General features: G+C 37.9%; 2 pseudogenes; both read right to left on the bottom strand.

Moving 5' to 3' along the window:
- Window positions 1–49,903: 49,903 nt before the first annotated feature.
- LOC110350687 (protein enabled homolog pseudogene) lies at window positions 49,904–51,311 on the bottom strand (annotated as a pseudogene).
- A 17,319-nt stretch (window positions 51,312–68,630) lies between these two features.
- Window positions 68,631–69,317, bottom strand: LOC101699722 (glycoprotein endo-alpha-1,2-mannosidase pseudogene; annotated as a pseudogene).
- Window positions 69,318–72,089: the final 2,772 nt, after the last annotated feature.

Raw genomic sequence — 72,089 nt, 5'->3', positions numbered from 1 at the left:
TGATCAAGATTGCCTGTTTAAGGCTTGCTTTATTCATCTATAAAACCATCAGGGTAATTCCTGCCTCTTTAACCTTGTTAAATGTGTTATATATAAATGTGTTATATATGAAATGTTAAAATAATGAATAAGTAGTGCAAATGTTATGCAGATATGTCAAAGGGCAGAACCTAAGATGTGTCTGAAGTTTGGAAAACACTGCCATAGAGTTAAACAGTTTCTTTATTATGGTTTCTGGAAGGGACCTCATTTCCTTCCCTTTTATTCTGTATAGAAAGAGGACAATCTTTAGGAAAAGGTACCTACTCGGGAATAGAAACAGTATTGGCAAAAGCAAGGCCAGTACTCAATCCCCTCCAGAAATCATTTGAGTCCATTCGTGAACAAAGGCAGTAATCTCAGTATACGAGAAGTATGACAGATATGAAGTTCAATGATTTCATAGCTATTTTATTCCTCGGAATTCCTCTTACGGAGAATGCTATCTTTTTTTCCTCCCTGTTTTTGCAGAACACTTTAAGCAATGTTTGAAGCAGATAGCAGATCACCTTTCCTTATCCACTCCCATCTTTTGTTCAACCTTTGATATTAGAATCAAAGTCAAGGTCGGGGCAGGTTAATCATTTTTCTGCATGAGACCTAGAGGATAATCTTGCTTTTTCTATGAGAACTTAGGAAAGGATGGCAAAAGCCACAAGAATAATTAAGTAAGAGGCAGAGTCAGGAGCTCACTGAAAGTTCTTATTTTGATGTCCCCTCAAGCATCTGTTAAAGTATTATATATTGTTTGTGTATGAAACTCTCGCAACTTCTCATTTATCTTCTGAAGGAAACATTGAGCTTATTTGTGAAAACCAAGAGTAGCTGACTTGCTCCAGGTCAAAATGATTCAGGACAGAGGTAACCTCTTATGCTTCTCAAGATCAAAAGTGATCTAAAGAAGGCTGATCCTATAATCTTACACAAACATCAAGGATATTTAGATTTTTCCTGAAAGTAGGATTATGGATTAGACAACTCAAGCTAGATTTCAAAGACTGGTGTGCAGCTGGCTAATACTTGGATTATTTTAACAAACATTTATCAAGTGCCTCAAAAATGTGAGACCTGGCAACAACCTCTGAGGAGTGATACCAATATGAGAATGCCATGGTTTTAATCTGTCTTCCTTTTGATTGGGTATGTCTGAAACCTCTTCTACTGGTCCCCAGGGAAAGTGCTTGGCATATGCATGAATGCTGAAATATTTCTGCATCTTGATCACAGTGACAGGTTCAAAGAAGTGGCCAAATGACTTGAGTTATTGAGTCAATAAGACTCAATTTGGGATTTTTCCTGAAAAAGAGAATCTGTTGTTTTTCTAACTTGATTGTGTTAAAGCAATTTGATTCCTCAAATGGAAAGAGAGCTGTGACCATTAATCATGGTATGCCAATTTGAATGCCCAATAGATTAGTGAAACACTGCTCTGGGTGTGTATGTGTATGTGTATGTGTATTTCAGCAAATTGAAAGAGAAGACCCACCTGGATGTGTGTGGCACCAACCAATAGACTTGTAGCCCTGATGGGATCAAAGGGAGAAGAAGGAAGCGTTCCCATTTGGGAAGAGTTCCGGTCTTCTTCAGCCTTCCAATGCAGGCTTATGCTGGTGACTCTGCAGTGAGATTCTAAGCCTTTGGTGTTGGACTGGTGCTGCATCCTTCATTTATCTTCTTTTGTGACTTCCATTTTTGTGGGATGAGCAGCTACAGGGTCCTCTCTCACTCTCCAGGGTGCAGACGGCCATTGTGGATCCTTCTACTTATGATTCAGATGGTCTTTGTGGGTTCTCATGCCTCTGATCTTGTAAGACTACCAAATAAACCCCCTTGCATAATTATACATATATTTTCTGTAGATTCCTTTCCTCTAGAAAACTCTAAGACAAGAGCCCATACAAAATGGTCACACAAAGCCTGAGAAAGAAGATAAAATAGAAAGAAGAAAAAGAAAACTTCATCTTAATGAAATAATTCAACTCCTGAACCCAACCATGATTGAGGACACAATTTTCATGAGTTTTCAGTTAGTGAATGAATAAATTCCTTTCATTGCTTATAGTAGTTTGAGCTGGTATCTGCCATTTGCCCTCAAAAGATTCTTGCCTAGTGTAGGCATGAACAAGGCAATAGGTATAAATATTAGGAGATGGATGAAAGAGAAATGATAGAAAGTTGACATAATTTCATAAGTTAAAATAGAGCTTTGGAGGGGAAAGTAGGATAAAATTTTAGGGTGGATATTCTTAGTGGTAGAATAATTGTAACCAAGATGACTTCCCACTGTATCAGATATTTTCCTTTGCCCTTCTAGGTACATTCTCCTCTTTTTTCCACCTTGCTGTTTTCCCCAGGATCTTGACCTATGTTAGTTACTATTATGGTTTAGATCTAGAATGTTCCCCAAAGGCCTCATGTGTTCAGATGGCAGGCTTTTGGAAGGTGTTTGGATTGTGGGGGTGCTACACTTATCAGAGGATTAATCTGCTGATGAATTTGTAGCAAAATGTAGTGTTGGGATGTGGGGTCTAGTCAGAAGAGGGAAGAGGCAAGTCATTGGTGGCATAGCCTGGAATCTACTCTGCTTCCTGACTACCCCAATGTGAGCAGCTTTCCTCTGCCAGACCCTTCCATCATGCCCTTCCTGCCTTGGAGCCAGTTGACTATGGACTGAATCTTCTAAAAGTCATGAAAATTAACCTCTCCCCCATTTTTAAGTTGTGAAGGTAGGGTACTTTGTCTCAGCTACAAGGAAAATGACTAAGACAGCTACATATACAAGCTCTTATACATTCTTGCTGCTGGTAGGATGTGGCCAACAGAGAGGAATCAGAATACCTACCATTAATTTCTCACTATGAGGCCACCTATGGTGGGTGGTTGGTTGTGTCTCTGACTCAAGGTCATTGCTTTTCTCCAGGTAGTCTAATCATCATGATTCTGTTCTTCTGGGTTCTTTAGGTAACCTCTCCCACTTGACATACTTTTGGGCTTATAGAAATGACAGCCAGAGTCATGATGCTGCTGGGTTTAGGTTCCTATACTATCCTTTGTGGTTCCTCTGCTCCTTCCCACAACTTTTTAATTAGTGCTGAGGACCTCAGTGCCCTTTGAATTTACCCTAATTTGAGTGTATCATCTATTTCTACCTGAAATATCAAACACATACACCTACCTTGATAATAAATTCATGAAAGGACATGTTTACTTTGAAACAGTTTTCTCATGTGTATACAGCACTGTATGATTTTCAAATTTTCCTTTTATTCTTTAATTTCACAATAACCTCATGAGGTTGGCAGGCCAGGTAATGTTATATCCATTTTGTAAAGAAAACCAAGAGCTGAACAAGAAAATTGATGTCCAAGTACACACAACTAAAGTTAACTTTGAACTTATGCCTTCTGCCTCCAATTGCTATGTTTATTCTATCTCTCCCTGATTTATCTGAAATGAATTAATTTGATTAAAAGCATTGAATTTTAATCATTCTTTTTTAAAATCTTTAGAGCAGTATCTAGGCCTTACAGGAATAAACATAAACAGAGGTAATTCTCCATTAAGCAGATGTAATTGGCTTGTGGTAAAACCTAGAGGGAGAAAGAAAAATTGAATAAGTAGACAGTGTATTTAGATTTTGCCTGTGAAGAACCATCTTAGATAAATTGTGAAAATGGGGATAAAATTATTATGAATATGTTTATACACCTTAAAACAGCAAATGTTTTGATATGATTTATGTAGTAGGAGTAGGCTAAAACCTCACCAGTATAATAGCTGAGTCATTTGTCTTAGCAAGTATCTTGTTATTGGCAATCAATAATGCACTGAGATGAATGATAGCCTTGTTTTCTTGTGGTGCCTCAGCTGCTCTGAATTATTTACTTGACATATTACCTCTTGGCAAATGTAAAGAAACCAGTGATAATATGTTTGCAGGGTTTAGATGCACATCTGAGAGGATGCTTTTTCCTTGTCCCCAGTCTTTGTGAATATTAAATAGATAAGGGTGTGTTTTCTGGAACTGTCATGTCATCAGATACCTGCATAGAGATGAATAAGGCTGTAAAGTTTTCAAATTGTGATTGCAGGTTGTAATAAAATGGACCGATGTTCATTCATGTTAGGAGCACGCTTTCTTGGCACATGCCCAACTTCTTCCCAGTCACAGTAGCCATGGGGGGGCCAGGGCTCCATGCGCCACGCCACACTGTTGTGATTTATCTATTCAGATGTCTTTCTTTCCCTGTAGACAGTGAGGCTCTCCAGGAGCTCTATTTTATTTATCATGGAAATCCTAGTGCCTGATGGACTCAGATTCTGACACACAAGAGTAGCTACTTACTAAGTATTTGCTGAGAAATGGAAATAGCAATGAATGAATCAGGCAAAAAACTATAGCCTTTGCCTTAGGTATTTAGTTATTAACATTACGAACTAAAGTGCTGCTTTGGCATAAACTGGGAGTCTGATCTTTTTTTGAATCTTAGTTATAATAGGCAAGTTGTTTAACCATTTTGAACTTCAGTTTTCTTTCTATAGAATGAGAGAAATGACTTTCTTTGTAATATTACATAGGAATATAAATATAATGAAGAACCTCTGACCTTTTGTAAATGCTAAATGGCTATATAGGATTTATGTAAGGTCAGTGCTTTACTGGCTTTAAAAAAATCCCCTAAATTGTAGCATTTACCAGGGTGTAAATACTCACATCATAGCTGATTTCAAATTAACATAAAGATTTGAAAACAAAGCTTAAAAATTCCTAAATATTTAATGCCTGGTTACTGGGTGCTTGGTTCTGGACAGCACTAGGTGAGAAGAAGGATTTTGGCTTATATAAGTAAGATACATGATACCCCTGGTTTACATATGGAAGTGAGTTCTGTATTTTCAAAGAGGAAAAAAGAGCAGGAAATTTCTAGTGGGGATAGACTGAGACTTCAGATCTATCCTCAGTTAAGCAGTGTGACTCTCTTAGAGTGAGTATCTCAGTGATGAGGAGGTACTTAGGAATTCCTTCACCCTGAACTCAGTGCTTTTGGGCATCAAAATTGAGACTCAGTCAATAAATATTTATCCTTCTTGGATGGAGAGAGGTTTACTGCTGGAAAAGTACTAAAAAATGGACAGTATGATTCAAGAGTACATAGATTCACAGCTGTTTTGAAGGATGATGTGTCCTCTCCAAAATTCATGTTGAACCTCAGTTTCATTGTGGTGATACTGAGCTATGAGCGCTTGTTGGGGTGTTGAAGTTATGGGGATTCCATCCTCTTTAAAAGTGCCTTTGTATGTTCACTCTTCTGCCATATGAAGATACAGTATTTATCCTTTTTGGCCTTCTCTCTGTGAAGATGCCACAGTGAAAAAAAATCCCCTCTGTTGATCAAGGCAGACACAGAGCCTACTGATGCTTTGCTATTGACTTCCCAGGCTCTGGAAGCATAGGAAATAAATTTGTTTTTTATAAATTATCCAGTCGCAGGTATTTTGTTGCAGCAGAACTCATGAACTATTTTAGGAATAGGAACAGGAATAATATTCTCATTAGCTATTTTAGGAAAATGGGGGTCAATGGAAGCCCACCATAGACCTATTTGCTCCCTTATCTCTTGGTCTTAATGATCTGTCATGGCTCTCCACTTTTCTCTAATACGGTTGCTTTTCAACCTATGTTGTCATTACATCCTGATAAACTTACTGGGAGTTGAAAACATTGTAAGTCAAAAAAATATTCAAGGGGCTGGGGATTTAGCTCAGTGGCACCATGCCTGCCTCACAAGCGCAAGGTCTTGAGTCGCTCTCCAGTACCAAAAAAAAAGTATTCAGTACACCGGTACTACCAAATATTATAACTCAGCAACTCAGTATACCATAGAGTATCAGTTGATTTGCTTTTGATCCCATGGATGACTGGGAACAATGGGTTGATGGTGTTGTCTGTATCATTAGAGAGTATCATAGTGCCAAGGAGGAGATAAAAAGTCCAAGTATGGTGCAGGGTTAGGGTGAGAATATGTATCACTTCTGTACTATTGTAAACTTCAAGAATGTAAGTGGAACCAGCATCAACTAGGGACCATCTGTGGTCAGGTTCATTTCCTACATGCTGTTGATGAATTATGTGTCATAGGTCACAATTCTTTCTGAAGAGCTTAGTTGATCGTAATCCATATTCATAGGGACAGATCAGAAGTTTAGTGTGAGAACATAAATGAGTATGTAGCAAGTGGTATCAACTTTCAGCATGTATTAGAATCACCCCGGAGAGTTAGTTAAAATTGGATTCTAGGAACATAGCTAGAGATGCTATCATTCAAAGTCCTGGGATGGGGCCAGGGATTTAGCTCAGTGGCACCACACCTGCCTCGCAAGCACAAGGTCATGGGTTCAATCCCTGGTACCCCCCCTCCCCCCCAAAAAACCCCAAACAAACAACAAAAACAAAGTCCTGGGATTGAACCTAGGAAAATAAACACTGGTGACTTTGATGCAAGTGGTTGGAATAAAACATTTGGAAAAATCCCTCCTATTTCTTGAAGTACCTTACCTTCCATGTTCAGATTTTATTTTTTAGGTTAGTGGTTACAACTTTGGCTGTACAGTGGAATCGCTTAGAGAACTTTAAAAATATACTGATTCTTGACACTCAAAAAATGCTGATTTTATTGATCTGGGGTATGGCCTGGCATCAGGTTTTAAATGCTCCTCCAGTGCCTGTAATGTTCAGTCAAGTTTGAGAAGTATTGTGCTGTAGGGAGCAGGTAATCTGTTGAAGGGTGAGATACTCCATTTTTCATTTGAATTGCTCTAACAGCCCAGTGGAAAATGGAACTGAGAGTGACAATACCGGGTTCTCAATCAGGAATGAACGGGCTGGAGGCTGGGACCAAAAAGTAGGTCATTTAAGTTTAAGATTTAGAAGGTAGAATGCACGTTCCAGGCTGTAGCCATGAGATGGAGTGGTTAAATTAGAAAATAAGTGAAGGTTGTTAGAGTTAAGAAGGTCAGTGAACAGAAAATCTGGGCTTCTATAGCAAGGAAGAATAGGATGAAGCTATGGTTATCTAGGAGAGACATACATATCAGTTTCTTGCTGGAGATGGAGAGAATGTTCTATAATTAGACACACTTTTTAATGACTAAGAATTTTAGAGGGTACTTAAGAAATGTTGGAATGGAAATTGAACTTGGGGTTGGAGTAGTATGGAGGTGGTAGTCATTAGGACTGCCCATGGATATTCTATTTCCTTTCTCTCTGGGGCACGTGGTTGTGCTTTCCTGTTCCACAGAATTAAGGTGGCCATGTGGCTCGCTCTGACTAATGTCAAGGTAAGCAGACGTGATAAGTGTCATTTCTACAGGGAAGTTTTATGAACTAGTGCAGGATTCACCATATCTACTGTGGTCTTATTGGCATTTGTTATTTTTAGCCACAGAACTTTTGGGTTTGCTTGTTATCTCAGCATAACCTAGCCATGTCTTGTGCCATAGAGATATTTGTCCTATGTGATATAGCATAACATAGCTAACCTATGTCCTCAGTGATACAGAAATCAGTGTCTGGAAATGGTGTTTGCCATAAAAATTTAAATATATGTCATTTGCTTAAGGACTAAATAATAAGTAACAAAAAATTGCTTCAAAAGCCAGAAAAAAGACAACCTATGTTATTCTCTGCCAAAATATTTAGTAAAATTGTCACTTTGGGTGACATGAAAGACGGATCATGTACCAATGAGTGTATAGGTCTAGTATAAAAGTTCAGAAAACAAAAATTAGTGTTGTGAGTGGCTACAGGTGGCTATATTGGTGAAAAGATGCAGGCATGTAATCAATAATGAAAGGAAATAAAATATGCACAGAAAAGTACTTCAAGATAGGAAGAGTAAAATACTACCCAACTACAAACAGAAAACCATATAAATAGGAAAATTTTCAAATAGAATAAAACAATTAAAACTCAACAGTAAGGTAAGCAACAAATTAAGGGTGTAATAATCACATCTGTTGTGGGTTGGATTATCTCAAAGTAAAAGTTTAACTAATTGTGTGCTGTGTAGTGATGTGTGCAATGTAGTTTTGAGGTCTTGCATGAGAAGGGTCAATTGTTCTAGTTTGCTGGAACTTTCAGTACAAAATCTGAGAATGATTAAAACAACCTAGAAAGTCACCTTACCTGTGAATCCCATGAGGGTCATTTGGCTGAATGAGAAAGAAACCATTGTTATTTTAAGCTATTGAACATTTCAGCATGGTTTGTTACTGCAGCCTAACCATGCTCGTTTTATAGGAGGAGAGGAATCAGAGTGTTTGAAGAAGAATAGATCAGAATAATGGGGGAGCTGCCCAGAGGTCTCTGTTCTGATTCATTATGAAGTATGAAATGGTGAAGGAGTAGGTTATCATTGTTCTAACCGGTACTTTGTTCAAATTGCTGCAGATCAATACTGGAGGCATGTGAAAACAGAAAGTATATTTACTTTAACTTCTTGTTTGCTTGTTTGTTTTTCAAATGAACTCCCTTAGAACTCTTAAACTTAATTCAATTTACTCCTCAAATTTACACTCGAACTTTTAGGTTCATATTATGGTGTGTGATATACTTGTCCTGTGAACTTATTTGGGGTCCCAGCAAAATAATGTGCAGGTAGAAGTTTCTGGACCACTTTGAACTGATCAGGAAAAGCATTAGAGTTTGTATTGCCTTTTTCCCTTGGGCGGATAACCTTAGGCTTAGAATTATAGTGATTGAATGTGAATCAGATCTGGGACTTTTTATTTTTATTTACTTTTCTTGTTCAAATGAAATGAATATGCATTGTACTGGGAAGGCAGACAAGGTTATTACCAGTGCAGCTAAAAACAATTAGTTCTTATTTGCTTAACACCATTTCTTAAGGTGCAATTGTAAAACTTTTCACAGGATGTTTTAAATGTAATCAATTTTTCATTGCTGTTCCTAATAATTCAAAGAGCCTGACATTTGCAGTCAAGCCAACTGTGGTCGATACCCATTTTCTCTTAGTTAAATAGGAATTTAACTCAGTGACACAAGTGGTGACTTCTAGAACTGATTCTGTGTATTTATTACTTGGTGAGGGCTGTACCCAGATTTATGGGTTTGCAGAGGAGACAGCCCCATATCACAGGGCCAGATGAACTTACTGTGTGTCCGGGGCCAGCCCCTCAGGACTCATAACCTGGCCCTTCTGCCTTCTGGAATTGTGCCTTGCTACTGCTTTTCAATATAGCAATTTCCTCTCTTATAAAATAAGAAATTCTTTCATTAAGTTTTGTTAGAATTGAATGAAATAATGAGTTATTAATCAATATATATATAATACACTATTAGGTGGCGGTGGGAAAAAAATCCAACCATAGCTAACAAAAGCTTAGAGGAAATTCAAGGGCTCATTTAGGAAGCACCTCTGTACTTTTCCTGATTTCAGATCTATCCCTGAACAGGCTCTCAAATGATACCAGGAGCCTGTCTGTGCTGTTTGTATCCATGTGTCTTGGTCTCATTCTGTCCTTTTCAGATCCAGAACCAAAATGAGGGCCAAAAGATTTGGGGCCATCAGGAAGAAAAGAATATTTCAGGAATAGATGAGGGGAGAATGAACACGGGGAAAGCACATAAAAATGTAGCTTTAATTACTTTTTATAGCTCTCAGTGGCTTACGTTCATACCATTTCCTTGAATATCTTCTCATGATATTCAAAGCCAGGGACTCACAATTTTGGGTCAGCCAGAGGCTATATCTGTCCCATTACTTGTTTTTGTAAGTGAAGCTTTATTGGAACAATGTTGTACTTGTTCATTTTTATGTTGTCTATAGGTGCTTTTATGCTGTGAGAGCAGAATTGATTAGCTGTGGCAGTTTGTATGGTCTGCAAAGGTGAAATGCTTACTATTGGACTATTTATATAAAGAGTTTTCTGACCTTTCCCCCCAAGAGATTTAAGCTAATAGTTTGCAAAATGGCTTATTTACCAGGTGGGATGCAAGATAATCCATTGAGAAAGCAGAAAAATATATTTTGGATTCATTATTTCTCCTTTTGTCTGAATGTTAAAATGATGAAAACTTCTAAAATATACTGTGCATCTTGACAGTATTTAGTGAAGCCATATAACAACATATATGCATGCATGTATATATAATATGGTATATATATGAATATCTATCCATATATCTCTCTAGATATTTATTTATCAGTGAAGGAAGGAAGGAAGGAAGGAGAGAGAAAGAGGAAATGACAGAAGAATTCACATTTTTGCATTATCTATAGTGTATGTGTGTTAGTCAGCTTTTCATTGCTGTGATCAAATATGTTGGAAAAAACCCTTAAAGGATGAAAGATTTATTTTGGCTCATGGTTTCAGAGATTTCAGTCCATGTGCAGCTGACTCCAGAGGAGAAACATCATGGTAGAAGGGCATGGTGGAGCCAAGCTCCTCACCTCATCACAGCCAGGAAGCTTAGAGAGCGAGGAAGACCTAGAGAATAAGGGGTCAGGGGATAGATATAGTTTCCATGTTCATAACCTCATTATTCAGTCACTTCGTCAGCTCTCCCATTTCTATCATCTGTCCATAATGCCATCAAAGTATAATCTCATCAGTGGGTCAGTTCACTGATGGAGTTAGAGCCCTCATGATCCAAGCACCTTCTGAATGCCTTACTTCTGAACATACGACTTTTGGGGGAACATTTTAGTTCTAAAGCATAATAGCAAATAAAAAAATATTAGAGACCATCAGGCTGAGAACTTTCATGCTATTTATTATTCTTAAATTTTGTGAAGTCATTACTGAAGGGGAGTGTGCTTGTCCTTTATCATTCTCTCCCCAATCCAGCTACCTTTGTGTATCTGCCTTTGTGTAGACCTGGGTCACTCACTCTGGATGGTGTGTTAAATCTAAATATTCATTTAAAGAAAGATGTAAAGTAATAAAAATGCAGCAGAAAGATGAATATGAGAATAGGCTGGGTCTCTAATTATTGAAGCTGGGCACATTGTAGAAACATCAAAAGAATACGCAATCACAGCTGCCTTAGTCTGAATTTTAAGAGAATGGTATTTCTATTCATCATTTATCTTGCCTGAGATTTGAACAAATACAGAATTTCTGGCAGCAATTATTGATTTTTAAATATTTATAGAAAATGACACATGTTCTGCCAAATGTGATATTTAGGAAGTGAGGTGAGTTATATCAATAGAGGATTGGAGATTGAGCTGCCAGGACAATTTGTAAAATATATTAAAGTTGATTAATAAGAAATAGAAATGTCAATCTGTTGTTAAAGTGAAATGATAAAGGGCCAGTTGAAATCCAGCAGGATCCAAATAGGCTGGATCTGCAAAGATTGCCTGGACTAAGCATGGGAGCCTGGGTCCAACTTTCATCCTGGGAAGATTTGGTGATGGGGCCAAGCCTTTAGTAAGTGGGAAGAAAGTATGGAGTGGATGGGGAGGTGTTGCCTCATGTCCTTTCTATCAGCCTGGCTTCTGCATCTGTGAAATTTGCTGACTGGATCTGTTGGATTTATCCTTCCCATAAAAAATATATGTGTGCGTGTGTGTGTGTGTGTGTGTGTGTGTGTGAAAATTATCACATAGTGAAGTTTGTGGGCCAAGTTGAATAAAGAGTTGAAGGGAGAAGAGAGATACTAAACCATCACTCTAAGATAGAAGTTTCTGGAACTTCTTGAGGTAGACCAGGTTAACTCTGACTAAATCTCTGGGGTAGCTCTGGTGAGAGTAGTGGATGCCGGCACATCATGGCAGGGCACATGATGCGCAGAAGTAATGGTCCCAACTTGAACTCCAAGGCAGAAAGATACTGAAAGACCAATCTTGTTCCAGTATGTATTCCAATGACCTAAAGGCCTCCCCTGGGGGCCCATAGAACCTCCCAATACCACCACCAACCTGAAGACTAAACCCTTGTATATGAACCTTTGGAAGTTATTCAAACCAATATCTAAGCCGCAGTGGTCCACTTACGAGGAAGAATGAGGTAACATAGAGGAACTGGGAAACTAAGCAGCTGGGTTTAGTGGGGATGTGAGGATGAAGTGCAGAGTGGCACCTGACTGCAGTCCTTGTGAGGTAGAAATGGGCAGACCTTGAATGCCAAGCTTAGAAGTTTGGATTTTAGTAAAATATTGTGAGAAACTATTACAGGTTTTTATGAAAGGAAGATATGATATTTTCACTTCAGAAAGCTGTTTGGTATGAGTTAAGATGTACTGAAGGGGGGTATATGTAGAAGTGAAGTAACCATTTAGTAATGATTTAGATTTGCTATCAAATACTCATGCACAATGTTCTATTGCACTCAATAAGTTCGATCAAGTACTATAAGCCAATTTCATATATAATTTTGTACAATTTTGATGTAAAATCCAGTATCTTTAACTTCTGCACTTATTCAACCTTAACCAGTATCTTTTCTTTGCAGCTACTTGTAGGTATGCTTTTGTCTTTGTATGGCATCATCGTGGGTACTGATCATTCACTTTATGTGTTACCCAGGCCCCAGGGTTCAGGATTACTCTCAATTACACATGCAGTGAACCAAGTTGTCTTCTACTCAGTGATAATGATTTCTCTCTTTTTATGCTACATGAGACTGTACTGATGTGGCTTCTCTTTAACAGTGTACCCACTTGCTTCAGTTTGTGAAAAGCTGTTTTCTGTAGGTCAGTCTAAGGCAGTGATGGTGATATTTTTAGAGCTTTCAGTGATAACAGACAGCCTGCTCTGGCACATGTGCCACAGGTTTGCCATCACTAATCTGCCTGGAGGAATCTCAGTATACGTTAAAGTCTGCTAAAGGCCCTGAAAGATCCTACAGGGAAGAATTTGGTTTTGTTCTTTAACTCAGGATTTCTTAAACTCACCAAGTCAAAGAATTCCTAATGGAAGTCTAATACTTATTTTACTATCTGCAGATAAAACACTTTGGGATTTTCTGTCTGACATGACAGTATTTATAATTAAAATACTAAATATAAGTGCTAGGTAACCAGGAGTCTATTGGATCTTTTTTTTTCATTAAATCCCTTGATTATTCAATAATTCTCCCAGACCCTTGGTAACATTTAGCTCTCTGGTTCTTAGGAATAGACCAATGATATTCTATATAATTAAAGTATACTCAACTCTTACAGCAATGCAAGTGATAATACTAAGTATTTACAGCAAAGGCCCAAGAATTGATGACAAAGATACTGCTTACGTGTTGACAGAGATGGAGAAAAGGTATAGATTTTTAAGGTTGGGTTTTGTTTTTTGTCTTGAGCGCTGGCCCAATCTTGTGCCTTCCTGTGGTTTATATCTGGAGGTTCCCACTGAAGCCTTATGCCTCATATGTGGGGCTTTTGGGAGGTGATTGGATCATGAGGACTAATCCAGTGAGGAGTTTGTAGCTAAATGTGATGTTGGGAGGTGAATCCTGGCTGGAGGAGGTCGATCACTGGGGTGTGGCTTGGCAGGGTCTATCTCCCTTCCTCCTTCTTGATTTCTCTCTGCTTCCTACTGCCATGCCATGAGCTGTTTCTTCCTGTCTGCCATGCTATGAGCTGTTTCTTCCTGTCTGCCATGCCATGAGCTATTTCTTTCTCTTTGTCGTGCTACGAGCTGATTCTCTGCCATGCCACTCTGCCTTGGAGCCAGCTGACTCTAGACTGAAAATTACAAACTGTGAGCTAAAATAACCTTTCCTTCTTTAAGTTGTGGGTGTCAGATATTTTGTCCAAGCAATGATACAGTAACTAACACATGCCTTGACTCTATACATCCCACACAGGACATTTGTTTTGTGAAAGAAGGGCTGTGAAATTCACCTTACCTGAGAAAGTTAAAAATGCAACCTATGGACATTTATTTAATGATTTACTAATTTCAAAAACAGAGTAATACATGGGTTAAAAGGACAAACTGTGAGTCTCTAGTGCCTGGGGCCATGACACATTAGTGATGTGAAACTGGACTATGAAATGGAGCAAATTAGAGTGCCTGTACCATAGGGTTGTTGAGAAGACTGAATGAGTTAAGGCATGCAAAGATGTTTAAGTAGTTCCTGGAGTATAGTAAATACTGGGTATATGTTTGCTACTATTTTATGCTTCACATGGTGAAGCAGGAAGGAATAGGGAAATGAATAAGACATCACCCCTGCCCTCAATCTCTGAGTCTGAATGAATTATAGTTATTGAGTGTGAGAAATAGAATTATAAAAGCATGTGGTTGACAAGTAGTCTAATGCTTAATATGAGCAACTCCCAGGGTCAAAGAGATATGAGTTCAAGTTTTCGCTCTGTTACTAGCAGGAACTTAGGCAAGTGACAAACTTTCTGGACCTTATTTAACTACACTCAAGTGGGCTAATCCTGCAGTGATGGTTGCAAACCCCAGCTGATACTGTTTTTATGAAGCTAGTGCAGAGAGAGAAGCAGAGCCTTGAGGAGGGTCTGGACCAGCTCCTTCTCTGAATGGTCATCTAGCAAGATCTGGATATCTGTTGAATGAAGGGCAGAGGTGTTTATAAGCTCAAGTTGATGATTGTGAGTGAGGTCTTGGAGAAGGATCCTCATGGCCTTTGCAGATTTCAGTGTGGCAGATCCAGAATACCTGGAGTCCCTGGCTTGAAATTTGGAACTGTTGCTGTCTGATTGAGCTGTTACTCTTCCACATCTGGGAAAGCAGCCCCAGCCTCTGGCATAGGAAGCCATGAAGTAATATACCAATTGTTAGCCTTCTGGGGTGGAGCAGAATAACCAGATCTCTGGCTGTGTGGTTCTGACTCTTCCCTTAATATGGCATGAGAGAGTCTCCAGCTTGCTGTCAGCGCTACAGATCCAGCTCTGCCCCGGGGAGGAGGATTCTGGAACCTTGACCCTATCCTACCTAGGCTGTCTGCTAGAACAGATGGTTCTCAGAGAAGTGTGACCCAGGGAAGGAGAAACTGAGTGGCCAGAGCTCTCTCACTGACTTTCTTGTCTCGCACTCTGCCCCTTCTTTCTTTTTTTTTTTTGGTACCAGGGATCGAACTCGGGTTCTTGCGCTTGTGCGGCAGGCGGCGAAACCACTGAGCTAAATCCCTGGCCTGCCCTTTCTACTTTATGCATGGATTCATGAGAATATTTTGCTATTTGCAGATGGAGAAAGTGACAGTAGTAACAGTGCAGGAAAGGTGAAAGATTGTTCTTATTAGACATTTCCTCATGTTTTTCTTTGTTTCTATTTTCATCGCAAGTCATTTTGGTAGAAAGCAGCCTCTACCTTGCTAAGAAGACCTTAGCTTCAGGGCTGTGATCATCCCTGGCTGAGAGATGTCCCTGGCATGCATGCCTGAACCGTTGGCTGTTTGGCTCCCCACTTTGTCCCATGTAGCACCCTGATAGATTCCTGATGGAAGCAACAACTGGTACAGATGGATCTTCAAGTCCCAAATTTAGCAGTATTTAGTCCAATTATATATACACGTTCTCCATAATTCAGTCATTTTCTGGGTATACTGTCAAATAAATTCTTACATAAACTCATCAAGGGACATATGTGGCAGTATTTATTGTAGCATTGCTTGTAAGAATTTGGAAACCATCAGGGTGACCTGAATATTCATCACTGGAGGAGTAAATAGGTACAATGTAGTAGCTTCTGCCAAGAGGCACTGTGTAACATTTAGAAGAAATATATGCATAGCAACATGGAAAAATCTTAAGAATGCCTTATGAGATTTAAAAAAAAATACACAAGCTAAAATTTATAGCACAACACCATGAAAAAATTTATGTAGGTAAAATAATAATCCAAGTTTTATAAGAACCCATACATATAAAAGAAAACATCAGGGCTGGGGATTTAGTTCAGTGGCATCGAGTGGCAAGCCAAGGTCCTGCGTTCAATTCCCAGTACCAGGGGGAAAAAAAAAGAAAACATCAAATACATTAGAACAATGATTTGGGATGAATGTGAATAAATAAGAAAAAATCTTACTGCAAGCCAATATTAATGGTGCAGCAAGAAATGGAGTATGATTAGTCTACTCCTCTAAAAAGAGGTCAAAATATATAATTGAAACTAATTAACATTTGAAGTCACTTCAAGGTAAATGAATAACAAAAAAGATTTTGTTATTACCTATCACAAGTTTACCCCCCAAACCTAGCCATTTGTAGCACAAATTCATAGTAGAACTCTTTCAAATAAAAACTTCTCTGGTTCTGAAAAGTTCTGGGACAGTTAGAAGTGTTGGCTCCTACCGCTTCTCAGTTCTTCCTAGATCACTGCAGGCACATCCTGGCCTTTTGTGGAAGCATGTTTCCAGTCATTGGCCCCATTCTGTCTTTTTATGCTTTTCAAGGAAAATGATCATTCTCCCTGCACTGTGACCAATCTCACTAGCTCATGCTAGATTTTATCTCCTTCAGGATCCCTTAGGATATATTCACACTCTCACCGCCTCATCTTTGCCTTCCAGTCTCCATACTGAATGATAGATTGTCTTTCATCTAATAACTTTATTAATTCAATATGTATTTTCTGCCAGTCTCTGGGTTAGATGTCAGGGAAAGTAGAGTATACTACTTTGCTGTTGGTGCTGTAACAAATAACATACGCTTTATGGGTCAAAAACCATAAATTTATTGTTTTATAGTTCTGGATGTCAGAAATCCTAAATTAGTTTCTCTCGGATAAGATCAAGGCATAGGAGAGATGAGTTCCTTCTAGTGTCTCTAGCAGAGAATCTGTGATTCACTTCTTCCAGTTTCTAGTAGCTACCTGCATTCTTTAGCTCTTGGACTTTTCTTCCATCTTCAAAACCAGGCACTTAACATCTTCTCTTTCTTATGACTTCTGCTTCCATAATGACATCACTGTTATCTTTGATGTTACTCCCCATACAGCTCTCTAATAACTACTTCTGTGATCGATTACACTGAGCACACCAAATATTCCAGGATCTTCTCACAATGTCAAGATCCTTTACTGAATCACTCTGTTGAGTTGCTTTTACTGTGTAAGGCAATATATTTACCAATTGTAGGGATTAGGGGATGGGCATCTTGAGAAGTGTCTTATACAGCCTACTACAGGATTCTTGCTCTTTTTTAAAAATTTAGAATCTGACTCCCAGGAGGTCTTACTTTCTTTTTAGGGGAACTAGGTAAAGCCTCATGGCACAGTAGCTCAGCTAACCCCTTTAGATCGGTTTCACCTGAAGTGACTATGGCCCATTCCTTTTCACTCTGACAACTTGGAGACTTAAAACTTTGCCAGTTGCCCCATAAATTCCAACAAAATCCTCTGGACTACACTTAACTTTCCTTCATGGGTCTACAAGGGTGAATCATAATCGACTTCCTTTTTCACTGTAGGCATTATTAGAAGTTTAAGACACCCAGAAAACCTGCCATCCAGACTGAATTTGTGCTAAGCACTTGATGAGAAAAATCTCATAAAAATGGGAAAAAATTATGACCTCTGATTTATAATATATGAATTTCAACCTTATTACACAGATATTCCATTGTCTACTGAACCTTTCTCAGTTACCTGAAAGGTATTTCGAGCTTCAAATATCCACAATCGATCCATGATCTGCCACCTGAAATCTAGGTCCTCTACTGCTGTCCCTTACTTAGTGAGTGGTATAACCATCTATCTGGATACACAATCCAAAAGCTGGAGATGAAACCCTATCCTGACCTGTCCCTTACTACCCACACACAATATAAAATCAAGTCATGTCAATTTTACCTCTTAAACATGAATTGATTTTGTCATCTTCTCTTGAGTTTAACCACTGTAGCTGGTCCCCATCTGTGAATTCCCCTTCTCTACCCCATTCATTACTCTTCAGTCAGAATTCAGTTGTTAAATATGTAAATATGATTATACAAACATCCTCACTAAAAGTGGTCAGCGGATTTCCATTGCTTTTAGAATTTACTAAAAAGAAAGAAAAAGAAATGCCGATGTGGTCTATGTTGAGCTGCATGGTTTGGTACCTACTATGACACAGCATTCAACATACCCAGCACCACCACCTTACCATAACAACATACTTTTTTGCTTTTCCTAGTTACCATTCTTTCCCTCCTTGCTCTCTACAAGATATTTTACACTTTTGATACTTTCTGCAAGCAATATCTTTTCTAGCTAATTACTTCTTATACTTCCCTTTTCATCACTTACTCAGGGAAATCTGAAGTTCCCAAGTAGATTATATCAAACCTTCCTGGGACTGTCGAAGCACAGTGAATTTCTTCCTAGCTGTTTTTGGAGTTGAAATTTTAGATTCCCTTGCCTAAATATTGAACTCCTGTCAATTTTACCTGATTAACTGTAAGTTCCATGAGAGTAGGGCCATGTCTCAATATTATTTTCCCCACAGCTTGGTAGAAAATAAGAGCTTGATAAATATTTGTTCAAAGTGAATTAAAGTTTCTCTCTCAAAGCTAATTCTGAGTGAGTGACATCTGAAGCAAAACGGGATTTACTTGTGAAAGTGTGACAAACATCTCTTAGTAATTTGAAAGAGCAAAATAACATATAAGCATAGAAATGGGGACAGAAGGAATTTACTAAAGTGTCTTAATTCAACATGTACGTCTAAAGTTATCCTAAAACAGTCTGATTTGTTTAGGAAAACACAGCCACTACAAAGAAACACTGAAATAAAGTTTAACTACAAGCATTAGCACATACACAAATGTGGGAGGAGCGGGGAAGTGTAGGCTGTAGCTAGAGAAACAGGCACTGTCCTCTTAAGCCCAAAGCGTTGGCATGAGTTGAATTATGGGAGCCTTGGAGGAAGTTGCAGAAGTGACTTGAGTCCAGGGGCTGCAAACAGGGAGCAGGACAAGCTCGGGTGGTACAGCAGGAAGGCTGTGGGGAGGTCAAGCGGTGAAGACTTACCTGACCTGAGTAATCCCTGGAGAGGGACCGCTCCTGCTTCTTTGTGGCTTCTCAAACCTCCTGTCAGTCGCTGTCATTCGCCAACTGACGTAGAACCCCCTGGGAAGGCAGAGTATGGTAGTACTGACAGGGTAACCAGAGAGTGTAGCCTGCAAGCCCATTGCTCGGTTCCAATCTGGAACTTTCTCTGAGCATTTCAATTGGAACCAGAGCTGGTGAAGGAAAATCCAGTTCTGGAGTCTACTCCATAATATGACTTCTTTTTTACCCCTTGAAGTTTCTAATTAGGAATGAAAATAAGTATTAGTGGGTATTGCTTAATTTTCAGATGGAGTCTGGTTTCTCTGGTCTTTGGGGATGATTTTCCCTAAATAGAGTAGCAAATAATACAAGTATGATCTGGATCTAAAAGGTCCATTAGACAGTATATGAGCCTGACTGGTCTTGTAAGAACATGCAGATATTTAGTCTCTGGTTTGGAGTTTTCCTGTTTGCAAAAGAAATTAAATTCCTTTGTCTCATGGTAGCATAATGGTAATAATCATTATAGCGTCTGTTTATGTGATGTTTACTATGTATTTTGTTTACTGAGCTATGTATATTAGTGCTGATCCATACAACCACCCAGAGAGAATGAGAATATAGAAGTAATAACACAATTTCGGTTAGTCAAGAGATTTAAATGAGATCTTGCCTATGACAAAATTGTCCTGCAAGTTATATGACCTAATATCACATGACTAATAAATGGTAGTGACGATATTCAACATTTTGTCCCACAGAGGAGATATTTTACAGGTAAAACACCATCACCACATAATCTTCATAAATGAGAGATATCTACAAATACATCAAAAAGACATAAAATTTCAAATGTTTTATTTAGTCTTTAGGTCTTCCTTCATCTTGTTTTGTAATCTCTCATTGACATTTCTGCACTGAGTCCATGATGAGTACTAAGGGCAACCTTAAATTTTGTGATTAATTTTCAAATTTTCAAAGTATTTTCACATATATAATCTCATACTATCTTTTCAACAACATTTTCAAGTAGGCTGACCAAAAATTAGTTAATGAAGAAAGCTGAAATCATATTTATAGGGTACTGAACAATGTCCAGGTAATTTTTAGCCCCTGTTACAGTCATATGAATGTTCCCTTCTACAGATAGAACATAGAGAGTCATAATTTAAATATCCAAACAGCCAAACAACTGGTGAGGATGTTCTAATGCGGCAATTCAAACTCAGGACTGTATGACTGCAAAGCCATTATTCTTTCCAATGCATCCTGGCATCCGGTCTCAAAATTAATCAAACACAGAATAATCTAGGACCTTGGGCTTGACTCCTTCCTAAACTGGTAGTTTAATAAATAATGTACTAAGCTTCCATACATCTCTAGTTGGAGTAAATATGAAATTGTCCAGTAGAAAAATCACTGGCATTGTATTATAGTGGTGTGTCTTTTGATATGATTTTACAGAAAGGATCTATCGAAATGATCAGGGAGGGTCCTTTATTTCATTTAGAATTAGATAATAAAAGTTTATTCTTTTCACACTTACTTTTACTTATTTACTGTATATTGGCATATGTTTGTGATATATAAAATTTACATTTGTTTTGGGGGAACATACACATATGCATACACATACATACTTTTCAGTTATTCTTACAATGATCTGTAGTAGTTTTGTGCTTGTGTATGTTCAAATTCACACACATATGTGCTTCTGATTGGTCTCTATGCAAAGCATATCTATTTTGTATACAGAGCACTCTAGCTACAACAGGTTACAAGGGATTTAAATGGTAATTATCTCTGTTTTTCATCTTGGGAAGTGAAACTATTTTTTTTTTTTTTAAATCTTAGCTTTGGAATGGACCCTGCAATTTCTCCTTATCTGAAAGATTACTTATTCTTACTTGCTGAGCAATTTACTTCAATAATATCCCTTGATTTGGGGTTCCATAGATTAATTTTATATTATGTAAAGATCACTTTCCTTTGATCTAAACGCTGTCATAGTCTTGTATTATGGGACAAGGTTAGTCGGATCACACTATTAATTTTCTTTATATCATTCATTATTTCATATATCTTTATCTCATCTCTTATTATTTCCCCTTCAGAGCCTCTTAAATCATATGCCACATGCAGAATGGATTTGAAAAATTCTTTGAAAAGCTAAGTTGCACCGAGTGTAGAAATTGGCATAGACACTATTCATAACATTTTCTCCATGTTAGAAATAAGTCCACCTTAAATATGAGTACAAGCACAGTGGAAAGAGCTTGACATCACAGCATGTTAGAAATGATTGTGGAATGCTGTTTTCTATGACATACAGCTCAAAGAAGGCATTTGCGTTTTGAAATTGGAGTATCACTGGTATGCACTGAGGGAGCAAGTTTTGTAGAATGATGGTGCTGAAAGCGTATTGGTAGAGAAGACATAAGAGCTTACAGAAGAATTCTAGTTCATAGGGGGACCTTGAAGGAAATGGAAGATAAGTATTCTAACTTTTTAATTTTAACTTTTTTGGCTGGCCTTGAGCTCACAGCGATCCTCCTGCCTCAGCCTCCCAAGTGCTGGGATTACAGGCATGTGCCACGATGCCCAGCCCTAGTATCCTAACTCTTGAACAGGTTGTCATCATTTCCCAAAGTGTTATGAGCATTTTCTTTGTCATTTATTGATTCACCTAAAGGGACTAGCAACTGCTTTTTAAAATTCACATATACGTTCTCCACCACTCTTCTTTCCCCCTTTAAAATCTGCTCTTCCTTCCTTTCTTCCTCCTTTTTTCCTCACTTGTTCCCATCCTTTTTCTTTTTCCCTCCTTCTCTTCCTTCCTTCCTTATTCCTTTTGCCCTTCCTTTTTATCTTCCCTCCCTTCTTTCCTTCTTTGTCTCCTTCTCCTCCTCTCCAGTCTAAGGCCTTTTGTTGAGCACCCCTCTATCACAGAAAATTATTAATCTCTGATAGTATATGATGAAGAAGACATAACTAATTTCCTCAGTGAGTATAAAAACTGTAACTATGTGATTCATCAGCCCAAAACTATGTGTGCAAAGAAGAAAAAAGGAAAGAGAGGCACAACTAGTTTATAGTTAGTTCCAGTAGCTCCAGATGACCATCACAGTCATTTCTAAACATCTCGGGCTGTGGCCTCAATAGCCTTTGCCAAAACATTGCTTGCGATCAGTATCAAGTTCATAAATTGTAATTTCCAGATCTATTTGGAGTACAGGGGAGAGGAGATTTCCCCACCTACAGTTTTCTGGCATTTCTTTAACTCATCTGACTTTTCAGATTTCAGGAAATGACTGCAAATATAAATCTGGGTTTCAGAATTCTGCCGCCTGATTCATTGTCGGCCTATATTTTTATCTATGTTAGCTACTAATTTTCAATTCAGTTTGAAGACCATTCTCTTTGCCAAGAAAGCAGACAACAAATAACCAAAATAAAATAAAATTGTAATAATTCAATTGTTGTACTCTCTTTAAATACTTTCAAATTTTCATAAAGTTAGCAAGAATAATTCAAAGGATTTTTTCCATTTGAGAAACACTTGCTCTTTTGATGCCTCAACAGCCTTGAATACTCTTGTATGTGATATGCTAACAAAGATATTTTTATATAACTATCATAATTATCAAAATCAAGAAATTCACATGTATAATTACTATCACCTAATATACAGATCTCATTCAGGTTTTCCAATTACTTAATAATGTTCTTTAATCAGTCTTATTGAGCTATGATTGACAAATGCAAATTGTATATATTTAAGGTATGTAATGTGATGGTTTGATATAAGTATACATTGTGAAATGATTATCATAATCTGCCTAATTAACATAGATCATACCTAACAGCTCACATAGTTGTCCTTTCCCCCATTGTAAGAACAATTAAAGCCTACTCTTAGCTAATACTAAGTATAAAGTACATTTTGTTAACTCTAGTGACCATGCTGTTACTTCCTTAGATTTCCAGAACTTTCTTATCATATTACCCAAAAGTTTGTGTCTTTTGGCTAATATTGCACTAATTTCTCTATCCCCTTCCTCCTGATAACTAAGATTCTACTCTCTGGTTCTAGGAGATCGAATTCTTAAAATTCTCAATAAAAATGATGCCATTCCTTGATATGTTTTAAGTTTCTGGCATAAGAGCTAGGCTCATCCTTTTGTTTCCTATCCCAGTTGTAGGATTAGCAGTTTCTCTATGGAGCTCTGTTTTCATTTAGTAGGGAAAGGCATTCCAACAATAGCATCTGAGCATTATCTGTGCTCATGGTTGTTATGTGAACATTGCTCCCAGCTATCTTAGAGAACATAATTAAAGAATGCTAACATAAACACATTTATATAGAGATATGTAATCCTATATATTTATATAAATATATGCACATTTTACATATACACATTAATATTTATTTTTATAACTATCTCTACTGAAACCATGGGCTCATATCCATGCCTCCAATTCTAATCCAGCACCATATGGCTCATTCTGGATTTATTCTTTCTCGTAACTCCTCTCTTTGAGTGAACCTCAATATGATTACCTATGGTATCGAACCCCTCTATATACTCTATCATGACTGTCCTTCCCACCTTCTTCAAACCTTCCCCACATACTTGCTAGCTCGTACCAGTGGTGGCGAACCCATGGCACACAGGCTGTGGTGGGCTGTTTGTATCATTGAAAGCTCTAAAAGCTTCACCATCACTTCATACCCTACAAGTCACTATTTTCTCACTCCTGCCTTCTTCACAGACTTGCCATGTTGTTTAGGTTCTGACGCTGTGGGCCAAGCTATCATGCTCCCCCTCCTTCCCTGAGTAGGTGGGTTCCTCATCCCATTTGGCCTTGGATAATCTTCACTGGGTTACCACTACCTTGCCGCCACCACCACTACTCCAACATGGAGATCTGTGAAGGAAGGAAAGAACAAAAGAAGGGAAGAACTCAGTTTCAATGCCACTAGGTCCGTGATCTTTCCAGCTTTTCAAGCAATAACCTAGCATCCTTCTTAAGTTTTCTATTTGTTCCCCTCATTTCTAATCTGTCATGAAGGCATGCTTAGAAGTACTCCCAAGTCACACAGAAAATCTGTTGACATGAAAAATATATGAAATAGATATAAAATTCTTTTCTAACAAGGCATAGTGGCTCGTGTCTGTAATCCCAGCTACTCAGGAGGTTAAGGCATGAGAACTGAGAATTCTAGGCCAGGCTGGGCAACACAGGGAGACCCCATTTCAAAAAGAACCCTAGCTGTCTATCAGAAAACAATCCTTGCAAATTCGGTGAGAATTTACTAACTTACCAGATGTACAGTGAGTCTTACAGATTTGAGGTTGGCCAACAAGAAACACATTAAAGGCTTTGCCCAATTAAGATAGCTAAGATACCCTCACCCACCTTTATCTTTCTTTTGATATAGTGTAGTAACTTCCTGACTGGTCTTCTTGCCCCATTCACTGTGATCCTTTACAAACAGTTTTTCACACAGTGGTGGAGAGATCCTTCCAAAATGCAAATCATATTGTGTCACTCACTTCCTGGTTTGAAATCACCTAATGATTTCCAGTTGCATTTGAAATAAAATCCAAATACATTAACCTGGTTAATTTTACAGGCGCTGACCCTGTCTATCTCTGATTTTGTTTCATTAATTTCTGCACCTTATTCATCATGCTGCTGCTATTTATGGCCTTAAACTCTTTCCAATGCCTGCTCAAGTTACCACTTCCATAGGTTTGAACTGCTAGTCACACTTCTGCGTGTGATTTGTTTCCATTTCATTTCAGGCAGTTGTTCAAACATCACTCTTCAGCCAAATTAAAATAGATCTGCTTACTAGACTGTGACTCACTGCAATTGTTTCTGCAACTACTGCGTCCCCAGGGCCTATCAAAGTGCCTGACGTAAAGCAAGTGTATAAAGTGCATTGTTGAGTGATTTTTTTAATATTGTCCATTGTCATCACGTCATCTTCTTCGATGCACTAAAGAGTGCTTTTTATTTTATTTAAATGAAAATTTATTTTTATTTATTTTACACATCTGTATAAATGCGACAAATACATATAAGCATGAAATAATAAATAAGTATAAGCATGAAATAATAAATAAGTATAAACATGAAATAATAAATATAAGTTAAAAATATTGACTGTTTCAGCATTTTTGATAAGCTCCAATATCTGAAAGTTTTGTGTAAGGCTAACAGAATGTTTCCATCATCAATGATGTCAAAAAGATTGGTATAAAGCTCTGAGAATATGAGGAAGTCTGAAAATCATTATTTTCATAATGAGAAGAATAAAAGATTTCAGAGAAATTCTTGATTTCTGACTTGGGCTAATGATACTTTAGTTTGCTCATTACCAGAACCTCTGTTTATCTATTCTTGAGACAGAGAGTCTTGTATATTCGTAACTACTGAATATTTGGGTATTTATTTGATATATATCACCAGTGATTCTTTATGAGTTTCTGGATCATATATTTTTCAGTCAAGATTCTATAAATGTGCTTTTCTAAACTTTATGTTAAGTATCTCATAATGCCATGTTTCTAATTTTTATGCTGATTGGATAATTTAACTTCAGAAATTCCTCAGTGACCATCTCCTCAAATTCTGAAATTTTTGTGTCATCAATGGTTTCTTCCCAATCCAAGCCAAATAATCTTGTTACCTCCTCTAATTCCTAAAAGGTGGAATGGGCAACAAAATAGTCAATGCTTGAGGGCTCTGCTCACAGGAAAATGAGACATATATGTCATAAGAACTGATTTTTTATTGTACTTTAAACATTTGCAAGCTGTGACCATAAATAAAGTTTTGGCAATCAGAAAAATATACAAATGTGTTATAAAAATTATTTTTAACATTTTAAATAAAATGTTAACATTTTGAAGTAAAATTTGGTGAGAACTTCAGATGTATGTTCAGTCTTTGTAAGATTCAAGTTTACTGATTAGCAGCACATTAATACACATACATTTTATTAATTAAATTGTTCCAAATTTCCCATTGGCTTTAGGCGTTTTAAAAATAATTTTGAAAGAATTTTGTCGTGCACACAAGTGATCTTATAAACATGACCATGATATGAGTCTAACTGTCTTGTTTCTGTATATTATTTATCATTAGTGTCTTACTGATATTTGTATATATTCATTGTACAAATACTATGAATGAATAGATGAGTTGTCTGTTTTAAATGTATTATGTTTCCTTCCCCATTGTGCATGCTTAGAAGAATATAACTTCATCTCTTAACTGAGTTGTAAAGTGATTTCTTGGAATGAGTATATACTGTGGAATAACAAAACATTTGTAGAAGAAATTTTTGAAAAGAACTTTGGCCATTGGCTGAAGAATGGATTACAGCAAGATGAGAGAGAAGGAAGAGGGCCAGTGAGAAAGCTATTGCAACCATCAGGATGCAAGGTGATGGTTGTCAGGGTGGTAGTTGTGGAGAAGGAGAAAGGTATGGATTTTCAAAATATGCTTCAGGGGTGTTACCAGCAGGACTTATTCAAGGATTGAATGTGAGTATCAAGGGAAAGAAAATTCTTTAAAAATTGTTAGAAGTCATTTGAAAAACATCACATACATTTTTCTTCCTGTATATTATTTTAACTATCAGAAAAGAGTAAATTTACCTTTACCTAGACATATGAGAAAGCAAATGCTTCTAGTAATCTAGTCTCCATGGACAATTTAGGGGGTCAATGAATCCTCTGAACTTACATAAAAATTTAAATTTATGTTTGTGCTTTATTAGGAAGAAAGTCCATAGCTTTCATCATATCCTCAAAGAAGTCTCTGAAGAATTACAGGTTAAAAGCCTCTATTAGTTCACCAGCCTACAAAATTCTGTGTAACAAAACACTCCAAAATTCTGTAGTTTGAAATGCCATCAGAAATCCTGACATTCTTGTGTTCGGCCAGTGTGGCTCTGCTGGTCTCTGTTTGACTTTGCTGTAGTCATAGGTTCATGTCAGATCTTCTCCTTGCGTCCTGAATTTCTTCAGGGTCTGTGAGGCACTTGAGATCTGAGTTTGCCAGGTGAGGGCAGAAAATAAAAGTGAAAACCCAGCTGCAAAAGCACATTTCATGTCTCTGCTTTTGTGGTACCTGCTTAGATTCCAGTGGCCAAAAATGACAAACCCCAAACAAAAGGGGTGGAAAAGTTCATTGTGCCTTTAAGTGGCAGGAAAGGCAAAGTAACATGACAAAAAGCATTAAGATCTTATTTGCTTATTCTTAATTTTTAATTTCCCTTTTGAAACTTGTATCATCAAAAAAATCAAGTAAGCATTTGGTGGAGAGGGGATGTATCAGTTTTTCCAACTATTGTAACACTTTGCTCTTGAAGTCTTCCTCCTAGGAATCTTGATGTTGGGATGTAGCATGAAGAATACTAATGTAAGATGCTGAAATTTATCTTACCAAATGAACTTAATATCCAATCTCAGGACTTTCCATGTTGGAGGGGTTTTTCCCTGGTCGACTTTATGCTTCATCCTCACAGTTTATAATCAGATCTCAGAGAAACAAACATTCAACAAAACCAACACACACACACAAACACACACACACACAATATCTGTATGGACATTTCTACTTCTTATAATTCTATTTCATGTTTCTAGCAGGTAGATATCTCCTGGAGCTATTACTAAAGATTCTCAGTATTCAGAATATACTGTCTCTTCAATCTCAACTCATCCCAAGCAAGAAATATCTTATACTGAATCTTGTGAATCAAAATGCAGGCAGTGAGATGATTCACATACAAGATCAAGTAGCAAATATGTACTCTTGTCTACTTGGCCAACATGATTACAACTCATCCATGGAATCAGGGATTCTCTGTAATCACATCTAACCTAACCACACTGTAGTCAAACCTCAGACATAGGGAACCTCTTGGTCTCAGATGTATTTAAAAAACACCCCCACCCCCACCCCCACCCCGAGTCTTTCTGGAAGAAAAAAGTTTGCGTCTTTTTGAAAGTACCTCCTCTTGCTTTCATTAAAACACATGCAGTTTTTAATCTTTTCCTGCCATCAGGGAAGACTGAAGCAGTCTGTAATTAATGCCTTGAAACATATTCAACTGGATTTGAAAAGAGACCCAAACAGTACAAAGTTTGGATGTCTCTAATTGAAGACATGCTAAAGATTTCTGCAAAAAGCACCAGAAAACTGCAGCTGTCCCACATTGACTCATTAAAGAATATGAAGGACTGTGTATCAGTATTTTAGTGGGTCTATTGCTAGTCTCAAAGTGATCAATAATTAATCTTGGATGTTTAAGGTATGTTTTTATTTGGTGGTGTGGGACTCAACCTAAATGACCTCTTTGCATTTCTTCCAATTTACACCCAACCAGGTTGACTTAATTAAATAGGATTCTTTTTCTTTTCTTCAAAGTTATCTGTGTTTAGGGAGAAAGAAATTTTAAGTGTATCTCTGCCTATCGATTTCTCTTCCTGTAGAAGTGTGAAGAAAAAACATCTTGCAAAATCTTTCTTTGGTGTAGGAATAAGGAGACAATCTAATTTTAAAGGCACTGAAATATAGGGAATAAATGTGGGACTCTGGTTTGCATTTCCATCCTGACTTCATGATCTACTTACTTTGTGACTTTTGGGATAAACTAATTTCCTTCAAAGGCTTTCATGGGAGCATGGTAAATCATATATGTACAATCCTTAGTCCAATTTCTGTCATAAAGTAAGAATGTAAGAATACTACTTAATAATGAATTTCTATAATTATCAGCTTGTCTGCCTTTTCAGAAATAAGAAGTAGATGGGTTATAAAAATGAGTAAAATATTGGTTTAAAATGTTAAATTGAAACAATAGTTGAGTATACTTTGCTCACAGGCTCATCATACCTTCTGAGTGACATGGAGAACACTTACTAAATGACATTCTAATGGAGTGATGGTCTCAAGTAACTTGTCAGGAAGTGCTTGTCACCAGGATCTAGTCAACATAAGAAAACACATAGTCAGGGGATTTAGCTCAGTGGTGCCACTGCCTGCCTCACAAGTGCAAGATCCTGAGTTTGATCCCCAGTACCAAAACAAAAACAAAAACAGAAACAAGAAAACACAGGCTGGGGATTTAGCTCAGTGGTTCAGCCTCCTACCCTGCAAGTACAAGGACAGGAGTTCGATCCCTGCTACTAAAAAAAAAAAAAAAAAAAAAAAAAATATATATATATATATATATATATATATATATATATATATATATATGTAGAGAATGCCTGAAAATCCTCTCTTTCCTGCTAGTTCAGTAGGGGAATCAGAGTGAGCAAATAAAAAATGATTCTGGTGTTATGGTAACATTTGGGGAGATTTCAGAAGCCATCCTGTGAAATTTGAGAAAAGTTTAATAGAAAAGGGAAGCTTAAGAGATTCTCTTTCACTTTTTAGGAAAAAGTGAATGAAAAATGGTTTTGTAGAATGCTTACTACAGCAGCTATCAGTACTATTGATTAGATAAGGATGAGAATGGAGCTAAGTAATATTTCTATATCTGAAAGAACTTCACATTAATTATACATCTGCTCTGTAGGAAATAGATGTTCTTTCACTTGAGGAGTATGAGTGGGTAATTGTAGCAGTGAATGAGACCCAGAGGAATTGTCGGATCACCAGTAGATCACTACAAAAGTTGTGTTCAGTTAGTTATTCTGTTAACACTTTCTCAGTGCCTAAACTTGTCATTTGTTACCTCTCTGCCCTGCAGTTCTTAGTGTAGTGGTAAGATATTAAAAATTGAATGTATAATTGACATAATAAATCAAATAGGAGAATGTCTAGTGAACTTAGCTATTTCTAAAATGGTTCACATCAGCTCCAACCAGAAAAACTGACATACACATGTCTTTGAAGCTAAAACAATGTTTACTTTGCAGAAATAAGGACTGGGTAAGGGCAAAAACTGGTTTACTAGAGACAAGCTATAGTTGGTATTTTCCAGGGACTTTCTCAGAAAGCTACACGAACTTTCGTATTTTTAAAACTTTAAATTGTTGTGCATAATATCATATCATGGGTCACTTATAACCCCTTTGTTATGACTGAATTATGTCTTCCCAACATTCTTGTGCTCACATCCTTACTCTCAACGTGACCGCATTTGGAGATGGGGCCCACAAGGGGGTAATTAAGGTTCAAGGAGCTCATAAGGGAGGTCCCACACCCGACTGCAATATGGTGGTGTCCTTATCAGGAGAAAGACACCAGGGATGCTTGTGAGCAGAGGACAGGCAAGGGTAAGATACAGTGAGAAAGAAGGTGACCATCTATCTCAAAGCCGGGGAAAGAGGCTTCCAGAAAAAACAAACCTGCTGATGTGCTGAGTGTGAACTCCCAACCTCTTAACTATGAGAAACGATTTTCTGTTGTTTAGACACCCAGACTGTGGTGTTGTGTAATGCGAGCCCAGCAGACCAATACAAACTCTACACATAAATCACAAACAGTACATTAAACATAACATTATACTAACTCTTTTACATTTATTTCTTCAGCAAAGTCCTGGGTAATGTCTCTATATACATTATTTTATTCAGTGTCACAATTTTGCTATGTAGTCATTACTCTTCTTACTTAAGGTCACATAGCAGGAAAGAAAGTTGGGATTCAACCCCAGGTCTCACTTTAAATTATTTTTTATAGGCTTTTGCTAGAGTCTGCTATCTCCCCACAATGAATAAAATCATTATGTAGTGAAACATGTTCTAATAAAAAATAAAACACTGAAGAAAGAGAAATCTAAAATATGTTGCATTTTCACTTATTATCATTATTAGGGGACATCAGGAGATAGAATTATGACAGTGACTGTTTAATTCTCTTTCTTGAATTCAGACATTGTACTACTACCTCATGACAACATTGATCAGCTGGAAAGAGAGAACATCTGCTTTTGCTGCAGGGAGCAAGCACACACTCTCCATGAACACACGTACTATGAAATCATACTTAGGAAACCCTTACATCGTGTTTCAAATTAGTGGGTAGTACATTTTGTTCAAAGATCTTGCTGTGTGTTCCATTTTCTCACCAAATGTCAGAGGGGAATGGGAAATTGGAGTGCCATAAAACACTTGGAGGCTTCACTTATTGCAGATTAATTATAAAATCAAAGGGAAATAAGGAAGAGTTCTTCGGTTTTCAAACCTTGGGGAACTAGTGTGGAGCAGAACGAACTAGATACTAAGATACTAAGACTAGATACTAAGAGGTTGAGTTTCTGTGTGTGGAAAAGAATGAAGTTCACACAAGCAGGACTGAAGCGTGTGGGATTTACAGCATCACGAATAATGCAGATAAGAATAATGTAAAAATTAGGTCATTTTTTTCACTAAACCCTGCACCTGTAGGATGAGGGCTTTCAGGAAGCTCTTTAATTGATGTGCAGCCAGTTTGGGAGCTGAAAAATTAGAGAAGCAGTCTCTTTTTAATGTCTGGACATTTCTGTCTGTAAGACATCCCTGATTTTCATGTGATAATGGAACTGCTTTTGTTCCCACACAATTAGTGATGTGGTGATAACTTCCCAATCAATTTGGAACTTCCTAACTTCTTGTTTATTTGGAGGGCTCAGCAGATGGTGCATGAAGAATTGGAACTGGAGGCTCCTAGACTGGCTCTTGTCTCTTTGGCGGCAATAAAGAAGCATCTGGAGAGACGGCAGGGCCTGTCTCTGATGTTGAGGAATGTGTCAGAAAGGGTGGGTTACAGAGTCCTCCAGGTCTGTCACCTTTTACCTTTGTGCTGTGCCTGCTGTGAGATTAGCTGAAGATCCCAGTGACTCATTTTCAGTGCACATATGTCTTTATTTTTCCTCTCTCATTTTCTTTATTCAATGAATGGAATAGTTGGGTGCTTGGCAAATAATTGCCTTTGGATTCATGAAAGGAAATGCTGTACAAAGAAAAGGCCAAAACAATCTATAAGGAATGTTACATTAGTATCTGGGAATGATTTGTTGGAAAAGTAAATAGCATTTTCATTTCTGATAAGATGAATTTGTCATCGCTCCATGAAAGGAAATTCTAGCCAGAGAAGGGCTAAAATGCAGTCTATAAAGAATGCTACATTAGTATCTTGGGATGATTTGTTGGAAAAGTAAGCATTTTTGTTTCTGATAAGGTGAATTTGTCACAGCTCCAGGGAGTGTGTGTCTCCATGTATGTGTGAATCTCTAATTATAAAAGGCTTTGACCAGTATATTGTTTATAAGTGAATAAAAGCCTGCCATTTATACAATGCTTTCCATGTAAATTATATTACTGGATTCTCATAGCATCCTGTGATATAAATATTACCCTAAGGTGACGAATGATGGGGGTAAATGATTACACCCGTTGGCCCAGCTGGTAGGTGGCAAAAGTATGACTTGAACCTATATATAAACTCTGATCTGGGGAATTACATAAGGCATAGAAGACAATACACCTACTCATAGAAATTTACTTTAGCAAAAATACCTAATTTTTTTCTCAAGTAGTTAATATTGAGTCTATAGGTTTTGTCAAGCCACTGGTTGTAATTTAAGTTTTTTCTTTACTCTCTTTTTTACATTACCTTTTCTAATTGTAAAAATAACACAGAGACGTCTGGTTTAATGTGATTACTCCTGTCATCATTCCTGTCTTTGCAGTAAGAAAAAGAGTAACAAAATAAAATCATCCACAGTCTTGGACCCTGAAAGGAATTGAGGTAGAAGGCAAAATATCACCCTGTTACTTAGAGAGACAGATGAATGTAGAAGTTACCAGCTGATCTCTTGCTTACCTGGACCAGAAGACGCTATAGACAAATGATGTTAGGAACACTTAATAATAATTTCGATAAGTTTCTGGCAGCTGAGTGCTTACTACTGCAAGAATGATAAACTCTTGGGTACCCATTTTTGAGGAAGATTTTGACACTTTTGTGGGTTTCTACCTCTAGAAACTCTACCACATTTTCATGGTAAGATCTGAGAAAAGACCTGTTATGGCTGTGCTAGGGGAAGGGGAAAAGTAATCATTGTGAAATATGTGCAGCATAACAAAACACTCTTGCCCAGAAGCACCCTCCTGATCTTACCTGAGTTGGACAGAGAGGGGAGAAATTATACTATTGAGTCAATGTTTGTGAAAGTCACATCCTAGGAACACAAGCTCATGAAAGATTAAAATGTAATCATAAGATTACAAAATAATTCTCTTTTCCAATACCTCACTATCATGTCAGCAGGGCCCAGTATAATAAGAGATTTCAGCTGAAAGAGCTTTAAGATAAGATCTCTCCAAATGAAATACCAGGGAAGCCCTTAAGTCAAGAGGTGACAAAAATTATACTCAAGTAATTTGAAGCCTCTGGAACTTAACAGCTTCAAGAAACATTGAACACAGCCCAAGTCCTACCAAGATTTCTGTGCATTTACTTCATTTCCTGTTGGTCAATTAATATCTCCTAATTTCAATAAAAAATCATAATGTAAGAAAAAAATGTGGTTTTTTATTAGGGAATATTGATTATACTGAATAATCTGTTTCACTGTGGCATTTTCAGGCATTGTATAACGCTTTTGATCATATGCACCTCCATTAGCTTCCCTGGGCCACCTCCTTCTCCCTTTCATCCCTTCTCTTCTTTAACAGATTCCCTTCTACTTTCCCTCTAGATTTCCTTGAGAGAAAACAGAAGATACTTGCCTTTCTAAATCTGGATTACTTCTCTTAACTTGATGATCTCCAGTTCCATCCATTTTCTTGCAAATGACATAATTTCAATCCTTATGGCATATATGTATTATGGCATAAATATATATATATATATAACATATATATATATATATTCCATTCATCCACTGTTGGACACCTAGGCTAATTCTATAACTTGACTACTGTGAATTGTGCCTTTATAAATATGAAACTTTTAATATGCTGACTTTAATTCCTTCAGATATATATCAATGAATAGTAAAGTAATGAATGGTAAAGATGTATTGTATAGTAATTCTATTTTTAGCAAAAACACAGAAGTGAGAGACAAAGCATCAGAACCAAACACAGATATGGCTTAGATGGTGGGATCAGTAGGCAGGAAATTTACAATAAGTAAGCTTAAATATGTTAAGAAAACTAATGAAGAAGTTGACAGTATATAAGAATACATAGATAAATATAGACATAGAGACAGAAGTCTGACAAATAAATGAAAGGAAATGCTAGGGAAAAAACTGTAACAGAAATGAATAAGATCTATGGTAGGTTTATCAGTAAATTAGACAGCAGAGTCAAAGAAAAAATTAGTAACTTTGAAGATAAGTTCATAAAAACTTCTCAAACTGAAATACAGGAAAATTAAAAACAAACAAATAAAAGACAACATCTAAAACTGAATAGATCAGCCAAAAACTATGGGATAATTTCAAAAGATGTATATAGCAAAAAATCAAAGGAGAATGAAGCAGGACAAAATATTTAAGTCATGATAAAACCGAAGCTCAGTTTTGGGAATTTCAGAGAACACAAAGTAGAATAAATATTAAAGGAAAAACTAAACAAAATAAGAGTACCTAGCATATTGTATTCAAATTCTAGAAATCAAAGAGAGATTATCTTGAAAAAAATGAAGGAAATAACAAAGAGGAGAATTATAGTGAGTATCTTTGCAGAAAACATGCAAACAAGAAGAGAGCAGTGGGAACTATTTAGAATATTGAAAATAAAACCCACTGTCATGATTTACATGAAGTGTCTTGCAAAGACTTCTGTACTGAAGGTGTGATCTGCAAGATAGCAGTGTTCAAGGATAGGGCCTAAAGAGTTAATTGGATCTCAAGGACACTGACCTCATTAGCAGATTAACCCATTGATGATTTTGTAGCTGAATGGGCTTATTAAGAGGTGAGGCTCATTTGGAGGAAGTAGGCCACAGAAGGTATAGTTTAGAAATGTTTCTCCTTTTCCAAGTCCCTTTCTTTGGCTCTTTCAGATGGGAATGGGGGCTCTATTGAGAATTGGAGGAAGGTCATTCATGTTATATTCCAGCAAAGAATTTGCCTACATTTTGTTCATGTCCTAAGAGTTTGTGAGAGGTTCTGCTCAAGGGCAATGGGACAGTTTATCTGTTCATTGAAATGTCAAGACAGCCCAGTGTTCAATCTGTAGTATGGATAGTCCTGGCTGCTTTTAGCTCAATTTACAGTGAGAATCTGGAACATAAAGCAGGGAAGAAATATTTGAAAAAGTTTTTAGCTTGTCCAGAAAAGAAGCACACGTAAAATTGGAACCAAAGAAGTTGTGGTTGTTAATGAGATTAGTGCCTTAAATAGAAGCCAAGCACTTTGCCCTGGGATAATAGGAAATACAGTGTGAGGGCATCTTAATAATTAGCCAGATCTCATCCTCAAGAGTGAAAAAGTGTAAACTCCTTTAAAAGAAAGACTTGGCTTGGAGAAAAGAGCCCTAGGGTGCCATACCCACTCAGGTCTGTCTGGATAAGTGTCTCCCTAAGTTCAGCCATCTAAGCACTTAGTGACCACTGCAGCTGTGATGCAAAGGGGCCTCGCTACTGGTTGAGTGGGTGGCATACCTTGATACCATTCACATGATTCTGCTTTTGTACATATGCAGAGTGCAAAAGCTATGAGATTGTAATCTTCCACTCAGATTTGAAAAGAAAGCCTAAGAAGCCATGTAATGTGTGACAGGGACACACTCCCTTCCAGGAGCCCTGAAATGGTGATGTGTGAAACTATCAGTGAGGCCAAAGCTACAGTGAAGACCCTAGGAAGTTGGGGATGGCAGAAATGGAGAATGTTCACTGTGCAAAGCTATAGGTGGTGAGCGCAGCCAGCCCAACAGAGAGGCCATTTGGCTACAACCTGGAATGTCAAGGGGACTGGACTGTCCAAGTCCTTTGGAGCTCACATCTCTCAACCAAGTACCCTGGATGCTGGACATGGAGCTATAGGATTTAATGTTTGCCCCAATGGGTTTTGATTTTACTTTGTTCTAATTCCTTTCTATCCCCTTATTTCCTCTGCCATGCTATTTCTACTTGGAAGCAGCTTGTTGTGAATTAAAACTGTAAGCTAAAATAAACCCTTTGTCCTTTAAGTTGTGCATACCATGTATTTTGTCCCAGCTACAAAAAAGCTGACTAATTCACACACCAGTCTAAAATTCTATATTTGATAAAATTAACCTTCAGAAGTGATGAAGAAATTGGGAAGGATTTTTTGACAAGACTCAAAAGCACTTGCAAAGCTCTAGGAAATAAAAACAAAATAAGTGAATGGAATTGTATCAAATTAAAATTCTTCTGCAAAATGAAGGAAACAATTGACAGAGTGCAGAGACAACCTAAAGAATGGGAGAAACTATTTGATAACTATATATCTAACAAGATTGATACACAGAATTCATAAATCTTTAGAAATTCAGTAGTGAAAATGCAAATAACCCTGTTTTAAAAAGGCAATAGGTCTAAATAGATATTTCAATTACTCCTATTATTTTCCCTTATATCTCCTCCTTCCTTTTCCTAATTTCCTTAATTTTGTCTAATCATAGTTTCCCTTCTACTTTTATATCATCCTTTTTCAGATTGCACATATTAGGGAAACCATGTAGTACTTGTCCTTCTGAATTTGACTTACTTTACTTAAAATGATGACCTCTAGATCTATCCAATTCCCTGAAAATGATGTAATTCTTTCTTCTGTACAGCTGAATAATATTCCATTGTGTATGTGCATATATATATATATATAGAGAGAGAGAGAGAGAGAGAGAGAGAGACATATAGATACAGATATCTTTATCTATTTATCTATTGATCTGTCAAAGGATATCTAAGCTGGTTTAATATGTTGGCTTTTGTGAATTGTGCTGGAATAAACATGGTTTTTTGATGTCCCTATAGTATGCTGATTTTAATTCCTTTGGGTATATAACCAAGATTGGTATAGCTGGTAGTTCTATTTTTAGTTTTTTGACGAACCTCCATACTGATTTCTGTAGTGGCTGTACTAGTTTACAGTCCCACCAGCAATGTAAAATCCCCTCCATCCTTGGCAGAATTTATTGTTTATTCCATTGTTGATGATAGAGATTCTGAGTGAGATGGAATCTGAATGTAAATTTTATTGCAATTTTTCCTAAGGGTTAAAGATAATGAATATTTTTCTCTTTATTTGTGTGTGTGCGCACCCACTTTTTGAAAACAATTTTTAATATTCTTATTGGCCATTTGTACTTCCCTTGAGCATTGTGTTTTATTTATTTGGCCATTTATTGATTGTGCTATTTGATATTACACCTTTTAAAGTTCTTTGTACATTGTCCTGTGTTGGAAGAAGAGTTGGCAAAGATTTTCTCCCATTGTGCATGTTGTCTCTTTATTCTGTTGGTTGTTTACCTTCCTGTGCAGAAAGTTTAGTTTGCTGTAGTCTTATTTGCTGATTTTTGCTATTATTTCTTGTGATATTGAAATTCTATTCATAAAGACTGCTTGTGCCTATCACTTCAAGTATTTCCCCTATGTTTCTTTTCTTGACGTTTCAAATTTGCAGGTCTTTTATCTAGGTCTTTGATCTATTTTCACATGATTTTTATACAAGTGAGATATAGGGCTCTAGTTTCAGTCTTCTACATAGTCTTTCCAGCAATATTTGTTAAAGACACTGTCTTTTCTCCAACATGTGTTTTTGGCTGCTGTGTCAAGAATCCAATGGCTTTGGGTTTGTTCGCATGGATTTGTTTCTGTGTCCTATATTGTATTCCATTGGTCTATGTGTCTATTTTTGTGTCATTACCATGCTGTTTTTGTTACTATGGTTTTGTAATATGATTTGAAATTGGTTCTGTCATGATACCAGCCTTGCTTTTTGCTTAGAGTCGCATTAGCTATTTTGAGTCTTTTGTGTTTCTATATGAATTTTAGGATTACTTTTTTATGGTTCTATGGAGAACATCATTGGAATTTTGATGGACATTGCATTGAATCTGAAGTTCACTTTTGGTACTATGACCATTTTAACAATGCAAATTCTGCCATTCCATGAACATGGGTAGCCTTTCCATCCTCCAGTGCCTTCAATTTCTTTCTTCAGAGTTCTGTAATTTTTGTTGTAGAGGTCTTTTAACTCTTTGGTTGTTTCCTAAGTAATTTACTTTGAGACTATTATGAATGGAAATGTTTTCCTCATTTCATTCTCAGCTAGTTAATTATTGGTGTATAGAAAAATTATTGAATTTTCAGTGCTGATTTTATATCCTGTGTCCCACTTCATAAAGTATTTCAAAAGAGCTACCTCTGTGGCTCAGAATCATCTAGTTTCAGTATGTTCTGGGTACTGGAAACTTTAATTTTGGCAGAAAATCAAAATGTATCCATCTTCAACATGTTCCTTTTGCCTCACGTGTTACTGGGAAGGTGCTGAGAGCTAACTGTTTGAAATTGTGACAGCCACCCCCTTATTCCCTGAATATTCAGTAAATATTGCATATACCCTTGGACTGCCTAAGATGTCTTTGTACATTGCTGTAGGTAACATTGTTCCTGCTATTAGCCTGCTTAGAAAAACTTGCTGGCTTAACAACAACAGTCATTTATTCTCTCACAGTTCTGGAAGCTCGAAGTCCAAAAGCAAGTGCCACCAAGATTGGTTCTTTGTGAGGCCCCTCTTCCAGACTTGCAAGTGACAGGTGGCAGCCATACTGTGTCCTCACACAGCCTTTCTTTCTCCTTTGTGTGGCACGGAGAGGGTGCAGAGAGAGATAGGGACAGGGAGATCCTTATCTACCCTTTGTGGTCTCTTCCTTTTCTTATAAGGACTCTTTTCTATCATACCAGGGCCCTATTCTTATAAACTCTTTTGACATTAATTACTTCCTTAAAGACCCTATTTCAAACACAGTCACATGGGAGAACAAGGGCTTCCATATATGACTTTTGGGAGAACACAACCCCTTTCATAACAGATTCTAAGCAGGAGAGTCAGGGCTGAAAATCAATTAATGTATAGTTTTGAAGGCCTACCTCGAGGTTGTGGGTGACGTGGCTCATGATGGGAAGAGAAACGGGGCATTGTCAACATCATGAGTTGTCATTATCATCTTCATTAAGAACGAATGAGCTGCACTATCTGCAGCTATCAATTTTTCTAAGGACTTTGTTTTTTCCCCCCTTTGGGCTGTGGTTAGGTCCCTTTCTGAAATGTTGTCAAACAATGTCAGAGGAGGTATTGAATTGTGACAACAGGGCTGACTGATAGTGGGAGGGTTTGTGGGCTCCAGCTGTGTGTGTCTCTCTTGAAGACACCATGACTTTGATCCTGTGAACTTTCCTAGGGTTGGTTAGGACCCTTGAATATAATCCCATGAGAGACTGGGGTCATTTTGGAGATACTCCAATAGCTAAGAGCCTTTCTTCTTATTTTGATGTGGCCTTTGGTCAGTTTAGGTCTCTGCTCTTGCTTTGGTTTTACATCATAATCCTTTCCCTGTCTCTTGTGGTATCAAGTGCAATTTGTAGTCTTGTCTGAAGCCACTGGCTCACTTCACAGATGGCGAATTGCAGTTGAGAGTAATGGGCCTATTCTGTTCAGCCCAGAGAGTATATTAGTGTCTGATAGCCTATAACTGCTGAACATTAGACATCCTTCACACTGCTCCAAGGTCATCTGTAGGCCTGCCTCTCCCTCCCCTTCCTCACTCCCCTCCATCAGATCTGAATTATACCAGAGTCATTAGGCCATTAGGAGCTAGTTCTGGGACCATGGAGCAATGAGTCTTTGTTACTGTTCTGAGTCAGTTTTGCTTCAACTAACTGAGCAGACTGCTTCAGCTCTTGAAAGCGAACCCGATAAAACTGTAAAGCCAAATGTAACTAAGAGCCCCTCAGTCTTCTCTTGGAGTGTCAGCTACAATCTCTAGGAAGCATTGTTTTAAATAGAATATCAGGAATCAAGCAGCTGGTAGAGTATATTAACAAAGCATCCGAAATATTACATCATATGTGAACAACATGGTGATGGCAATTTTGATGCCACAGTTGGCCTCAATCCTAATTAAATGAAGCAAGGTATCTGAATGTGCTTCGCAAATGCTTCACCCATACTATTGCAAATGTTTGTTGTCTTCCTTTTTACTTTTCCCCCTTACACTTCTTTCCCTCCCTGTTCCTTTCTTCCTCCTTTCCTTCCTCCTTTCCTCCCTTCCTCCCTCCCTCCCTCCCTCCCTTCCCTCCCTCCCTCCCTCCCTTCCTTCCCTCCCTCCCTCCCTCCCTCCCTCCCTCCCTCCTTCCTTCCTTCCTTCCTTCCTTCCTTCCTTCCTTCCTTCCTTCCTTCCTTCTGCTCCTTCTCATTTTTTCCCCTGTATTCCACTTTCTTTATTTTCTGAACCGCTACATTCAGTAGGGGACATTGCACCAGAGAAGACTTTTTCCTAGTTTGTTTTATATTTCAGATATGGCTGAGTATTTTCAAATGTGACTTCTCCTCATTTTCACAGCTCTGACATACCTTTCCTGGAAATATCAAGACTGGTTTTAGAAATACTTTGAAGTTTTAGTTATTAAGGATGCCATAGTGTTCAAACTATGGAAATTCCTAGGCCCAGCTCCAGCATGAAGGTTGAAGTCCCTCCTATATCACAGGTGAGAGATTGTGTCAGCATTGAAGAGAGGAGATGAGGACAGGATAAAGGGAGAGAGAAGCTCTTATATTAGAGCCCAGGTTTTCTGGATCTTAGTCTAGGCCTGATTTTAGAAAACACCCACATGGATTATATTGAAATGGCTACAGTTCCAAAAGTTTAATGTTTTCCTCTACTTCCCCACTTACCTGAAACTAATGCTCTATATTTAATGGTAAAGTTTGAGAGTGCTGAATGACAGTAATATTTTTTCTTATCTGAATTTTGAGCAAATTGAGTGATAAGACAATGAAATAGGCCAATGAAGACCATTTATCAACTTTAGCAAGATAAATCTGATACTGAAGAATGGATATAGCCATGAAACCATATGGCCAGGCAGGTCCTGATGTGTCTGCCCCAGTTGGTCATTGGCCTGGGCTGTCCCTGGTATGACCATGACCTTGGGTGAGGAACCCGTTTTCTGATGAGGGACTCCCTGACTGCTCTCAGCTGCCTCAGAACATCTGGGGGCTGATTCTCAAAGTGGGGTGTAGCAGTGCACATACCACTCCACAGTGGAACATGAAGATCTGAGATAAGATGAGGCAGGCATCTTGCATGTTTGGTTAGCAGCTCAACTATGCCATAAAGGATCCATCTATTTCCTGTATTTTTCCTTAAAACTGACCATGTTCTGTCTATTTCTCTTTATAATGCTTAGAGGGTTTCTACGATGCTGAAGTGTTATGAAGATATAACCACATTCAATAACGAAAGATGGTCTATTTTATGCCAAATTATCTCCTGCTAAAAATGTGGAAAACTTCACTTGCATCTTGTTGACAGGCTTCACTCTAGGTCCTATTATTCAGAACTGAGTCACAGGATTTTACCATAACTAGTCACTAGGAGAGGAAATGAGAGAGTTATATTTGACTTTGTACAAATATGACTCTGTTTTAGAACAAGAGATGGGGCTGCCTTTCTTAAAGAAGGTAGAAGGTGGAAGCCCAAACAAATTGATGATTTTGAAGAGGAGACAATGGCATATGTCTCAGCAGATGAACCTGTCTGTAATATGTATTCAGGGGTTTAGAATATTATATATGCTATAATATTTTCAAACTTGAATACAATCTTTAAATTGCTTGCAGAACTATTTACAATACAGACTCTGATTCTGTAATCCTGGGATAAGGTCTGTGAATCCATATTTGTCACTTTCCTGTTGCTGGGACGAAATATTGTATACCTACAACTTAAAGGAGAGATTTATTTGGTTTATGGTTTTAGACGGTTTGGTTCATTGTTGGTTGGCTCCAAGGCAGCAATGGCAGGGTGGATGGGGATAGTGGAGGCAACCAGGAAGCAGAGAGACAAAAAAAGGAGAAGGGGAAGGAGGAGGAGGAGGAGGAGGAAGAGGAGGGGGAGCGGGAGGGGAAGAGGGAGAAGAAGAAGGAGAAGGAGAAGGAAAAGGACTCTAATAGATTCTATTACTTGAACTAGTTCCCAGGGTTGCCAAGGCTGCTACTCTGAGGATCACACTTCGTGTTGCAGACTACTAACATAGCTAAAATTTATTTAGTATTTATCATGTGCAGATATATTTTAAGCATTTTCTTAGGTTATCTCATTCAATCCTCATAATGATTCTATAAGGTATTGTCTGTTTTATAAATGACAGAACTTAGGAAGTTTACTTACAGGTGGAGATTCTCAGTCTATAGATCTTGTATGGATGTTTGGGGACTTAGTTTCTGTAGACACCATATAACTATTGATAACTATGAGCTAATGAATTTATGGTTCATGATCTCTAAAAGTTTAATCTCACAGGACTTCAAAGATCTCAACTAATTTGTAAGTACAAAATCTAGTGACCTTTTTTTTTTAGTTTAAGAGTGTGGGATCCAGTATATCATAGAACATACTTTTAATAAATGTACTACCATCTGGGTAAAAATTGAGGGTATGGGATTTAGTTTGTCATGTTTCTTGCCTCTATTAAAAAAACAAGCTATAAATTATCAATAATTGATGGCACCACAGTCTGTGAGTGGCAGCCACAGTGGAAGTCACCAGGACTTTTTAATGTTTAACACCTAAATCATGAAGACAAAGAGGTCCTCTAAAATAGTGAGAACATTACTCTTTTAGGGGGCCAGCTTGAAGTTTTGTGAGACCTTAGCTGCCTGCTTCCCCATCATTTCTCTTTCTCTGTCTCTCCTTCCCCCATGTTCTCCCTTCTTTGTCTTTTCCATCTTTCCTTCCTTTTACACAGTTTTAAACAACAGACATCTCACATTGCCCCAGGTGAAAGCTGCCTGGAAGTAAGAGGCATTTAAACAGGAGCAAGTACTGCAGATAATTTGTCTCTCAATACTGTCTGTCAGCTGAATAGGGCCTAGTGGGTAACCATGTCAAACTCCCTGTGTCTGTGGAAGAGGGTAGGGGAGGGTCATTATCTCACTTGTTAAGGTTTTTACCCCATCAGCTTCAATTAAGTTGAAGCTGCAATGAGTTTATTTTATTTGTTTGAGTAGCTTTGCTGGTATAACAGAGAATAGAAGAAGAAGAAAACCAGCAGCCAAGCATAGAATTGAAAACTCTGTGCAGGGCCAGATTCACATGGCCTAGTGCTGTATGCTTGGCTCAGCTGTCTTAAAATTCTTAGCAGTATTTAAACAAAAGGTCTTACACTACAGTTTGTGCTAGGCTTTAAATTATCCAGCTGTTCCTGTTTCACTGACCTTGAATCCTTCATTTACCCTGGATTTAGAGTTTTCTGCATATAGTTTGAAATCCCAGGACACTACACTTTCCTTAGAATTGCAGAATTGACTTCCACTTGCCATGTGAGAAATTGCAAGGAGAAGGATGCTAAGATCTGGTGGAGTCTGTATTGTGAACTTTCAATTGGCAATCTGCAGGAAAACTGTAGAGATGAGAAGTATTTGTTGCGAGTAGTATTTGTTGAGACTCTACTTTGTACTTAGTGTTTTATAAATAATGTTATTTGATCATGCCAATAATTCTCCATAGTAGGCATTCTATAGATGAAGCTAAGAGAGGCTAAGTAATTTAGCCAAGATCATACAGTCAATAAATGGCAGAGTTAGGAATTGATCTTAGGCCACATTGCCTCTAAATGTCGGTAAATGCATTACCTTTTCAACATAACTAGCTATTGAATGTGCATATTTATGATTGGGATTAAGAGAGGTGAAATGATTGGATGAAAAAGTGGTGCAGAGAACTGAGAATGGGCATAGCATTTAAACCTTCAGTTTGGAGAGTGAGCTGAAGAAATGAAACTAGGAACTGAAAAAGTGGATGCAATAAGATGTTAGCGTAAATAGGTAACAACCGAAGCTCTGAGATGACAGTGGATGCCACGTTCAAAGGAAAGTGTAAGATGCCCATGAGCTATTGAGAGATTTAGCCAAGAAGCATAATGTCAAACTCTTAGCTCCATTAGCCACATTAGACATTGCAAAACAAGATAGAAAAAGTGAAGATAGAGAGGATCTTTGTAAAGGGGAATTGTGGAAAGTTTTTGGTGTGCTGTCAATCCTATCATTCCCTAAGTGAGATGGGGAGGGGTTCTGGACCAAATCTTCAACTTTATAATGGGTTTCACTGATGTAGGCTTCATGGATGTCCTCATTGATTTAAAGGACAGAGTGGCCTCTTTCTAAAGACTTCCAGAGAAGTCTACAAGGGTTCCACCCACTTTGGGTTGGGGCAAAGGAGTTTTACGCTGGCTGGAAGCATCCTATGCTCGGAGGGATTGGGGGAATGATTGTTTCCCACAGGCCTGAAGCAGGAATCAATTCATTCTTGGGCAACACTAACATTTCTCAGCCAAGAAGAATTGATTATGTTGTCAGGTTCCTAGGGACAACCAAGGAGTAAGTGACTGGCTGCCTGGAGGTCTATTTATTAAGACATCAACAAGATAGGAGAATGGGAGGTTCTTAGATTGTGAGCTTCCATCCTTCCCAGAAAAATATGGGCAAGCATCCACTGACAAAGAGCCTTTATAGGATCCTTCAGACTCAAGTAGGAAAAGGTTGTGGAGCCTAAGACTCAGGAGAACCATGTTAAGAAGACAGGCCTGCACCTCAGTGGCACATTTACTGACTGTAGTCCTGAATATAGGAGGAACCGCACACTCTGTGTCCCAAGCAAAGGCCCACTGACCTCAAGTCTGACTGCAAACCCAGAATTAGGGCTGTGATCGGCATCAGCCTTGCACTATAATGTCCAAAAGGGCAATCTTACCAAATAAAGGCCTGGGTGGAAAAATCTACCTGTTTTCCAGGGGTGGATCTACAGACCACAGTCCCTGACTCTGAAGCACCTTAGTGATCAGCTTCATGCCATGTTGTGGTCGAAGGATAATCCTGGTACTCAGGGACCTGGCAGGTACCACACCTATGAGCACTCTCAGTAACAGGCTTGCTTGCTATGGGTCTGGGGCTGTAGCTGAGAACCCTGAAACTCCCCTTACACTTAGCTCTAGCTTTAGAAACAGAAAGAGAATACTGCATGATCTCACTCATATGTGAAGTTTAAAGTAGTTGATCATATAGAAACACAGACTAGAATGGTAGTTGTTCCGAGTTGGAGGTCAGAAAAAAACAAAGGAAGATTTTGGTCAAAGAATACAAAGTTTCAGTTATACAAGATGAATAATTTCTGGACATCTAATATACAGCATTGTGACTATAGTTAAAATACCTTATTGGGCACTTGAAATGTACTTTTGCAAAGCGGGTAAATCTCAAGTGTTCTCACTACACACACACACACACACACACACACACACACATGCACGGTAAAGGTAAAATAGCCATGTGAAGTTAAAGATATATTAACCAGCTTGATTATGGTGATCAAATCACAATGTAGAAGTATACTAAAGCATTAAATTATATATACTTTAAATCTATATAACTTTTGCTTGTAAATTATACTCCCAATGAACTTGAAAGAGTTGCATGTAAAGAAGGGCATGTTTCAGAAAAACCGACAAGCGTATCTCTCAGGTAAACAGTCAGCTCCCTCAGAGAATACAGAGTGCACAGACGCCAATAAGACTTCGTTGCTCCGAATTTAGAGGCATAATCAAAAGAAAGAAAGATGCATGAACCTCACAGCAAGCTTTTAATTTTGACTGTTAGATTGGATATCTTAGTCTAAGAAAGATGAGGAAAACCACAGTGCCCATGTGAGTGTGCACTTAGAAGCAATTGAAAGCTCTTCTCCCTGAGCACATTGGAAAGGAAGAGGCTATACCATGAAATTGTTTTGTGATTGCCTCCCATGAGTCATACTTGTGCCCCATGCTGGCTGATGACGCATGCTCTGTAATTGTAGCAGGTGCTGAAGATGTTCAATACAAGGTGGCACCTAACAATGGAATGATGTGTGGTGTTTGGGAAGCACTGTGCAAGTGTTATGTGGGAGTCTAGGCAGGGAGCCAATGAGGTAGTTAATTACTTAACTCACAGGTATAGAACAAAGATTGGTCTCTGGGAATTCATTTCCTGCAATAGAGCCCTTTGGTAGCTCATCTAGATATCTTTACCAGACTGGTGCACCTATACTCTAGCTGTTGGAAATGTTGGCTGGTAAATGCTGACACCTGCATCCATTTCCTATGAACTTGCCTTGGCTGACATGCATCTCTTAGAGATGTCTGGGAGATGCTATCTACCTCTTAGATGTGTTCCACAGGCATTGCTTAACAAATAAGATTTAAAAGCCTAACCACCTTGCCTCAAAGCCAGATGACTTTGTAGATCTTGATATAATCCAGAGCTCTCCAGGTGATCAACCCCACTCTAGATTTCAGTAAAGTCATGTATTTTCTTAGCCTCTTCCTCTCCTTTAACCTGCTTTCCTATCTTTCTTACAATTTTTAACTCATTTATCTTGTGACATAGAAGCCTACTTCTTTTGAGTGAGACTCGGAGCAAGAAAAAGCTTCTTTCTACATCCAGGGTGCTGCTTTTCCACTTGAACCATATGGCTCAGCTGATCCCATGCTGCTAGAGGTATTTGTAGTGAGCAAAGACACCAGGTGGTGTGTCTGGTCAGCCCCAGTAGGACAGTTACTGCACAGATCCTTAAGGCTCTGGAGTATGGCCATGCCATCTGCAAAACAGAAACATGCATAATTCCAAAAGTAGCTGCTGGAGTGGTACTAGGTCCTGTTAGCAACTGGTTATGTGACCATGGGGCATGAAATGAGTACGAAGCCGGCAGAGCCCACCAGGAAGTACATGCTGTTAGACACATTAGTCACAAAGTTTAGTGGACTCAGCAACACTCCATTGCAAGATGGCATTTGGACTTGTGGAATTAAAGCCAAGAAGGTTCTGGGATCACTAATTAGTTGCATGAGTAGGTAGCCTTGAGTCCCATGTCAATCACCATGTTGCTCTCACTACCTTCCCTCACTTCACAGAGGTGGCTGCAGGGGAGCTCCTTATGAGCAGCTGATGGAGCAGGAAAAAAACCAAAAAAACTGTGTCTAGTTTATGCAGAAGTCAGCTCAGATACAGTACATTGGTGCAAGCCAAAAAAAAAAAAATGGACTGTGGCTGTATTGCCCTACTCATGAGTTGGTTTCTGAAATTGTGGTGAGTAGGAATTCTCCCAGTGGAGAGAGTGGCGGAGTTTTTAGGTAGTTTCCTTGTCATCTATTTTGTGTGAGGAAGGAAATGTCCTCCATTGTGAAGATTGAGGTGCAGTGGTGAATTGCTCCATTTTATTAAGAGCTTGTAAGGCATGAGATTAGAAGACCAGTAACAAGGAGTCCTTGAGGAGAGTTATGTGGATGGACTTATAGAAGCATTACATCTGTGGGGAATCTGTGCATTGCACATTAATGATCACAATAGAATACTGCAGAAGAGTTTTTTTTAAAAAACCAAATGTATAGAATAACTTGGCCACTAGCTATTATCAATCTTGTCTTCCAACTGCACGATGGAATAATAAAAGAAAAAGCTACAGTGGGGGAGATGGAGACTATGCAAAATATAGCCTGAGTTTCCTCTTACCAAGCCTGGTGTATCTAGTGCCTCTGCCAAATACCAACTTTCTAGTATCAGAGAATACCAAGCCTTCCACGTTGTACTTTCCTGAAGATGGCCAGTCATTCATTTAGTATAGAGTTGATTACATAGGACATCTTACTCTTATGGAAAAGATAATAATTCACTGAGATTTTGAATGACACATATTCTAGACATGGTTTGTGTGGTTGGCTGCAATGTTTTTTTCCAGACTATTTGCCAGTGGTATTGATTGACAATGTGGGATTCTGTGTCATTTCTCTTTAAACCAAGGTACCCACTTGATACGCTGAAGGTACATGAGTGAGAATATGTCCATGAAACTATTGCCCTAATAGAGCGTTGGACTGTGTCCTTGAAAGAAAAATAGTGGCCAGGTTGGAGAGAGGGTCCTATAAGGATGAGGCAACATGTAACATATACCTTAAACCAACAGCCACTGTGTGGTTGATCTACAATGGATAGGATATTTGGGTCAAGTAGGTTAGTATCCTATTCACGATCACTGTCAAGACTTACTTGGAAAATTTGTGTTTTTGATGCTTATAATTTCAGAGTCCCTAAGTATGCTGATCCCTAGAGAAAAGCTGCTTCCTGAAGGACACTTGTAAATACCAAATAGTTTCTCTAGTGTGAGAAACTGAAAGTGTAAATAAGGATTAAAATGATTAAAATGAATAATTGATAATTTGAAATAGGAAGAAAAGGTCCAAAGGGGTAGGAGAAGTGGGAGGGGAAGGGGAAAGGAAAGAACAGAAAGGAAAAATTATGAGAAAAGAAAAAAATGGAAACAAAGTCTATATAAATAGGGAAGGGTGGAGGGGGTGAAGGGTGCGCAGGTAATGGGGAAAAAATAAGAACCAAGATACATCATGTACAGGTACAAGCACCCAATGATAAATGTAAATGTATTGTACACTTAAAATGTACCAATAAAAGAATTTAAGCAAAAAAAAAAAAAGAGTTTCTCTAAACTTAAAGTTGTGTTGTTGGCTGGTCACATTGGGATTCTTGCATTCATTGAAAGCAGGCACTCATCATTCACCAAACTGGAAAGAGAAATAAATAGGCCTAATTAACACAAGGAAGTAAGACATCCTGGAAAGGAAATATTCAATGCATTCCTGGCACTACTATGACGGATTTTAACAGTATATCGCTAAATATCATAACCATGTTTTGATAAGGGCATGGTAATCAAGGGAACAGATCCCTTGGGGATGTGAGTCTGGGTCTCCCATCCAGGCAAGCCAATAGCAGATGCGAAGGATCTCTGAGTAGCAGAAGTATTATTTAGTTTCAACTTCAGTAGCTGGGGCTGGAGTTCATTCCACTGTGCCTCAGTTTACCAGTTTCTCCAGAGTTGCACCTAGCCAGAATCTTGGAGAATCTTTATTTGGATGGAGAAAGCTTAATGTAGGATGAACATGGCTCTGAGCAGTGCAGGAAGGTAGTAGGCACTCCAGTGCCATGTGCAGTCTCTTCCTACCTGTTGGGAATGCGCGTTGCTAAGGCCTCATACAGACATTCTTCTCTTGAGATCTGATGGAGTAACGTCTCAGGTACACACCGAGGATGTTGTGCCCCAGGCCAAGTCTATGGTGACTCATCCAGGCAATAGGGAACAGACTTGAGGTAGACACTCTTTTTTTTTTTTTAACTTTAAAAAGTCTTTTATTTTTCCAGTGCAAGTATGTCAACAAACTCAATGAGGGAAAAAAAACTCTATCAATGCAAACAATGTACAAAGGCCATTGTTTGTCCTTGTTCATATCAAGCACATGGAAAAACTCATCCTGTAGTAAAAAGAACTTTAAACAGTGTGGTTAGGCTCTCAATTTTTCCAAAGTCCTTCAAAGTCATAAACAATTCACACGGTAGGAAAAAAATCTATGAGCATAGACATTGTGGTAAAGACTTCAGTTGTTTTAGTTACCTTCAGCCAGTAGGGAGAGACAGTGATCGCAGAGTTGCAATGTCTGCAGGCTTTCAGAGGATGCTGGTTACCTTCTTCTGACTTTGTCTCCATTTTCTTCTCACAGTTGCAACATCATAGAGCATTGTTGAAGGTTGCTGTTTGTTCAATACCCCCCCCATTAAAGTTCTCTCTCTCTCCCTCGCTTTTCTATGCCATCTTTGACTTTCTCAATTCTTGCCTGATTGCACCAACAAGCTCTTTAGTTTTGTCAGTTCTTTTCTTGTTTCATCTAAAATGTCCTTCTTTAGCCTGTTTAGCTGAGTTCTTCTGTCTGGATGCCATTGGCACAGGTCTGTGACAAAGGTATGGATTTTGGTCTGGAGATGACAGGCATTTGCTGTTATTCACTACATTTACTTTTTCTATGGGTTCAGGTATACTTCTTGAAGAGGTCTTAAAAGCTCTAAGATCAGTATCTTCGCTTTTGTCCTCTCTTTGTTCTGCTTCTATTGTTGATTTCTTGAGCAGTTCTCCTGTCCAGGGGCACTCAGGTCTTCCCTTAAATCACTGGCCCCTAGAGGAAGGGGCCCATTCCCAAGACCCATGACTGGCATTGGATGAGGCTAGGTTTACACCAGTGGAACTCCCTCTGCTAGGGAAAGAGACATTCTCCACCTGTGATACTTTCCAAACTTTTGCTCCAGCAATTGCAGCTTAAGTCCGGTTAAAGTTAGACTCGTGTAGTCCAGAGAAAAAGCCAGTCTTAGGGAGGGATGGGGCAGGAAGAGTTGGTGGAGGGGTGTCTGACTGGAAAGAGGGGGGTAAAAGTGTGAGTGGGAGACCCAGAAGAGAGCACGGGGATGACTGCGGTGAGGGTTCCTGGGGTGGAGGGAGGGCTAAGGACTGGGCAGGACTGGGGGGAGCAGAGGAGGGGGTGAAGGTGCAGGTGGTCCCAAGACAAAGCCAGAGCTTGACACTCTGAGCTCCCTCACATTCAAACTGCTCCCTTTCCAGCTGCTCCTGTGGCTCCATCTGCTCTTGATCGAGCCATTTCTGTGTTTGCGTTCTTCTTGTTGTCTCCAGTTGTTCTAAGTGCTCCTTTTCCAGGCTCTCTCTAGCCTTTCCCTTTTCATTCTCTCTCTCTGGACTTCCCCTCTCCACCTCCTCCTTTTGTCACTGTTGTTCTTGCAGTAGCCTTCTCTGAATTTCTAATTCTTCTTGGGATGGGCTATTTTCCACTTGAGCAGGTAGTTAGCTGTGAATTCTGTCTAGGCAATGTTGGCCCTGCTTTGTGAATTCAGCACTTCCAAAGCTTGCATCGTGGGGCGACACTGGCATCCTCCTTGCTGCCAAAGTGGAAGCTTTACACGGGTTTGGCATCCTGCCCTGGCGGACGGTCTGTGTAACTTGACTGTATGTCTACCTTCGGGAATGGCACAATTTATCACGACCTGGGGGTCCTGGCTCTTCTTGCCCACCTCTCTGAGCGTGTTGTTGCTAGCGTGGGGTCGGAACTGGACTCTGCTGAACCCTGAGGAGCCCGGGCCACCACCGGCTTCTCCTTGGCATCCTTGTAAAGTATCACAGCAGCTTTCGCCTGACAGATGCTCTGGTCACTCCAGGCCCCGGCGGCTCAAGCGGGACGCATCGGGGGCGGCGGCGGCTGCACCAGGTCCACACGGAGCAGCGGGCCTAGGGCGAGGGGCCCAGCCGAATGCTTCTGGCTCCGATGCGATCGCCTCGCCCTCCACCTTTCCTGTCTCAAAATTTAAAAAAAAAGCTGAAGTAGACACTCTCTCTCAGGGTTGTATCACTATACAGTAAACTCCCGAGAGAAAGAGTGCACCCTTGAATTTTGAGACTCCTGAGACCCTTGGTTTCTTCACTCCAGTCCCTGCCTTGGCTGTACCCTCACTCAGGCTGTGCCTGGAACACATGAACTTTCTCATACAGTGGTAAGTGGCCTGTTCCCCACTTTTCTAAGTACGGAACTTCTGTGGTACAGTTCATGCTTCAGATATTTCTGCAGGATTAGGCTGAGGCCACATTTTACCTGAAACGACATCTATTTTTTTTTTTTTACCTTATTTAATTACAAGTTTCTCTTTAGATGACACTCTCAATGAATCACTTGCCATCTCAATGAATCATTTGCATATATATATATCTGCAACTGATGAATATGACATTTAACTCTCAAGTTCTGGGGCCTCATTAGGCTTCTCAGAGCAGACTGAATTTCATAATACCCTTAGATTACAGCTTCCATAGTAAGCTGTTGGCCTTAAGTGAGATTCTTACATCTCTGAGTGTCACTTTTTTCTCTGAAAAAGAGAGTTGATATATAGGGATGTAATAACACGTGCACACACACATACACACACACACATGCATCTCTTTGCACTGAGTCTGGCATATAAATGTTCAATAAATGATAGATGCTTTTATTAGTAGTATAAAATAGTTTATGCTTGGCATTTTTCCTACACTTCTCCATGTTTATTTAGTACCTTGAGTCATTTTAGTAAATTTTGAGGAATAAAACACCAACTTTATTATTGATCAGAGCCAATTTAGAGCATAAATCTTTCATATACATCCACAATCAAACTTTCTATGAGTTTGCCTTGATTTAAACTTAATCACAATTAATAGGCAATGTTGGATAACTCTAAAACTTTCTGAGGAGTAGAATGTGTGCATACTGAGGAGATGACTCTTCTGAATATTTTTTATTATTTTATCTCTCTTCTTTTCAGCTGTGTGATAAATTATATTATTTTATGTTTTTTTTCTTCAGGGTACTTATGTCTTCCAATCTGGGTGCTTATTACCTAGAGGCAGCTCTCTTACATTGACTGTATGTTTAGCCTTGTTCCTCACACTGAGTATATACCCCAGAAGGTTTATAGAATAAATGATAAATGTAACAATTTTAAACCAGTCCTTGCAGCTATTTACCTTGGGATAAGCTAACACACAATTAACATAATTGTCTATGTGGGAAGTGACTCAAGCACAAATCACTGTCTTTGGTTTGAAGCATTTATATATTTTTTTAAACTTTGAGATAATATTTGAAACAAAGCATTTTTCTACCCATAGATGGATCAGTTTATCTATCTGTCTGTCTATCTATCCAGTTAAAAGACTGATACGAAAAATCATTTGACTGGGATTTGATTAAAAATAAATTTCCAGAAATTACAAAGAATGATAGGCTGTGTAAACACTAACCAAGAGAAAGCTTACACAGCCTCACTGACATAAAATAGCATTAAGGAGATAGTGATTAATAGCACAAAGAAGACTATATCACAAAAATAAAAAGGGAAACCCACTAGGAAGATGTAACAGTTCTTAATATATATGTGCCTAATAACACAACTTTAACGTACACAAGGGAAACATGGACAGAGCTAAAAGAAACTATAAAGTTACAATCATGTTGAAAAACGAAACCATAAACCAACAAAAATCTCCTAAGGGAAAAAGTAACTGTGACACGAAGAGAGAATCTTGAAGGATTCCTTCTACTACTGTCTCTTACCAAAAGACAAAGCAGAAGCCCCTCTTTAGAAATGTAGGCATTAAGAAGTAACTGTTTTCCATGTATGTATTTTTATATTGAAGACTATAAATGAGATGAGAAACTAAAAATAAGAGGATGGGATTAAGTGACTTATTAGAGCCAAAAATCAATAAGAGCTTAAGACACTGGGTAAGCTATATCTAATTTCTGAATTATTCTATCCCATTTATATGATATTCCCTCTTCCTCCTATGCTGTTCCCCATCTCATCCTTGTAAACTCCTATTCCTCCTTGAAGTCAATTCAGGGGTCACCTTTTCCAGAAAGTTCTTCCTGAGTCCCACAGGCAGACTTTGGAACATGCATCTTTGTGATTTACTTTGTTTCGATTCTGTTGATAAATTGTTCTTTAATTATCTGTCTGCAAGCTTGTCTTCGGTTAGATGAAGATTTTTTCTTTTATATTCCCAGTAGCATCATATTTCAACCTTAGCAGAATCCCTAGTGCCTAAGTAGTAATTTTGTGGAAGACATTCAAAAATCATTTGTTGAATGAATAAAAAGCTATTGAAAAAAATGAGGAAATCTTAATTGCTAATGATGATGAAGGGCAAACAGTTTTCTGGGCATAACTTTCTCAGAGAATGTGCCACAGTCTAGTTCAGGTGATTATGCTTTCTAGGGGACCCAGCTAGTAAACTCAAGATGTTTGGTGGTAATAGTCTATGTTCTATGGCCAGTTCTACTCCAGCAATTGATTTATTTCTGGATCTAAGTAAGTATTTTGATTGGGGGAAAAGAAACTCTTTCTTCTTATTTTGCTGCCTCCCCTTTTTAAATTTTTAATGGGTAATCTCTGAGTCCTGAAAGCCTTGAATCTCAGCTTCTTGCATATCTTTGTACTTTTCTTCCATAGAGTTTCTGTGGTGAAGACTCACAGGCCTAGCAATGTCCTAAATACATGTCAGCAGGTGTTGAAAGCATGCAGGTGAGAAGGTGCCATCACTTCCCATGTAATTGGAACAAGGCAGAGGACATTGCGTACAGTGATCTGACAAAAAGATTAACCTGTCTCCTCTACTGTAAAGTGGTAATGGGCTCATTTGTTACTCATGACACTGCTTGTCACCACATGAGAGCCTAACACACTTTCTAGCACACTTTTCCTTGGATCCTTGACCAAAGAACTGAAAATGGAGATGTGAAGACCCGACCCAGAAATTGATCTATTTATAGGACACACTTCAAAGTTCCTGGGAGTGTTTTGTTTCAGCCACAGATATGAGTACCGGCCCAGGTGCTTAGTGGCTCGTTAAAATCTAGGTGGATAAAGAAGATTAAATAACAGGCCTCAGAGTCATGCTTTTCATTTATTTCCTTTTTATTTTATGACTTTCCTGGTAATTTATGATTAGGAAAAATTTGAGCACATTTGCTTGTAGATTATTGTGAAATAAGGCTACTGATAGAACCCAAAGTGATGCAAATTAATGTCCCAAGCATACTACCTGATTGACTACAAGAACATTTTCGTAATTGGAGAGAAGATGAACATTTTGTGGGCTATATATTTACCTTTGTAGCCTAATAGGTTAACAATGTTTGGCATGCCAAAGAAATAATTAAAAATATTTAAAATCCATACATAAGGAAGTGTCCGTTACAGAATTATTTATAATACAAAAAATGAAATAAAACGCTTTTCATTATAAGTTTGGATAAAAATTTTCTGGCATGACAATGCAAAGCGATATCATGACACTATTTAAAAAATGGTAATTGGGCTGGAGATTTAGCTCAGTGGTGCTGAGCCTGCCTTGCAAGTCCAAGGTCTTGAGTTCAATCCCAGTACTAGAAAAAAAATGATAATAAATACTAGTGAAATTATTGGTAAAAAACTTCAATGCGATTGTGTGAAGACAGTGGGCTTCCCATTATGCAGGTGAAGAAATGGAGGCTTAGAGTGGATAAGTAATTCACTCAGGTCACATTGCTGTTAAGGCTCAGAGTGATAAATTTAAGCAGTCTGATACCAGATTCTATGCTCTTAACTCCAGCATGACACTGTCTAAAAGACTTCACTAGAAGAATAGCAATAGCAATGCCATGCTCACCACCACCTATCCTTTAGAGGTAACTTCTTCCAATCCTGGTACTTAACTCCTTTTCTAAATAATATACTTCATTTTTAGATACTACCTATTGTATTTAAATTAGGTAGGATAACACTACTATCACTATCTTGTATTCAATGTTTTCCTCCAAATATATTACACGTGACAGAAATAACCATTGCTACCAAAAAACTATTGTTTACTTCTTTTTATTTCTTCTTGTGCACAACTATTCATATTTTCTTGAGTTAATCAGTCTCTTATTTATTCATTCTCTTAAGTTTTGGTCTCTACCATTAATTCTCTTTTACAACTTTAGTTTCCTTCCCAATTGTGCAGTCTCTTTAAATATTAATCAAACAAGTGCAGAACCTGTTAGTTCTTTTTCATTTTTTCTTCATGGTTTTCCCCCATAGAGACCTCTGACTTCCTGATTTATTCTGAACTTTCTCTTTACAGATGCTACATAGCTCTTTTCCTGAGATGTTTTATTTTTTCTAATCAGAGTGGAGTCACTGTTTGTAAGATCTTCTTTCATGATTTTCTCCCTCATGTTGGTGGAGCAAATGTGTAAGAATCTTCTCAGGAAAAAACACATGAGCCATCAATTTTGTGAGCCATGGGTATCATGTGGGGGAGTTTTTCATCTATATTAACAGATTGTATACATTTTTCCATACTTTGCATTGAGTGGTGTTACATTAATAACTTGAAATGGACTGGAGTGTCTTTGTCCCATAGAAGTCAGCAAACACTACAAGTGCTTTTGCTTGTTTATTTCTCCAAGACAGCCAGTTGCTAAATATTTACCAACACACCATTGCTGCAACTTGTTACATGTGAGCTTTTCAGGGGTGTTTGCTGTGTGTTGCTGAATGAAATGGTTCTCATCACCATCCTTCTCTGCCAGTACTGGCTAGTTGCTTTCTCTGATCTGCTTACTCTTCCAACATCTTTCCTTCATCAACAGCACACATTTTTCAATTCTATCATGTACATCCAGATTACCATCCTTGACAATTAAACAGTTGAAGGCAGAAAGCCTAGGCAAGAAATGGTGCTGACTTGGACCAGAGCCAGAGGGATGACTGTAGAAATAGAGTGAACTAGACTGACTTAAGTGTTTTTTTTTTTAACAAGAGGAACAAATGAAAGAAGTTTCAAAAATGTTTCTCAGGTGCCCAAATAGCTGAGTCTATGAGTTGCTATTTTCCATGTAATAAGAACATAAAAATCTAAAGGTGATGCAAAATCTGAAACGATGTTCAAGAGTTTGTGTTTGGGTGTGTTAAGTTTGAGAGGCCTGAAGGTCATGCAAGCAAAGGTGTCCAGCTTGCAGTTGACCATTTGATAATGGAGGACAATAAAAAGGCCTAGTGCACTTTCAGCCCTCACCCATAATTAATTTTTCTTCTAGGGAAGCTGTTGGCATTTATAGGTGGGTTCATGTGTATTCTTGTGACCACATATGGAAAACCGCCCACTGACCCATGTGTAACTCATTACAGGGTTTTGAGTATCCTTAGTAAACTTCATGGAGATGTTCTTTAATCTGTCTGGTCATTGGGAATACCGATGGCATCTGATGTTGAGTTTTGCTGCTAGTGAACCAAAGTCTCTTATCATGACATCACTGCGCCCCACCTCTCTCGCATCCCCTCCTCTGGCTGACAGCACATAGTCTAGGACTAGGCAGATCCTTCCATTCTGCCCATGCCTTGGGATGTCCTACATCAGTGTCCACTACAGGAATTCTTCATGGCTTCCTAAAGCAGTCTCCTGAGAGGCTGTTAGGCCACTGACTCAGTTACCTTCCTTTCCATCACGTAGATTCATGGGGACTTCTAGACACCATCTATACCTATGCATGCTGATGAAGACTTGAGAGACATCCTTAGTTCTTCCTGCAAATTATCTCTCAGTTATAATTTAGACTACTGCTTAGATAATATCTTATTAGACATGGTGGCTCTGCAAAGGAAATGGAAATTTTCTCAGTTGGTAGTCCAAGATGTTAGAAGTGAGCTCTGTTGTTCTGTTCTTAGCTCAGATTTTAGGGTTATTTTAAAACAGCATTAACTATTATGTTTCTGACCCAGAATGAAGAGATAGGCTATGTATGCTTCATTGTTTTCCCTGCTTCTTTATTGCTGTCTCTTTTCTTTTCTTTTTTTTTTTGGTACCGGGGATCAAACTCAGGTCCTTGTGCTTGCAAGGCAGGCTACGGAATCACTGGGCTAAATCCCCGGCCCTTACTGCTGTCTCTTTTATATCCAAAACCTGTCAGACTTGTTTTGTCTTCCACTATCTATCAGGTAGGTGGAGAAAAACTTGCTCACATTAAATCCTCCATGCCTATTATCTGTAGTTTCTAGTAAGATTCTATTTTCAAACTACAAGCTTTATTGTACCTGAAGGTAGTTTCTGGAATTTGAAAGTTTAGCCCTTCAAAACTAATGCATGTTTACGTACTCTAAAAATGTCAGCTTTGAGGATTGATACAAACACTGGTCTATTTCTTCCTCTTGGATTTCTTGCTTTAACAATATGAATCATTCCCAAGCAGCCTGACTTAAAAAATGAGAGAAATGTCATATTGCATGAGATAAATAGAAGAGTACATTTCTCTCTCTGTGTGTCTCTGTCTCTGTCTCTCTCTCTCCATCCTTACTGTATGTAAATGGCATTTGAAGTACTGTGTATTATCTGTGTTTGTGCATATGCACAACTCTTTTAAGAAGCTTAAAGGAAAGAAATATCAATACCTGTTCAGAGGCAGTGTGGGCTATACTGATAAATAGCTAAAAATAATAGAGCATGTTTGATTGCTGATGGGAATAATCCATCAGTGGGGAGAGAGACTTAATATAAAAGAGAGGATAATTTAAGAACTGTGATATTGAGGACTAGAGGGAGAAGGGGACCCAAGACTTCTGACAAGAGGATGGGAGATTTCTTTGCTTGTTAAAAAGCAGTGGCATGGTGAAGGTGCTGACTCATTTGTAGAATCATTGGTGGGACTTGTGTGAATTCATAAGTAATAGTGCCTACATTTACATGAAGTGTGAGATAAGGAAATAGAGGAGAGAAGGAGGTAAACATTTTGAAAAGAACAAAAGATGTGAAATATCTATTGCAGGTGCTAAGAGAGCACAAGAAATACCAAGTACAAGTTCTGGACTTGGTAATCTTTAGAATCCTACTGAATTCTAGATTTTGTCATTCTTTTTACTGGTTCATAAGGCATGTGAGTATTTTGTGGCCACTAACAATTAAAGCAACAGTCTTCAAAATTTCTTATACCCCACAATGATATCCTATGTTCCTTTGCAAATTTGGAAGTGTTATTATTAGGACCCGGGAAGCTTTCTGTATTTGCTCTTCATATATCACTGGATAGAGCACATGGGATGCTCTGTAAAATTACATCAAGGCATCATTCACTCTTCTGTTCCTCTCTTTTCACCCTTGTGGTCTCTTCAGATTTGCTCATGTCCCCTAACGTGTGTGAAAAGAAAGTCAGGAAAATTAATCTAGTGAGTTTTAAAATTTGTTTATTACCAGAATCTTTGCCTGTTATGAAAAAAGTACCTGAAATGCAACACTAAAAACAGATGATCTGTTTGGTCAAATGGTAGAAGGGTTTCTGAAGCTATCATCAATGGGCCCCTCCTATATCACTGCCATTATCTCTGTGATATTTAAGGGTGTGCAGTGCTCACTCTGTAGATCCGTACATCAATTTTTTTCTGGCTTTGGCTTAGACATGAGACTTCGGTTCTTTACTTAAATAATTGAACAAATTTATATCTTTGCTTCTTAGGTCTTTGAGACTATCTGCAATCTAAACTTCTATTTCATACATGGGGAAACTGACACCCAGAGAAGGGATGTGATTTGCCTCAGTATATTTAGGTAGTGTCCTGGCAGGTGTTTAGAGAGCACAAGAAATGCCAAATAGCTGGAACTGAACTTCTAATTATCTATTTTCTGAATACATGAATCTTCTAGTGCAGTGACCTACCCTGAAGCTCAGGGAGTGCTTGCAGAAGATCTGTTCTTTAGGATCCCACTTGAGGAGCCATGTTTAGGCTCTTGAGGAGGCATATTTGTACCAGCTTGTCTCTTTTCCAGCCCCGGTGCATCATTTATTTAATTTTCTCAGTCTACTACTCCATTAGCTTTATCCTATGGTGGGGCTGGCCCATTTATCCCTGCTTAAAATTTATTCAGATGTTTCATTGCTCATCAACACTCTAACAGGACAATTTACAGCCCTGAAACTCCACACATCGCTGCTTAATTACTGCTGGTTGACAGATGTCACTTTCACTGTCCTGTCTTCCCACTCTCCCTTAGTGGCACACACTCAGAGGAGAGGCTTATTCTTTAAATAAACCTTAAAACACAAACACAATCAAAGATTAACAGAGAGACAGCAGCTCTGTGTTTCTGCCCGATCGGATTCTAGTCATCTGGGGGAAGTTAGAGGCTGTATCTGCCACCTCATTAGGACTTTAAGCCCACTTTCAAGATGTCTTGTCTTGTCTTTTCTTTTCTTACCAAATAAAATAAGTTGGGAAAAAGGAAGGATACAGAATAGGTGAGTGGGCTTCCTCATCTGCCATGCTTGTCATTCCATTGTTAGGCTACTCTCTGCTCATGCTTGTTCCTTACTCAACTGTGAAATTGGAGTCCTAAGATGAATGTTGCATTTCCATTGTCAGCACACTCTCCTGTTGGAGGACAGTGAAGGGGGACTGCTTTGGGAGCTTTAGAAGGAGATACAGAAGATGACAAACACTCTTGGCATCCAACAATAGGCCTAATTTATTTGGTATTATCAAATTATGGTTTTCTCTAACTATGCATGCCCCCTACATACATATAAATCCTGTTTCCAAGGATACTGTAAATATTGCAGAGAGGCTCTGAGCATGAACAGCTCCTTCAAAATGAGATATTAATAGCTCATAACCTTTTCTTTGATACAGTCCCCTTAAAACAGGCTGTGTTTGATGCTTAAAAATAAGGAAGAATTTCAGATAATTAATTAGCTTGGGCTGTGTAAGATAGGATTTATGCAGGCTTCTACTAATCTACTGCATCGGTTATCTAGCGCCACAGTAATACTGAATAACAATCAACATTTTAGCAGTATAAATCAATAAATACAGTTGTGAGTTTTAGCTGGTCTGACTTGGATCAGATGATCTCAGCTGGATTTAATTAGATGTCTGTGTTTAGCTGCAGCATGTGGATGGCTCTGTTGTTTTTGGCTGGGCTTGCTTGTGTATTGGGGACTCTCTGGATGATGGACTTGGCTGGGATGACCAGGCCATCTTGGTCTTGCTCTGCATCTCTTTTATTTACTGCTAGGTTGGCTGAGACATATTTTTAGTAGATATGGCAGAGGCCATTGCACACATGGAAAAATACAAGGGCTTTTTCTAACCTCTGCTTGATTCATGCATACTTAAGCATCCTAGGACAAAGTAAGGCAAAGAATATAAAAAAAGTCACCACACCTAAAGATGAATGACTGAATGCTTCCCATCTAATAGCAAGAAAAAAAAAGGATGTCCACTCATCACTTTTATTTAGCAGTGTTTTGTGGATCCTTGAAAGTACAATAAGGCAAGAGAAAGAACCAAAGGCAAACATACTGGAAAGAAGAAAGAAAGAAAGAAGAAAGGAAGGAAGGAAAAAAGGAAGAAGGAAGGAAAGAAGGAGAGGAAGAGAGAGAAAGAAAAGAGAGAAAGAAAGAGAAAGAAAATAGAAAGAAATCTATCTTTCTTCACAGACAAGAGGGTCAAATATTTAGAAAACACAAAGGGCTGCGCTAATTATGTACTAGGACTAGTGAGTGGATTTCACAAGGTCACAGGGTACAAGATCAATGAACAAAAATTGATTGCATTTGTATCTGTTGCAACTAAAAAAATTCTGAAATAAAATTAAACAAAGAACCCTTAGGCACAAATTTGGATGTCTAAGAACTTAGCACTCCAAGATTCTGTTGGGATAAATTGAAGTAGATCTCAATACATAAAGAAACAAAAACATAAATAAATACACAAAGATTTCTATGATACCCTTAGAGTAAAAAAATTCAAAATTATTAAGATAATGATCTCCTTAAAATTAACTTCTAAATTTAATACAGCCTATCCAAAAATTGCTAACCATTTTTCTAATTTTACAACTATAATATACAAAACAACTTTAAAAAAAAAAGAAAGCCAGGGACTATCTTTTTTTGCAATTAATTCTAAAGCTACAGTAATTAAGACTATATATTCGTAATTAAGTTTTTGATTGACACTATGTGTGCATATTTGTGAGGTATAATGTAATGTGTTGAATCTATATTTGGTAATGATCGACTCAGATTAATTAGCATATCCTTTACATCAAACTTTTATCATTTCTTTATGTACATTAAAAATCCTCTCTTGTAACTCTTTTGTGATATATAATGTGTTATTCTTAACTGTACTCACACTGCTTTGTTGTAGAACATCAGACCTTCCTGCTCCTATCTAATCATAATACTGTAACATTGTGCCCGTTGACCATGGACCCAGTTCCTCCCCTCTACCCTCCTACTCTCCCAGGTCTCTGGTACTCACTGTTCTACTCTCAACTCCTATGAGAACCAACTTTTAGGTTCCAGATATTAATGAAAGTATTTGTCTTTTCGTGCATGACTTATTATGTCTTCCAGGTTCATTCATGCTGTCTCAAGGGACAAGATTCCATGCTTTTTAAATAGCCATATACTACTCCATTGTGTATGTATACCTCATTTTCTTCATCCATTTGTTCACTGCTGGAAATTTAGGTAGATCCCATGTTCCTTGGTATTGTAATACTTCAACCAACACAGAGACTTGGACATCTCTTCATTGTGTTGATTTATTTTCCTTTCAGTGTATGGTTTTGACACAGAGTAGGTCATTGAAACAGAGTTGAGGAAGCAAAAATAATTTATATATTCATGTGATTATTTGGTTATTGACAGAGATATTTCATAGCAACTATCTAAAAAAAGTGGACTCCTTCCCACTTAATAGGTGGAATGTGGAGGAGAAGCATGGATCACATGCCAAAACAAATTTGAAGGACAGTGCATTAGTCGCACAAGAGGTCCTAGGCAGTGGAAGTCAGGTACCACCCTGTCTCACAGTGCCACCTTCCAGCCACTATAGAGGCCCTGGGCTGGTTTACGTGAGCCTTAGAGAGTAGGGTGGGACTTTACATGCCGAGGGGATTCCACAAGGTGGCTAGGTTATGAGAGGTTTAATTCCTCACTTGTACCTGTCTAGGGGATTTGGTTTTGAGAAGACAATGCTGGCACTTAGAGGACTTAGAGGTATGTGTTGGTGCTTCTGGCCATATTTCGTTTATTTCTTAAGTGAAATAAATAGGACACACATGTGTAAATACCCAATAGTTTCTCTGGTGTGAGAAACGGAAAGTGTAAATAAGGATCAAAAAGCATAATAGATATTGTGAAATAGGAAGAAAAGGTCCAAAGGGGAAGGGGAAGTGGGAGGCGTAGGGGAAAGGAAAGAAGGGAAAAGGATAAATATGAGAAAAAGAAAAAACGGAAACAAAGTTTTCATAAATACGGAGGCATGGAGCGGTTAATGGGAGGGCAGGGGGATGGGGAGAAAAATAAGAACCAAGATACATCATGTAAAGGTATAAATTCCCAATGATGAATGTCATAATACTGTATACCTAAAATTTACCAATAAGCTTAATGAATTTAAAAAATATACAGGCTCAAAAATGTAGAACCTGAACAAAGGGATCTTGGAGATCATTTAGTCTAAAGTCTCATTGGATAGGTGAGAACATGAACAGGCGAGAATAGGAAATGAGCAACAGAGATGATAAATAATTTGTCCAAGGCACTAAAATATGATATTTTGTATGTTTTAGGACTAACATTGAGGTTTTCTGGCTCTTTGGTAAATATTTTAAGTGCTACATTACCACATTACATTTCAAGTCTAATAAAAATGTAGACAGCACTGAATGTGTCATCTATTGAGTGGAGAGAGGATTTCCCCTGAATAAGAGTGATACCAGGGCCTTACATTGTAAACCCATGTGGTAATCCTAGCCCATATTTGTGGTGTACAAAGGAACCCACACACTCGCAGGCTCACAGCATGACTTTAGTTGGGGAAGAGGCAGAAAGTAACTGAGGGGGATTGAAATAGCTCATGGCAGTAAAACAGAATGACAGTCTCATAGAATTTGATTCTGTTTTCAATATTTTATAACAAGTTCACTTTACTCCAAATAAATGGTAGTTTCTACAGTTCCAGGATAAATTTCTTTCATAAAAGTTCTTATTCTTTTAGAAATACGGACAAAGCCATAACAAGAATTCAGTCTTTTACTTCATTGCCTCCTATTTTCGGCTGATAATAAATCGTTGGCTGAGACTAGATAGGCACATAATGGGTAGAGGGAAAAGTCTCCATCAATGTGAAGATTTATCTGTGAGTAGTCTCAGAAACATTCCTTTATGCAGTAAACACCAGAAGTGGAAGACATGAGCCACAAGGAGTGAATTGACCTTAAAGAGGCATTTATCAGGACAACAGTAAATATCAACCTTCAGAAAAAGAGAATTATATAAACTATAGTCAGTCTTGAATTTTTTATTATGCTACTTTTGTTAGGATCTGTCTCATACCTTATCTCCATAGGTAAATTTAGTCTAGAATTCCCGGGAGATTGTTCCCACAACACTTTTGTGCCTTAAATTGAAGCTTTATTGCTCTATAACTTTACCTACATGTCTGAGTAATTTGATTAAGTTCATTAATTTTGTAGAGCTCTCAGTTTATTCATTTCTTTGTAAGTGGTACTTGTCAGGAGGATAGAGAATTTCCAAGGTTACTCTTAGATGATATTTTAGAAAATGCTGAATGTGTAAGAACTCAATAATTAGCTACTGATTGCTTTTAGGAGCTGGCTATTCTCATCCTGCAGCTCTTTTGACTTACTTTTCCAAGTGGTTATTTTAAAGATGTTAGTAACTTTCTGTGAACTCTTTATTATAGGTTTTTAGGATTCTCCCTTCCTCTAGAGTTTAATTATTTTTATATTTCTTTACATCATTAGATTTCTCTGAAGAGCTGTGGAGGAGACTCCTTTATAGATAAGCATCCTGTATAGATTTCACATCGTATTTCTAAAGGGTCACTCATTTTTCTGAAAGGGTAAGGACCAAAGTTGGATCTTAAATAGTGAAAGATATGATCTTTTCACTGACAGCTACAGTTTGATTCATTATCCTTGCTGTTTTCTTGAACTAGAAATTGGAATTGAGGGATGTCAGTGCATTTGTAGACTGCTTCCTACAGCTTAGCTTTAGGTAAACAGAAATAATTAGAAGTTAATGTTAATGTGAGAAACTTAACACTGTGAAGAAATTGCAAACTCATGCTTCTACCTATCGACTGTCAATATCATTTTTGAATTTCTTGATTAAAAGTGAGAAAATGCAATGTATTGTCCAATGGTGTATGGATTTACAGTATGGCAGGAAGAGTATTTGGGCTGACTTGTGTTAGCAAACATTCCCTGGGAACATTTTATATTTTTAGTCCAGTAGGTTAATTAAGGGAGGACCAGTGTGTATCAGGAACTAAAACTTATTGAGTACTTATTGTGTACTCTGGTTAGAAATTTACAGGTAGCATCTCATGTCATCTTCACAACAATAGCGAGGCAGATATTGTTGTTACCCAAAATTTATGGAGAAGAGAATTGTGATGCAAATGGAACAGGTAATTGCCCCAAGTCACTCATAGAAAAGTGGGATGTGGATGCACACTTGGTGATTCCAGAGCCTCTGATCAGAACTTAAATGCTATACAGCATTAAGCTGAGAGCTACAGTGGGGGCTCAGATTCCCTCTACAGTTTCATTCAGCATTAGCATGAGAAAACCTGGATTTTGTTCTTTTTTTATTTTCTGTAATTGAAAACCTATTTGGCATTTAGTTTGTGTTCAAAGAAGGTTTGCTGAATGAATGCATGTACAAAGAAGGATGCTTCTCCTCAGGTTTTGTGCAGTGACCTTGGAAGACTTCTCATTTCATTGTTAAAACACAGATGCTAATGCAGAGGCATAAAAAGGACAAAGAGGATCAAATAACCAAGTTAAAATGTTTTTTTCTAAACACTAATAACACAACATTGGAATGAAGTGCTGAACATAACAGATGACTTTCTCTTCTTTCAAAGGACACAATTATTCATAAAATGAAGGACAAAGGCATTTTGTGGCATTTTTGCAAAAGAGAAATATATATAAGAAGGCATAATAAAATTTTTGATAATAGAATTTGCCTTCTTATGCCAAACCTGTCTTGCACCATGCAATCTTAATGAAGGGAAAGACCAACAAGCCACAAACAGATCTTACTCTGGGAGACAAAGCAATTAGAAAATACAAGAGGAGAGAAAGAAAAAGGCTTCAACAAACTGGAACAATTATAAGCATTATAAGAAAATCAATAAAATCAAACCTACTTTTAAAGCAACAAGCCTATTCAAGCACTGTTATAGACTATTTTATCATTGTAAAGAAATCTCAGTTTGGAAGATTAAACAAAACCACAGATGTTAGAACTCCAAAAAAACATACAAGAAGTGGCTTTTGTACTTTGCTAGGATGTGATCTCATAAAATACATTCTCACGCAGAAGGATATCTGCAGGATTTCCCAAATCAACTGAATCAGGGCAGAAGAGATAATTGGAATTCACTTCCTTTCAGCCCAATTACTGGTTGGTCATTTCAATCTTTTTTTTTTTTTTACATGTTCACTGTAGATTTAATTTTTTACCCTGAATATTTGCAATTGGCAACTGGTTGAATTTGTGGACCGTGGATATAAACTGGTTACTGCAATTACTTTATTCAAAAAGGCAAAAAGTAGATAATTATAAATTACTAAGCCATTATGAAAAGATATTCCAATCATTTTTGCTTTGAGAATAACTTTTTACAATGAATACAGAATCTGTGTCATCTTACTTTGAAATTTAACTGTTACTAACCAGTTAGGGGAAAGGGTTGGAGAATCAGGACAGAACAGAGGTAAGATATGATATAGTGCATTATCTATGTCTTCGGTAGGAACAAGAAAAAGGTGGCATCCCTTCTGAGAACTTGATCTTTTTATATACTTTCCCTTAATCTCAGTACCATTTCACAAAATTCATTTTCTGTTATGGCAGTTTGAAATATACAAGATAAGCCATGAAGAAAATCCCCTGTATAGTAAACATTTCTCCAACAAAACTTAATAAAACATGGTATGTTATAAAATATTAGTAAATATACATTTATAATTTATTTTAAAATAACATACAGTGGTTAACTCGATATAAAAAAATCCACAGGTTATAATTGTACATTTGTTCCTATGAAGATGCTCGGTTATATCAAAATATCATCATACTGATTTATCCTTATAACTTTCTCCAGAAAATTTTCAATGGTCTGATCATTCTCTGAGAAATAGAAAATTCTTAAATTATAAGTAACTTTGTTAACCATGCTTCTTTATTTTTAAACGTGATATTTTACTTCAAAATCACTGTTTAAAAATAAATTTTATCACCTGGTAGGCAATTTTATGATAAATCTCAGTGCTAATTTGTTTGTGAATGTCTATACTCAGAAGATTTATATATATTGCTTGTGAGCATTACCCTATTGCTTCTCATAATAGAATTAAATATCTAAGAAATAATATTTATGTAAAAGGATGTATTAGATGCTTTTTAGTGTACTTATAGTTACAAATATAACTATAATAATAGAGTGCCTTTTATTATTTAGTTTTGAACATGTTCTCATCAGCTTGAACCAATGGTGGTACATGCATGACTATTTCATTGGCCAACTTGTATCCCTAGTGGTAGAAGTGGTACAGTCATGCATGGGATGGTCATGTATGTACCACTGGTGGTTCAAACCACTCAGCAGAGAGACATATGAATTATGGTCCTGTCGTTTATGTGTTATTAAAGAGATTGACTTTCAGCACACAAATGATCCATTTGCCACAATATGATAGTTATTTATCACAAATATTTTAACCTGATAGATACCATAAAATGTATTACATTTTTAAATGGAGATATCATTATATAAATGGGAATATGTATCATTATATATATAAATTTAAACTATTGTCTTCTCAGAAATTACTTTAAATATAATCAAGTTTTTGTTTCCCTGTCTGTAATATCTGAAATGGTAAGCACATGTTCTTTGCTATTTTTGATTAAACACAAAATGTTAAAAGACAACCCAATGATAGAATTAACATTCTTCTTTCTTAGCTAATAATGTCTGGTGAATATTAAATTTTACGACATAAATAACAGAATAGTAAGTTAGAGATTGACAAGGTATCCTGAAAATAATAATATCTGTGGCATCATATATTCATGATAATTGTGAAGCACTTTCCCAATAATTGAAATATAATCACTAACTTTTATAAAAGCACTTTCTATAGTTCTAAAATCTGGCATACTGTACAGCATAGTAAAGCAGAAACACGAAACATGCCAAACACCTAGCATGCTATAGTTAAGCAAAAATCTTCAAATGATGGTACAGACTGTAGTCTTCCTGATACAGTAAGGCTTAATGCATATAACTTAAAATACATAAAAGCCTATTATTTAAAGTAGTTTTACATTCATAGCAAATCTGAGAAAAAGTGATTATATTGTTGAGAATTTTATCACAATAGGAATTATCTAGACTCTTTACTAATATAATAAAGGAAACTGAATCACTGAAAAAATTAGAAACAAACTCTGTACACTATCTTTTTAAGGTCTTATTTTTCTTTGTTAGATGTACCAAATATACACACAGCCCTATATCTTTGGGCCTAGGATACAAACAAGAATTAGCTGTGTGATAGCTACTTTATATAACACAGGCATTTATCCACTGTGAACTGAAAATTAAATTTTCACTCTAGCAGATTTTTGATTTCAGTCAGAAAGGTAGCAAATTATGCCATGAAGAATGTTATTTACACAACTTTTCTCTACAATATTTTCTCAGTGCAGTATTTACTATCTTTAAAAAAGTAAAAAAAACCTTTAATAAAGATAACAATAATAATAGATACTGATTTTGACAATACTGTTCCATAACTCAAAACAAAAGGAATGTATTTCTTGAAATTAGGTGATTTTGATAATTACTGACCTTTAATCAGTCCCTTAAGAAATGGGCACCTGATCATCTAACACATAAGCTGTTCTTTCCTTACTAAATTTTTCAGGCCACTTACGAGTAAGTTTTAGATAAAGATTTGGTTTATGAGGCCGATAATCTAAGTACACTGTATTACTTGTTCTTTTGGGAACAGCTTTCTCAATCTGGGTTTCTTCATGCCATTCATTAAAAGAGGTGATAGAGATTAAACCTGAGTGGGTCTAAAGTGCAGCACGCAGACCGATTTCATAATACTTTCCATTGATTCAGTTCTGTGTGTTTTGAGTGTTCCAAGGCTGGATTCTGGTGTCTATGTATCCCAGACCCACACTTGGGATAAACATTAAGTTATACTTATCATGAAAGAGTTTTACATTAGCCCAGTTCTGATGTGAGGAGCCAAAAGTAAAGCCATTTGTGGCAAATATGTGTAAATACGATCAAAACCACTTTGAAGAATATCATTTTTGTTTTTCTTCTACCAGAAGTGCAATAAATAATCCATCATAAGGGGATTTTCGAACACCGTGAGACCCTGAGGTGGTTAACAGATTGGCCCATTTTTCAGGGTTTGTGATATAGGAATCGTATACATAAAACATAGGAAGAGATTTCCCAGTTCTTGTCTTGTACCTGTAAAAGGCTGGATGATTTCCATATCTTTCTATAATGTATTTGACATCTTGATACATGTTTTGATCATCTCAGTTGCTATAGGGTTCTATGTGAAAAGAGACCTTTAGATTGTATTTATGGACCTTATCCAAAATAGTTGGCACCAAGTTATCGGTAGCTTCTCCATTCTCATCTTTTGAATCAGGTGGGTACCAAGATAGTGCAAGTACAACAATAGAAGCTGAATGCATTTGTCTCATGTGAGTTTCTATGACAGATGCCAGTGTCATCTGGGGGGCTGTGTCTTCCTTGTGGATAATTCTTGGCTATTCTAGGGTCCCAGTGTTCTAAGACTGGATGGTTCCAATGTATATATTTACCATCAAATTGTGGATTTCCACACCAAAAGGCTCTGGGAGTCGGACATCAGCAGGGACTCGGCTGGCCGAGCGGCAGCGACCCGGAATACGGAGAAAGCCAAGATCTGCCTGGAGCCCGAACAGCCCGTGCCTCTCATTTCAATCTTAATCATCAGTCAGCAATACTGAGTTACAATTAAATGCATAAGGCTATGCCAAAGAATGTGGGAAGAAACTGCTTTTCAAGTGCTTTGCTTAAAAAATACCTTTTACACATCTTTCAAGAATTATATCAATTCTTACATCCTCTGGGATGCTCTTCCTGATTCTTTTAGATGGGAATAACCCCCTATTTGAGGCTGGGCAGCAATTTATTTGGTTCTAAATTCTCCCTTGCCTACCTTACAGACATTAAACTGTTTGGATTTTCTTATACCTGCTCCTCACAGTATGAACCATGAGTTGATTCAAAGTTAGGTTAGAAACAAGTGGGCAAAGAACATTTTCTGTGATGAGTGCAGAAACAGATGATTTGCCTAAACCCAGCATCTGTGAGATGGGCTTTACACCATTCATTCATTGAACAAATCTTTACTGAAAATCCACCTTTAGATTTTAGACCCCTAGTTAGGGATGAGGTATATAGAAACAAGACATGATACCTCATGTCAAGTTTAGGAAATCAGCCAACTTATCAAAAATGCTTTCTTATACAGTGAATTTAAGGCTGTGTGGCTGTGATTTTTTTCCCCTACTATTAAGAAAACTGACTTGTTATTCTCAAGTGTAAAATGCTGTAGCTGTTTTGAAAACCAGCTTGACAGTTCATCAATGATTAAACATAGTTACCTTGTGATTCACCAATTTCACTTCTAGGTATATACCCCAAAGAAATTAAAACATAAATGTGCCCCAAAACTTGAACATACATTTTTATAACAGCATTATCCATAATGACCAAAAGGTGTGTATATAGTCAATACTTACCAAGTGGCAAATGGGCCTACAAAGTTTAATGTATTCATACAGTTGAATATTTTTTAGCCATAAAAAGGAATTAAGGTTGAGCATGGTGGTGTGGTCCTATAATCCCAACCCTTTGGAAGGCTGAGGCAGGACAATCATAAGTCTAAGTTCAGCCTGAGCGACTTAGCAAGGTCCTTTCTCAAGAGGGGGTGCTGGGATGTAGCTCATTGTGAACTCCTTGGGTGCCATGTGCACACACACACACACACAGACACACATACACACAGACACACACACACCTGGAATTAAGTACTGATACATACAATTTGAAAAATTTAAAAAAAAATCTCTTTTCAGGCACTATGAGGACCTGAAACTAGGCAGCGGTGGTGATGTTAAGGTATGAGTTGTTTTTTCTAAACTAAAACGTCAGCATTCAGGTTTAATTGCAGTGTTGGCACCTTGTGGTAAATAAGTGGGTTTTGGGTTGCAGTTTGGACACTTATTTCTAGAAGGTTTGCCACCATTGAACAAGGAACTTTTCAGGGTGGGCTCAAACTTATGACTCTCCTGCCTCATCCTCTCTCAATGGTAGGATTGTAGGCACGTGGCAGAGTGGCAGCTGAAAATATTATTAAGAGAATGAAGCCCGTCACAAAAGACCGTATAGTGTATGAATACATTTATACAAAATACAGGTTAGTCTGTTTTCTATTACTATAACAAAAGCCCTAAGGCTAAGTAACTTGTAAAGAAAAGAGGTTTATTTAGCTCACAGTTCTGGAGCTGCAAGACCAGAGTGCCAGGGTGTCATGGTTGATGCTGTCACATAGTGTAGGAAAGCAGGATGACATATGCAAGAAGGAGAGGATGCACAGGGAGATGGGAAGCTAGGGACTGGGAAGGAGACAATCTTGTTCTTTTTGTAACAAATCATCCTTGAAGGAACTAACCAGGGTCCCCTGAGCCCTCCATTAATCTCTCCTGAGGGCGCTGCCCCCAAACACCTAGCTGCCTTCCTTTGAGCCCAGCGCTTCCGGGTTCCACCACCCAACACCCCTGCACTGAGGAGCCGGCCTCTAACACATGACCCTTGGGAGACAAACCCCAACCATAGTGGTGTCATCCCGAGTAAGGGAGGCCATGGAGACAGGAGGCCGACTGGAGCTACGGTGGGCCGAATACGAGACTGTTAGGTCCAGGAAGGATTTTTGTTGGGCAGATGAAAATATTCTAAAATGATTGTGGTAATGCTTTTAGAACCATGTGAGTATACACAAAATAATCAAATTGTACATTTGATTGATTGATTGATTGATTGATTGTGTTACTACAGATTGAACCCACTGAACTACATCCAAGCTATTATTTATTTTCTATTTTGAAACAAGGTCTCGCTAAGTCAGTAAGTTGCCCAGGCTGGGCTTGAACTTGTGATTCTCCTGTCTCAGCCTCCCAGAATGGGGGGATTACACTTGAATTGTACATTTTAAATGGGTAAATGGGACTGCGTGCATGTTGGTT

The sequence above is a fragment of the Heterocephalus glaber genome, unplaced genomic scaffold, assembly GCF_053883595.1.
Source record: "Heterocephalus glaber isolate CG9 unplaced genomic scaffold, H.glaber_assembly_v1.0 deba00000594, whole genome shotgun sequence".
In the NCBI taxonomy this organism is placed as follows: Eukaryota; Metazoa; Chordata; class Mammalia; order Rodentia; family Bathyergidae; genus Heterocephalus; species Heterocephalus glaber.
The sequence above is the reverse complement of the archived record's forward strand: the minus strand, read 5'-3'. Positions and strand labels throughout refer to the sequence as shown.